We start from the raw sequence: 70,369 nt of genomic DNA, 5'->3' as shown, positions 1-70,369 counted from the left end.
TGTATGGTAGTGTGAACACAGAGTCAGGCAGGAGAATAAGATCTTTGTGCTCAGTCCATGACAAATGATCCAAATTTAAAAAGTGTTATTAAGATTAGGCAATCAATTTGAGGGAAGAGGGAAATCAGGCAAATAGCATAAAAGTTTAAAAAGAGAGAGAGAGAGAGAGAGAGAGAGAGAGAGAGAGAGAGAGAGAGAAGTTTCTATTAGCACATTTATACATGCCTACTTGGAAGTAAGTCTGATTGTTTTCAATGGAGCTTACTCCCAGGTAAGAGTGTTTTGGGATTGTAGCCTAAGCCCCCTTCACATGTTAATTAGGGTCCATATGTAGAAAGGCACAGTGAGACTGGGCAGCAGCCCCCAGTCCTGAGGTCACACGGCTTCCTTGCCTCACCTCTGATATTCATGTGTTGAGTGTGGACCTCCAAGAAGGGTAAGCCCATCTTGCCTCATGGGTAGGCTTCCATGAGACCTAGAATCTTGATTGTGCAATTTGCAGCTCTTGTTCAAGGGGGTGTAGTGAGGAAGCTGGGCAACCTTGGGAGTGGGCCACTGGCACAGCATGCTGTTGCTCCTTTCTACACTTCTAACACATGAAAGGGGCTCTGGACTAGAGAGCATTTGTAGGGTCACTGGTGACTCAGATTGGGAAGACAACCATTTTTCAGAGTCAAACACTGGATTTATTAATCTTGTGGGGTTTGGGAATGTGATTCACCGATTGGGGCAAGAGGCTGGGAAAGGACTTCTAGCCCTCATCCAACACAAAGGAATTTGCCCACAGTTTGACATGTAATGCTTCTGTGCAATGAACTTACAATTTTCTGCCACCACCCCAAATTCACCCTAGAACTGAGGCAATGGAGAAACCCAGAATCTGCATATTTTTTTTATCTGGCAAGGGGGCAACTATGAGCAAAGTCTCCATCACCACTGGGCAGAGTCCAACCTGTCTTATCTTCTTTTGGATCAAAGCACATAGCATGGATGAATGGTCTGACATGAGATCGGTCCTTGGGATGTCAGAGTACACAGTCAAGTGCCAGGTTCCAAATGTGAAGGGATTTTTTTGTTTTATTTTGACTAAGATTAAGGATAAGAGAAAAGGAAGAAATTAGATGGGTAGCATGCAAAATTATCCAAATAACCTACACTATACAGTCCTCAAGAGAGGTTCCAAAACTTACGTGCAAGTCACACAAATCACCCATAAGTTCTGAGATGGCAGAGAAATATCCAAAGCGGTGACAGTTTTCATAGGGGAACAGCCCCATCTTTATCCCTGCAACTTCAAAGAGAACCCTTCAATCTGGAGTGATTGGCTCTTTTTGATGGGGAGTGTTATGTTACCCTTGAGATATGGGTTGTCAGCATGTAGGCAGAGATGACTTCTGGAAGTAAGCTATTAACACCTTCCAACAATGCAGGTAGACAGGAGGTGTGAACTGGAGAGAGTTCCTATCTACTGTAGGTAGATGGAATGCATCCTGTGAGTCTGAGAAGTGCAGGATGCATGGAATATGTGACAAGACAGCCTCCTTGCAATGGAGATTCTAGTCACTGGGTCAGAAAGAGGGGTGGGGGCACTGGTTTTAAAGGGGCAGGCATTTTTCTCCCCAGAGGGTTTTTGACTCCTCCACTGGAAGTAAGAGATAAGGCTATAGGGGCGAAATGGATGATGACTCAGCTGTCTCTGGGCTAGACATAACAATTATAAGGTGTTTCCTGGTTGGGATTGCCTTGGCTTCTCTGTACATCATGAGATGATAACGAGTGTGAAATGGTGCAACCCAGCTGTCCTGACAGGTTAAAATGGAGTCTTAAATAGAAAGGCTCTTAGACTTAGGCATCTTCCACCACAGGAGTCACATCTAAACAACTAATGCAATGTACGTAATCTCAGCTTCTGTTTTCATCGGGATTCCCCTTAACACTTTTTGCTGCTTCTCAGATAACAGGGGAGCTGAAGGAGTCTGTTGTTGTTCAGTCGTTCAGTCGTGTCCGACTCTTCGTGACCCCATGGACCATAGCACGCCAGGCCTTCCTGTCCTGCGCTCTCTCCCGGAGCGTGCTCAAGTTCATATTCATTGCATCCGTGATGCTATCTAGCCATCTCATCCTCTGCCGTCCCCTTCTCCTTTGGCCTTCAGTCTTTCCCAGCATCAGGGTCTTTTCCAGGGAGTTTTCTCTTCGCATTAGGTGGCCAAAATATTGGAGCTTCAGCTTCATTATCTGTCCTTCCAAGGAGCACTCAGGGTTGATTTCCTTTAGGATGGACTGATTTGACCTCCTTGCAGTCCAGGGGACTCGTAAGAGTCTTCTCCAGCACCACAGTTCGAAAGCACCAATTCTTCGGCGCTCAGCCTTCCTTATAGTCCAGCTCTCACAGCCATACATTACTACTGGGAAAACCATAGCTTTGATTAGACGGACCTTTGTCGGCAAGGTGATGTCTCTGCTCCTTACTATGCTGTCTAGGTTGGCCATAGCTTTCCTCCCAAGGAGCAAGCGTCTTTTAATTTCATGGCTACAGTCACCATCTGCCGTGATCTTGGAGCCCAAGAAAGTAAAATCTGTCACTGCTTCCATTTCTTCCCCTTCTATATGCCAGGAAGTGATGGGGCCAGATGCCATGATCTTCGTTTTTTTAATGTTGAGTTTCAAACCAGCTTTTGCACTCTCCTCTTTCACCCTCAACAAGAGGCTCTTGAGATCCTCTTCGTTTTCTGCCATTAGGGTGGTATCGTCTGCATATCGGAGGTTGTTGATAATTCTCCCAGCAATCTTAATTCCGACCTCTGATTCATCCAACCCGGCATTTCTCATGATGTACTCTGCATATAAGTTAAATAAGCAGGGTGACAATATGCAGCCTTGTCGTACTCCTTTCCCAATTTTGAACCAATCGGTTGTTCCATGTCTGGTTCTTACTGTTGCTTCTTGACCCTCGTACAGGTTTCTCAGGAGACAGGTAAGGTGGTCTGGTACTCCCATCACTTTAAGAATTTGCCACAGTTTGTTGTGATCCACACAATCCAAGGCTTTAGCATAGTCAATGAAGCAGAAATAGACGTTTTTCTGGAATTCTCTTGCTTTCTCCATGATCCAGCGAATGTTGGCGATTTGATCTCTAGTTCCTCTGCCTCTTCTAAACCCAGCTTGTACTTCCGGTAGTTCTCGGTTCGCATACTGCTGAAGCCTAGCTTGTAGGATTTTGAGCATCACCTTGCTGGCATGTGAAATGAGCGCAATTGTGCGGTAGTTTGAACACTCTTTGGCGTTGCCCTTCTTTGGAATTGGAATGTAAACTGACCTTTTCCAGTCTTGTGGTCACTGTTGAGTGTTCCAGATTTGTTGGCATATTGAATGCAGCACTTTAACAGCATCATCTTTTAGGATTTTAAATAGCTCGGCTGGAATACTGTCATCTCCGCTAGCTTTGTTGTTACTAATGCTTCCTAAGGCCCACTTGACTTCACTCTCTAGGATGTCCGGCTCAAGTTCAGTGACCGCACTATCATGGCTATCAGGGACATTCAGATCTTTCCTGTATAGTTCTTCTGTGTATTCTTGCCACCTCTTCTTAATCTCATCTGCTTCTGTTAGGTCCCTGCCTTCTTTGTCCTTTATCATGCCCGTCTTTGCACAAAACGTTCCCTTGAGATCTCCGATTTTCTTGAAGAGATCTCTAGTCTTTCCCATTCTGTTGTTTTCCTCGATTTCTTTGCATTGTTCATTTAAGAAGGCCTTCTTGTCTCTCCTTGCTATTCTCTGGAACTCTGCATTCAGTTGAGTATATCTTCCCCTTTCTCCCTTGCTTTTCGCTTCCCTTCTTTCCTCAGCTACTTGTAAAGCCTCATCAGACAGCCACTTTGCTTTCTTGCATTTCTTTTTCTTTGGGACGGATTTCGTTGCTGCCTCCTGAACAATGTTGCGGACCTCCGTCCATAGTTCCTCAGGCACTCTGTCTATCAGGTCTAATCCCTGAAATCTATTCCTCACCTCCACTGTATATTCATCAGGGATATGATTTAGGTCACACCTGAACGGTTTAGTGGTTTTCCCGACGTTCTTCAATTTAAGCCGAAATTTTGCAAGAAGCAGCTCATGATCTGAGCCACAGTCAGCTCCAGGTCTTGTTTTTACTGACTGTATGGAGCTTCTCCATCTTTGGCTGCAAAGGATATAATCAATTTGATTTCGATATTAACCATCTGGTGATGTCCATGTGTAGAGTCGCCTCTTGTGCTGTTGGAAAAGAGTGTTTGCTATGATCAGCATGTTCTCTTGGCAAAACTCTATTAGCTTTTGTCCTGCTTCATTTTGTACACCAAGGCCATGCCTTCCTGTTATCCCGGTGATTTCTTGACTTCCTACTTTAGCATTCCAATCCCCTATGATGAAGAGGACATCTTTTTTGGGTGTTAGTTCTAGAAGGTGTTGTAGGTCTTCATAGAACCGATCAACCTCAGCTTCTTCGGCCTCAGTGGCTGGGGCATAGACTTGAATTACTGTGATGTTGAATGGTTTGCCTTGGATTCGTACTGAGATCATTCTATCATTTTTAAGATTGTACCCCAGTACTGCTTTTCCCACCCTTTTGTTGACTATGAGTGCTACTCCATTTCTTCTAAGGGATTCTTGCCCACAATAGTAGATATGATGGTCACCTGAATTAAATTCGCCCATGCCTGTCCATTTTAGTTCGCTGATTCCCAAGATGTCGATGTTCAATCTTGCCATCTCATGTTTGACCACCTCCAGCTTACCTTGATTCATTGATCTGACATTCCAGGTTCCTAAACAATATTGTTCTTTACAGCATCGGATTTTCTTTTCACCACCAGACACATCCACAGCTGAGTGTCCTTTCGGGTTTGGCCCAGCCGCTTCACTCTTTCTGGCGCTACTTGGAAATACCCTCTGCTCTTCCCCAGTAGCATATTGGACACCTTCCGACCTGAGGGGCTCATCTTCCGGCGTCATCTCTTTTAGCCTTATGATACGTTCCATGGGGTTTTCTTGGCAAGAATACTGGAGTGGGTTGCCATTTCCTTCTCCAGTGGACCACATTTTGTCAGAACTCTCTGCCATGACCTGTCCGTCTTGGGTGGCCCTGCACGGCATAGCTTATGGCTTCACTGAGTTACGCAAGCCCCTTCGCCACAACAAGGCAGTGATCCATGAAGGAGTCTACTCAGCCATATTCTAGAAGAGTTCTCTGATCTGATTGAAGCAGCAAGATGCATGTTTATCTTTTCTGCACCCTCGCTCAATATCCTGCCCTTGCAAGTTTCAAACCAGGTAGGGAAGACTGCTTGAGAATTGTGTGATTTATATTAACAATACAGTCCAATACATGTCTACTCAGAAGTAAGTCTTCACTGAGAAGTCACAGTGCTGTGAGGCAGCATTGATGGGCACGCGCTGGCTCAAGAACCAGAGACAGCCATCTAGTTGCTCAACCGAAGGCTACTTCAGTGGCGCCTGAAACTGATAATGTTTTACTGTGGGTACCAGCAGATCTCCCCTTCATGGATCACTGCCTTGTTGTGGTGAAGGGGCTTGCATAACTCAGTGAAGCCATAAGCTATCCCATGCAGGGCCACCCAAGACGGACAGGTCATGGCAGAGAGTTCTGACAAAATGTGATCCACTGGAGAAGGAAATGGCAACCCACTCCAGTATTCTTGCCAAGAAAACCCCATGGAACGTATTACAAGGCTAAAAGATATGACGCCGGAAGATGAGCCCCTCAGGTCAGAAGGTGTCCAATATACTACTGGGGAAGAGCAGAGGGGATTTCCAAGTAGCGCCAGAAAGAGTGAAGCGGCTGGGCCAAAGCCGAAAGGACACTCAGCTGTGGATGTGTCTGGTGGTGAAAAGAAAGTCCGATGCTGTAAAGAACAATATTGTTTAGGAACCTGGAATGTCAGATCAATGAATCAAGGTAAGCTGGAGGTGGTCAAACATGAGATGGCAAGATGGAACATCGACATCTTGGGAATCAGCAAACTAAAATGGACAGGCATGGGCGAATTTAATTCAGGTGACCATCATATCTGCTACTGTGGGCAAGAATCCCTTAGAAGAAATGGAGTAGCACTCATAGTCAAGAAAAGGGCGGGAAAAGCAGTACTGGGGTACAATCTCAAAAACGATAGAATGATCTCAGTACGAATCCAAGGCAAACCATTCAACATCACAGTAATTCAAGTCTATGCCCCAACCACTGAGGCCGAAGAAGCTGAGGTTGATCGATTCTATGAAGACCTACAACACCTTCTAGAACTAACACCAACAAAAGATGTCCTCTTCATCATAGGGGATTGGAATGCTAAAGTAGGAAGTCAAGAAATCACTGGGATAACAGGCAAGCATGGCCTTGGTGTACAAAATGAAGCAGGACAAAGGCTAATAGAGTTTTGCCAAGAGAACACGCTGATCATAGCAAACACTCTTTTCCAACAGCACAAGAGGTGACTCTACACATGGACATCACCAGATGGTCAATATTGAAATCAGATTGATTATGTCCTTTGCAGCCAAAGATGGAGAAGCTCTATACAGTCAGTAAAAACAGATTTCAGGGATTAGACCTGATAGACAGAGTGCCTGAGGAACTATGGACAGAGGTCCGTAACATTGTTCAGGAGGCAGCAACTCAATCCATTCCAAAGAAAAAGAAATGCAAGAAAGCAAAGTGGCTGTCTGATGAGGCTTTACAAGTAGCTGAGGAAAGAAGGGAAGCGAAAAGCAAGGGAGAAAGAGGAAGATATATGCAACTGAATGCAGAGTTCCAGAGAATAGCAAGGAGACACAAGAAGGCCTTCTTAAATGAACAATGCAAAGAAATCGAGGAAAACAACAGAATGGGAAAGACTAGAGATCTCTTCAAGAAAATCAGAGATTTCAAGGAAATGTTTTGTGCAAAGATGGGCATGATAAAGGACAAAGAAGGCAGGGACCTAACAGAAGCAGATGAGATTAAGAAGAGGTGGCAAGAATACACAGAAGAACTATACAGGAAAGATCTGAATGTCCCCGATAGCCATGATAGTACGGTTGAACTTGAGCCGGACATCCTAGAGAGTGAAGTCAAGTGGGCCTTAGGAAGCATTACTAACAACAAAGCTAGCGGAGATGACAGTATTCCAGCTGAGTTATTTAAAATCCTAAAAGATGATGCTGTTAAAGTGCTGCACTCAATATGCCAACAAATTTGGAACACTCAACAGTGACCACAAGATTGGACAAGGTCACTTTACATTCCAGTTCCACAGAAGGGCAACGCCAAAGAGTGTTCAAACTACCGTACAATTGCGCTCATTTCACATGCCAGCAAGGTGATGCTCAAAATCCTACAAGCTAGGCTTCAGCAGTATGTGAACCCAGAACTACTGGAAGTACAAGCTGGGTTTCGAAGAGGCAGAGGAACTAGAGATCAAATCGCCAACTTTCGCTGGATCATGGAGAAAGCAAGAGAATTCCAGAAAAATGTCTATTTCTGCTTCATTGACTATGCTAAAGCCTTGGATTGTGTGGATCACAACAAACTGTGGCAAATTCTGAAAGAGATGGGAGTACCAGACCACCTTACTTGTCTCCTGAGAAACCTGTACGAGGGCCAAGAAGCAACAGTAAGAACCAGACATGGAACAACCGATTGGTTCAAAATTGGGAAAGGAGTACAACAAGGCTGCATATTGTCGCCCTGCTTATTTAACTTATATGCAGAGTACATCATGAGAAACACCAGGTTGGATGAATCACAGCTCGGAATTAAGATTGCCGGGAGGAATATCAACAACCTCCGATACGCAGACAATACCACCCTAATGGCAGAAAGTGAAGAGGATCTCAAGAGCCTCTTGTTGAGGGTGAAAGTGGAGAGTGCAAAAGCTGGTTTGAAACTCAACATTAAAAAAACGAAGATCATGGCATCTGGCCCCATCACTTCCTGGCATATGGAAGGGGAAGAAATGGAAGCAGTGACAGATTTTATTTCCTTGGGCTCCAAGATCACCGCAGACGGTGACTGTAGCCATGAAATTAAAAGACGCTTGCTCCTTGGGAGGAAAGCTATGGCAAACCTAGACAGCATAGTAAGAAGCAGAGACATCACCTTGCCAACAAAGGTCCATCTAATCAAAGCTATGGTTTTCCCAGTAGTAATGTATGGCTGTGAGAGCTGGACTATAAGGAAGGCTGAGCGCCGAAGAATTGATGCTTTCGAGCTGTGGTGCTGGAGAAGACTCTTACGAGTCCCCCGTAAGGAGTTCAAATCAGTCAATCCTAAAGGAAATCAACCCTGAGTGCTCATTGGAAGGACAGATACTGAAGCTGAAGCTCAAATATTTTGGCCACCTAATGTGAAGAGAAAAGTCACTGGAAAAGACCCTGACGCTGGGGAAGAGTGAAGGCAAAAGGAGAAGGGGGCGGCAGAGGATGAGATGGCTAGACAGCATCACCGATGCAATGAATATGAACTTGAGCACACTCCACGAGAGAGCAGAGGACAGAAAGGCCTGGCGTGCTATGGTCCATGGGGTCACAAAGAGTCAGACACGACTGAACGACAGAACAACAACTAAGTAACTATGGGCAATACCTAGACAGGGAATAAGTATTTCAGGGCAGCCCTTGGCTAATGGCCATTAGCAAGGTCATAGGAGCAACCCAGTCAGTCCCAGCATAGAAGACAACATCGCCATGCCAATCATGGGAGCTCCTACAGCCCTAGCAATCCTTAGACAGAACTAGGATGTTATTTAGGCGATACTGTCCTTTTTCACTGCAAGAACTTAGATTGATCTAATGGATGGTGGTGTATTTAGAACAGAGGAGGGCAACCACTTTTGGCCCAGGGGCTGGATTACCCGCCATCCCCCAGTACCAGCAGACTGGATGATGCCAAGGATCAGGGCCTCACACCCAAAGCCTCTCCCTTCCCATGACATCATCCACGACCGGCTCCATCATTTTACATTTTTAAAATATTTTTTCTCTGTGCCAAGAGCGGCGTGGAGCTCTGTGTCTATCTCTGCATAGAGAAGGGGACTTGGCTGGGCTTGCAAGTGTCAGCTCCAGTAAGCCCCTGCTGAGTTGGGCTGCTCCTTCCCACACCACTCACGCCCCGATATGGATGCGAGTGGCGTGGGAAGTGGCACAGGGGAATCCCCAGCTTATCTCTGATCACAGGGATTCTCCTTTGTGCTGCTTGACCTCGGAGTGGGGCTTGGGGAAAGCTAAGAGCGGTGCCCACAGAGGGCGCTCAACCCTTCGCAGGGCACATTGGGGCCCAGCATGGGCCGGGGTTTGCCCTATCCTGATTTAGAACTATGCAACATCTCCAGCTCAGGGACTCAGTAAGTAACTTCTTTTTAAAAGTCTGGTTTCCTTGAATTTTCTGTTGACATATTTTGGCATTAGATTTATACAGTGCTAATGGGAAATTCCCTATTTGTTGAGTACATTCTCTTTTACAATTTAAGTTCTGCACCGGATAGAGTACCATCTAGTGTCAGCTTAAGGAAAACAAGTACTGAATAATGCTGATCAAGTATCAGAGCTAGAAGGATGCTTAGTGCTTTGCCTCTAACAGTAATAAAACAGGAACATCTAAGGCTTGGGGAGTGGAAATTTTCTATCCATATCTTCTCCCTTTTTCATAAATCACCACTGCCTTTAAAAAGAAGATATGATTATTATGTCACTTACTGTCAGCTGCCATGGAGGCCTGTAAGGCGAATGCAGGATATAAATATTTAAATAAATAAAACAATCTTCATACTTCACAAGAAACCAGTTTTCCTTGAGTACTTCTTCCATAAACTATTTTGAGAGTCCACCTTGCCACAACGGCCAGAGGAGGAGTAGCCGTGTTAGTCTATGGCAGTCAAACACAACAAAGAGTCTTGTGGCACCTTAAAGACTAACACATTAGATGACTGGAGTGCTATTGAGAGTTTCAGGTATATACAAGGTGTTTCAAAAAGATGGGCCTGATTTGAAATCGCGGTATCTCTGCAACCACGAACCGCCCATGAATGAAATTCTTACCACTTGAAAGGGTGGGGCATAGAGTTTCAAATGATTACCGCTAGATGCCCCTCTCAGCGCACAAACAGCACCGCCACATTGGCACCTGCAGGTTCAGCATTTTCTAAATGACACAGTGCCTCAACGTTGGATAGGCCGCACGGGACCCCAAGACTTGGTGCTACACTCTTGGCCCCCAAGATCTCCAGACATTACACCCCGCGACTTTTTCTTGTAGGGATACGTCAAAGAATGTGTTTTTGTGCCACCTTTAGCAACTAATCTGGATGACCTCAAAAACAGAATCACAGCAGCAGTGACTTCAGTGGAAGAAGACACTTTGAGAGGCATTTGGGGCGAATTCAACTATCATCTCGATATTGCCCGTACAGCAGGTGGAGGGGCACATAGAGCACTTATAAAATGGTTAGTAAAACATGGTAACTCATTAAACTGTTTGCAACTTTTGGTGTAATTGTAACATGTTGCCATCGTGAAATATACTGCTTTGAAATTGGGTCCTAAGGTAGAGATGGAAGAATTGTAAACTGTGACCCAGAAGAAATTCAGTGCAGAAATTACTCACAGTGGCAGTCACATTACTAACACTGGTCATTCACAAAACAGTTATTGTTAACACAAACATCATGGCACCAGGTAAGTTCATTAACACATGTAGTGTGATATAAATCCTTTATCCTGATTCAAGCCTAAATGAACTCAGTGGCCTCTCGCTCTCATTTCCCTTTGAAGTTTTGTTTATCCACAATGTCCACTTTGTGGTCAGTGACAGTAGGCTGGTTTGCACAATCAAAGTAAGTCATGGTGACTTGTTGTGAGCCATGATGCATGCTGGCATGTGCCAGGCATGATTTGCATAATCACTGTCCAGCTTCAGCTTAACATATCGTCTAAACTTAGGCAGCATGGCTTGCTAGAGGGCTAAACAACCATCAAATAACCCTACAACAGGCCATCAGTTGTCTGAGGGTTGTTTAGCTCGCTAACAAGCCGTCTGAACTGCCCCGGTTCAGATGACATGCTAAGCCACGGTGGCTTGTTTTGACTGTGTGAACCAGGTCAGAGTGTTGTGGGAGGCTGAAGTGTTCTCCCACTGGTTTCTGAATATTGCCATCCACCCAATGAAGTGAAAGAACAGGTTGATAATGCCAGACTTATACTCAGGAACAATTTATTACAGCAAAGACCCAGAAGAGAAAACAATAGGACACCACTTATTGTCACCAACAGTTCCCAGCTAAACCACTCAAAGATCTAAACCACTCAAGGCTCACAAACCTTGGGTGGTACGCCTGTGAGTGCTTACAGACAGTCCCCAACCTAAAACAGCTACTCACTAGCAACAGCAGGCTATATAATAAGGACGCAAACACAGGGACCGGACCCAGATGCCAGCTCTGTTCCCATATCTATTCTGGAAACACCATTACAGGACCTAATAATGTCACCCACAACGTTAGGGTTCATTCACTTGCACCAGTATGACATAAGGCATCTTTTATCAGCAATGCCCTTGTGCATTTTATATAGGGTGATCAGGCCAGTATCTATGGAAAACAATAAATGGATACAAATCTGACATCAGAAATGGCAGCATCCAAAAACCATCCTTGTCTCTATATACCTATTGTCCATCCGGTGGTCCATTCATCTCAATTCTCTTTTGCTGTTCCTCATGCAAATCATCTTTTGTGACATGCAAACAGCATAGCACAGGCTTCCCCAATGTGCTGCCCTCTAGATGTGTTGGGCTACAGCTCCCAGCATCCTGGGAGTTGTTGTCCAACACATCTGGAAGTCTAGCATGGCACTTATAACAGTTAGAACAAGAGCATATAGTTACATAATTTTGTGATTTCTTGCAGCCCCAGTGCATAAAATAGGTTAATGCCATCAGTAAAAGCTGACAACCTCACATGCTCAGTTACTAGAGATCTTTGAACGTTTCCTGAGTAACTAGTTAGACAAGAAGCACCTGCTCCAAATTCTATTTTGGATATATAGATATGCACAGTTGAGGGTAGTCATAGAACAGTATTTTTGAAATAAGTTGCATATGAGGAAAATGAAGGTGAATACTTCTCATGCTCTTAATTGTGCCTATTGGTACCGAGAAGCTTTGGGAAAATAAGCGGCTTGTTTAATTGTTCATCCATTTTTAGTTCATCTGTTTCATATACTGATATATAAAAGTTACCGCTATAACATCATTTGAGTGATGTTTGACTGCACAAAGTTCCATTTTCCATTCGGTGTATCTCACATTCCTTGATAAAGATAAAATTTTGCTGCATTCTGCAATTATTAAGGTAGAGGCAGCTGCAGCAGAGGAACTCAAGAGGGCAAAGCAGATTTTAAGGTGTGTTTTTAAAAGTTTTCCCCGAATTTGTAGAGTATTGCATTGTTACCCCCCAAAAGTTGTCCTGATACAATAAAGGCTTCTCTACATGCAGATCATGCATGTTGAGCTACATCCAAGGCTCTTCACTTCTTACCTAGGACTGTAAGAAAAAGCTTTCGTCTAGTTGTTTGCATTTCTATCACGGAGGGCAAGGCTGATGGCTGGATATCCCCCTCCGGTATTGGTGACAGTACTGCTGGGCAACACAAGTGAAAGGATGCAATTGTATTCATGTCCTGCTTGTGGGTTTCTCATAGGGACCTGACTGGCCAGTGTGAACAGAATGCTGGTCTAGACAGGCTTTTGGCCTGATCCAGGATGGCTCTTATTTCCATGTCTGTGTAAGAAATCTTCGCAAGCAGAAAGAACTGAGGGCTGATCTGTTCAGCAAGGGAAACCCTTGACAAATGTGTGAGATTTACTGGCTCTGGGGACACTTTGGCAAGGGGCCCCTTAAAACGGCAGCAGCTATTGCTCCTCTTCTGTGCTCTGGTAGTAGGGAAGTGTGGTCAGCAAAGAGAACCATCAGTTGCTCTCCTCCCCTGAGCCATCACCTCTCCAGCAGCGATTTCTGTAATCTCCTTGGTGCTGCTTCTCCTCATTGCTCAAGTCTGCTCACTTTCTCTCTTCCCTTGGCGATGACAAGCAGTAGCAACAAGCAGGCTTGTGAAATCACTGCTGGGCAAGCAATTGAGGTGGGGTGGGGTTGATGGCTACTGCTTCTCCTTACTGCCAGTGGCCAGTTTGGGGTGTTTCAGTCAGCAGTTAGGCCTTTGGCTAATTCATGGGCCCTAGCAGTTACTTGCCCACGCTGGCCAAAGACACCAGGCCTGCCTTGTAACTTTACTGATCAAGACACAGCAATGTCACATCAAATCACTAAAATAAGGATCTATACCAGCAAGGTACTTGTTAACAGTAGAATATATTGCCTGAATCCCACAAGAAAAATATAGTTGTTTAATCTTCTTTAAACACAAAAATATGCAAGAAATCTTGAATTCACTTAAATTGTATTAACATCTGCAGCACATTTAGAACAGGCAGATTTATTTTGGAATTTCTAACTGACTTTTATAAAACAGTCTTTCATATGCTGTTTCTGTAAAGTTATTTTATTTTAAATTTACCAATGGATATCAATGATTAAATGCTTGACAGTCTTCAAGTATTCACTTCCATTTTAGGGGAAATAAGCTGTACACTTTATATGAACAATAATAGGTAGACATCATCCTAAGTTTCATTTAGAGGCACTTTACCAGTAAAGCAGAAGTATAGCTTGTTCCTTTCAGACATGTATCTAATAAGCAAAAAGAAGTCTGGTTAGTGAGAAAGTAAATAAAATAGCTGATGGTCATTAGCCTAACCCTTCTGAATTTAATGAGAAAATTGTTAAGGGTCTGACCAAATTCTATCAATTTGATGATAGAAATGGAACATCCTAGTCAACAGCGAACAGTTATTTTTTACTCTTGCGGCTCAGCCATAAATATAACCAGCTAATATATATATAAACATTAAACATGGGGTGGAGAACATGTGGCCCTGCAGACGTTTTGGCCTACAACTCCCAACATCACCCCCCACTGGTGATGGGAGTTGTAGGCCAAAACATTTGGAGGGCCACAAGTTGCTCACTTCTGCATTACAAGGTAGAAGACAGCCTCAGAACTGATCAGAAAATACATCCCAACTCTCTCTCTACGATGGATTTTTCCCTTGTTGAATGTTTACGTACTTAGAACAGAACTGGCCAAAAAAATACATACTTATCCCAACCCATCAGATTTCTATTTTACAGAAATTCTAACATTAAACAGCCAGTTCAGATGGCTACACAATTATATAAATGATTTCCCAAGGAAAGCGCATGCTGCAAGACTGGAAGGGATCATCCATCAGTGCTAATCTCATGAACTGAGTTCCATAAAGAAAATCCCATTTGCTAAATTTAAGTAAGTTGTCTGAATGGTCCTTATCAACACAGCACATGAGGCAGCGCTGTCGCAGTGCTAGTTCCATGTCATTAGTGCTCACTAGGAAGAGAGAAAAAGTGGCAATTTGCACACTGCCGAAATTCAGTGGCAAATCACTGCTTTCCCCCTTTGTCTAGAAAGCGGCAATGACATTGCACTAGCACTGGCTTATGCTAGCTCAACATCATTAGGGCTAGCACTGTGACAGTACTGGATACTGCCTATACGTGCTATTTTACAAGTCTTTTCAACAGCCACCTAAGGATACAAACCATTACATCATAGATAGTTCCCCAAATGCATATGAACTCAGAAGATGTTTGTCCTACCTTATCCATCTTGGGTATTTGTTAAATAAAAAGGCCTCTAATCCTCAGATACTGACAATGAAATAGCCAACAAACTGTTTAGGGTCAGTGCCATAATCTACCAGCTTACCGCCCCACCAGCACCCTGCCCAAACTCAATCATTTTAACGCCCTGTGGAAACTTTTCAAGTGTGTAATTTTAACCATTTTTATTTCTCATGAGGGGCATTGCTTCCAAGTGAGTAAGGGCACAACCCTATGGCTGCTAGACAGCGGCTAGAAGGCCACAGGATTGGGCAGTTTCCAGGAACTGATCTCAGAACCCACACTCAGAGATCCATTCCCAGAGAACCGCCTCTCCACCCCTCAAAGGCGGTGCAAATTGTTCCCAGGCTCTGCGCCCAGAAGAGCAGTGTGGGGTGGGGCAAAAGGGGGTGCTCCCGGGGGCAGGGAGTGCTGGTACAACGCTTCCTATGCTTCGTCCAGCCTCCCCGCTCCGACATCCTATGGCTAGACAGCAGAAACCAGCTGTCTAGCCCTGAAGGTAGGGTGGCTGGAGCATCCCCTCCATGCTCCTCCCACTGTGCATTGGCTAGGCAGTCGCCTCTGAGTCCGGAGGTGGCCGCCTATCCTGACAGGACTGCTCCCTAACAGCCTGATCTACTTGTAAGCAAAGCTGGGAGTGTCAATTCACACTGATTTTTATCCCATTGTTATCAACTGTCCCAAGCCTTTTTGAATTTAAGTATTACTGGTTTGCAAAGGCAAAACAGCTACTTAAAACATAATCCTTGAAACGAAACGTGCAAGTATTTGATTATGCGAACAGGCTTAGTGTTTTGTTTTAAATTAAGCCTGTTAAAAACCTCAAAATATGCATAATTGTTTCTTTAGAACTTCTGTATACACAATTTTCTCCTAGCTATAAAATGTGTCCCCAAAGTCAGTTGCATTACTAGCATAAAAGTGCAGAGAAGAACTACTTATTCAAATTGAAGGGCTGTTAGACTCCATTTCACACAGAATAATGTCATAAGTAAACTCATCTCCCCAAAATACACATGAAACATTCAGACAGACAAACCCTGAGCAAAGTAGCATTCTTAAGATAAGAATCACATTAAGAGATCTCAGAGACAGGAGTCCAGGTGCTCATTAATTTGAGCTTCCAAAACCTCAGAGTGGCAGACAGGGCAGCAAACTTTTCTGCCTTGATCACTGTCAGAAGCAGTCACACTATCTGAGACTGCTGGGTTGGCTTTGCTCTTCATAGGAGGGCCAGTCGACCCTGGATCCTTTTTCTTGGTAAAGTAGTTTTCAAAGGCAGCTGTGTCTTCCATTCTTGCCCGTTTTGGTGGTTTACTGTTGGATGTGGTGCTGTTTCCTTGAGATGCAGTCTGGGAACTTGGAGTTGATGTAGCTGGTTCAGAAATGCTTTTTTCTGGTGTCCCCTTTGCTAGTAAGCCCCACATAACATTTGCAGGGCTTGAAATTGATCTCCCTCCATTATAAGAAACATTTTTAATTGGCGAGCCATTAACATTAGTGTACGCTTTTTTGTTAGCAACTGAAACCTTAGGAAGCACAATACTGGAAGCAAAGCTATTTTTATCACCATCACAATAAAATCGAGGAGAAGCGTTTACACAGGAAACATTTTGTTCAAATTCCCGTTCACCTTTAGGATTTGTTCTAGTCAAACCAGCTGGTGAATACTGCTGTGATCGAAGCAGCTCTATGCTCTTACGGTTGCTTGGACTTGTGGTTCGCTCCAATGATGACACAGTGCTTTTTCCTCCAAGGACATACCCTTTTCCACTAAAAGGAATTATGTTTTGTATATTGCCTCCATGATCTATTCCTGCAAATACAACAGAAGTATTTCCTTTAAATTCAAATACTATTTTCAGCCATTACAAACAAGTGCTTGTCAGTAAAGCAACATAGATCAACTGTTTTGCCAACTAAGTTCACACGATCAGGTGTAAGAAGACATGCTCCTTCACTGCAACGCAGTGTTTATACATAAGCAACCGATACAACTAGATAAAAACAAACTGTTTTTGGAACAGGTATTAACTAGGTTAAGATGTGATTTGGCAAAGCTAGAGGAGGCAGCAATCTGGAAATGTTCATACTGTGGCTGGGTTTGCACAATTGTGGGGCCGAAAGAACCCCTGTGCTTTATATAATTACCCGCAATGCAGCGTGGGTTGTTGTAACGTCTGAACCAGCACACGGTGTGGCGGCTTCACACCCACCCTACAACCCCTACTGCAAGTCGTGGATTGTACGGTAGGCCCGAAGCCACCCTTGCTGCACCGTGTACCAAGTTCAGGTGACACAGCAACTCCCACTAAATCGCAGGTAATTATGTAAACCGCAATTCGCAACCAGCACATGCGGAGTTGGGGAAAGAACCAATGATGGGTTCTTTCACTCCCACAATCCTGGGAACCCAGCCCACATTTCAGGGAACAACGAAAGACAATTTCTCACCAAGCTGTTGGGTGTGGGCAACGGGAAAAAGGCAGGGCTTGTGGCTTTCAAATAAGTTCATAAGTTACAATATGAATACTTCTGTTGGTGCAGATGACATGCAGTGGAAATTCCACAACACCAAGATGCTCTTTGAACATCACAAACTTATTTATTCTTATTGTAAGCCACTTTAAAGACATTGTGGCAGAAATGTTTTAAATAAATAAAAGAGCCAAATGCTCAAGCGGTCTACCAAAAACAAAAACAAGTACATTTTCTCAAGGGTTGCACTGGTAGAGCATTTGAGTTCATATTGATAAATTCTGTTCAGCAGCATGGTAGTATTCCAATTCAGACATCTTGGCTTGGATCCGAAGTAGCATAAGTTAAAGAACCTCAGATAAGGATGGAACTTTCCCATCCCCTTCTCCCCCATGCTGAACGGCCTTTTTGGAGGGTTGGGAGACCGTCCTGAACAATGAAGGATTGGGTGCTGAACTGCTGGAAATGGGGGAAATCACCCCAAACTGGGCAGGTACTTTGTGATTTTCAGCAATTACAGCCCCCCCCTACAACACCTGCACCCGATCCCTCACTGTTCAGAAGGGTTCCTTGACCCTTTGAAGACACCTTTGGAGGGCGCAGGGTGAAGGACACCTGGGGGGGGGGGGGGAGTCCACTTGTGCAAACTTCCTTCTGCTCACGCTACATAGGATCCAAACCATTGTTAGTTCCTCTTAAATAGAGGTCAGTCACATCTAGAAAACTGATACCCAGGGTCTTTCCTTTTATACAAGAGCAAAATTATATTTATTCGCAAAACATTAAACACTACTATACTGCATCTGTAGGCACAATAGTCCCTGCTGAGAAAAATCTCAACTACTTTCCTAGTTAATTCTGACCTGCTTTGCACATAAGGTTAACCCATGGTTTGTTGCACTAACCAGGTTTTGTCTGGCAGATCAAGCAAAACCACAGTTTATATTCTCAATCTCTCAATGTTTTTTCCCTCCTCCTTCGCCTCCCTCCCTGTATACCAAAGGCCTTTGCAGTACTGCAGCACTGGCATGTAGAGCAGATTTTTTTTTTTAAATCACACTTGCTTGCTGCCTTTGCGGCCTGGTGAAACAATCCATTAAGAACCCACACATAACAACCCATGGTTTAAACAACCAAAGTTCACAAACAAACAAAAAAACATAGGTTCTCTGTTAGTGATGCTGGGTTCACACATGAGAACCCAAAATTCAGCAAATGTGCCATGGGTTAGCTTTATGTGTGGACCCAGCCAGCCACTGTTAAGTTTATCTACTGTTATGGGATATGGTTAAATATATCATACTCTGATACTCAGCTGGTAAAGGATCAAACTAGATTCAAGTACCTTTGTCACCAGCTAGGGATTTTGCTTGCTGTTTCTTCTCTTTGCTTTTCTTTGAGTAGTTCTCTGGCTCTTTGATCTTGGTGAATGTACCCCCACAGGTCTGTTGGTGCTCAGACCACCAAATGTCATTTGCAGAAGGTGCCCTATTCATTGCGCGCTTCAAATAGCCAAAATATGGCTTTCTATTTTGACATGGGCCATTACAACGCCACCAATGCTGACGATAGGAATCCACTTCATTGTGAAATTCATGATAGATCTAAGATTAAGTGAAAAAAATTTCTGATGTAGAATATATATCCATTTTGTGTTAACCATGAGACTTCAGACTGATCCACATGAGCACAAAGCTCTCATGCCCACAAGGGCTCTCTGAGTCACTACAGGTGAAGATTCCACACGGATGTTCTCAACTCAGAGAGTTCCCAACCCAACAGTAAATGGAACAGCATCTGCTAGTTGCAGAACTCTGCAACCTGGTGTATATACCATTTTATTTGTTTACATTTACTAGTCTCTGATCAACCTAGTCCTCTAGGCAACGTATAAACAACGGAAACAGTGCAACTTAAAAAAAAATACAGCAATACAATAAAATGCCATAATAAAATGCAACAACAGCCAATCTACGGTGTGGCCATTAGAAGTATGCTAAACGGCTTGTGTGCTCACTTCCCCAGAAGCTGACTCTGATTCCCTCCTCCATGGTGAATGGTATTCGATGTTTGACTGTTTTGGTCGTTACAGCAATCTATTGTTATTGTTACCTAGGATTTACCTACAAACCAGAATCAATAAACCCACTTCAAACTTTGGTTTTTGATTCTGGTTTAGAAGCAAATTATGTTTAGTGATAACCAAAGTTTTCCTGATTCAGACATCACACTATGCTTACCATAAACCAGGAAGTGGAGGAAGGACTCTGCATGCTTTACAGGAAGGGTGTGTGAGCCTACAGCATGTTCCTGACAACTAAATCACAATTCAGCTGTGAAGTCTGAACCAGGCCAGGCTACACATCAGAGTTCCTTCCTGACAATCCAAGAAATCTGGATTAGGGTCATTAGATGCCCTGTTCCAGAAAATGCCCATTAAAATCAGTAGAAATTTGGCAATTAACTTAATAGATTTGTATTGAAGCCACTGCTTTTACATAGCAAAAGTTACGAAGATCAAAACAACCACCTGCTCAAGTGTACTCGTTTGCCACTATCTTTTAAATCTAGTAATGCATACGATATGTCCTCGCACTCCTTTTACAGCCTGAAATCAGTTTCCATGCCATTAGCAAGCAAAAGAAATAATTCAATGTTAAATCCAACTTCTGCTTGAGCAACAGGACTTCCTCTTGCTCTCCTCCGCTGTGCCCCCCCCCCCCGCAATCTGCTCTGTAGGGCTGATGGATTCTCCAGAGCTTTGGTGGGGGACACAGAGGGTTGCAGCAGGGAGAAGACATCCATTCCGCCAATAGTTTCTGTTCTGCTGGTAGACAGGCAGCTTTGGATACAGCCCAAAGGTGCAATCTTAAGCATAGTTCTCCCACAGAAGTTCCAGACAAGTTTCTTCACTATTAGTGAGGTAAGTGTATTTAGAGGAACTCTAGAATTGTATTTTAAATAACCCTCATTTCTGCCAGCCCTGCCTTTATATAATAGCTAGTGTCAGGACTGCAATGACTCTGATATTACAAGTGGGCAAAACAATGCAAAATTCATGGCTGCTTGACAGGAGAAGCGGTCAAAAATGCCTGTCCCTGGTGCAAGCAGCTGGAATAGTTTGGCCAGAGTGATGAAGACAGCAATCCTGAACTCAGTTTCATGCAATTCAGTAACAATTTAAGAAATTTGCACTTGTTTTGTTTAAGCTTAATTTGCACTTCTGGTTTATCAGTGATCATAAACACCACAATTTCTAGCCCTGCGGTGACCAAAAATAGATTTAACAATTTCACCGTATAGTGCAATCCTATACCTGTCTACTCAGAAGTAAGTTCCACTGAATTTCACAGGGCTTACTCCCAGGTAAGTGGGCACAGAACTGTGGCCTTAATTTAACATTTGCTTTTATTTAAATCTTAGTATTTCAAGGACCTCAATAAGATTAAGCTACTCATTACTTAGGAAAACTGCCTTAAAAACACTCTATTTTAAATTCCATACCCAGACAGCATCATGAAGAAAAAAAGTATTTTAAAAATGGAAGAATAACATTCAGTCACTTATCCAGGTACATTTTTTTGAAAAGTTGTACATTCAACTACACCTTCCTTACACAACTCTGCTAAACTTTGCTAATCACTACTAGCCTGCAACTTGCCATCATGACACATAGCCTCTTAAGTTGTACTTGAAATACTCAGAAGCTTACAAATTACTGCGTACTACAGAGAATGTAATAATTTACCGTAATATTGGCCCCAGTTAAGCGATTTATCCGATGCATGTGTTTGCAGAACTCTGGGCCATGGGAATCATGATCTCTGTCATTATTCGTGACAAATAACAGGGCATGGATCATTTCATGTAAGAGGGTCTGAAATTAAAATAATTACTGGATTATTAGAAGTTTTTATTATCCTAACACATAACAATTCTTCACCTATGATTACGTTCACAACAACCAGAAATAGGCGCAGTCAATTAAAAATAAGCCTTAAAACCTTCTTGCTTTCATCGTCCCATTCTTTGAGACAGTTCAGACATGATGATACTGGCCTTTACTTTAATCAGGACCAAAGTGCTGGAGCTGACACACAAGGGGAGGTTGTGAGGGAGGAATGCATGGGCTCAACACCCATTCCTGGCTTCATAAATCATGGTTTAAGACTCCCACACACCAACCTGGTGCCCTCCAAATGTGTTGAACAACAACTCCCAGCCAGATCTCACTGCTTCTGAATGCCTCCAAAGCTCAGCACAAAGTCCTTGACCAGATCCATCATTACGTGCAAATCCAGTGAGGGTGGGTTGTCAGGGTGTGCTTGATAAGCCTTCCAGAACCCACGGGCTCTTTCAGGGGTGCGGGTGGCTTGACAAGTACCACAACAACCTACCCCCCCCCCAATCGCATGTAATGACAAGCTAAGGCATGCCCCTGTCGTGGCTCAAATATCCAAAACTACCTGTGTCCTGGTGTGGGTGGATTCTAAGGTTGGCATATCTCACCCTATATGCTGGCTTTGAAGTTCACAGCCAAGGATATAAAGAGGAGAACCTTACTGCTCTCTGCAAATCAGGAAGTGGTGGCAGCTGGTTATTTTGTAGAGTATTGAGGAAAGTCTGGACCTAGTGACTTCTAGGAGCCAGGGCCTTGTAAGGGACCCCTAGATTGGTCACATTCAGCCTTACAAATGACCACTCACCTACAGAAAGTAGAAATTACTCTGAAGTGATGAGGTGCTGCCAGTGATATGCAGCACATTCCCAGCATAAGCTTAATCCTTTAAAGTAAGAAACCCTACTCCAGGTTTTTTTAAAAATATGATACCTCTACAAGATCCTTCCTTGGTCGCAACTTTAAGAGTGGCTCACTAAGTCGGATGGAGCACATGCCACCGCGGCCTTCATAGCAGCAAACTCCTGCACATCTAAAAGAAAAAACACAAACAATGTAAGTTTATTTACTACTGCAGCCTGTTAGGCGGAAGTGTAAACATTAGACACTCCCCGTCTGATATAGGTGGCTAGATTCTCAGGAGATAAGCAACTTTCTCTCCTGCTACATAGGTACACAGAAAGCTGCCTTATACATTGCCAGGCACTAACATTCACGACCTAATCAGAAGGAACAGGAAGGCAGTGGGATTGGGTGGGGGGTTTCTCTTTTGCAAAGTATAGTATAGTACCCCTCTAGCAAACTACAGCTGCAGCAATTGTGACTTGGTAACATGTAAGTTTCCCATGGCCAGAAAATTTACAGAATATTTCTAAGATATTCCACACTTGCAAATTCATTTCACAGGCCTCATCTATATGTGCAAAAGAATGGGCCATATCACATCAGACTGGAGGAACACCAAAATGTTGAATGTCCTCCCGGTTTTTTTAAAACCAGCAAGCAGAAGCCTAATAAAGAAGAGGATAGGGTGGAACAACCTTTCACTGTGATCTGCTAGTCTTCTACCTGCAGAAATTTTTCTTTAATGTTAGGGAGCATTCAAAAATTACACCTTCTGTGGTTTGAATAGATACAGTTCATTCTTCTACCTCATTCCACCAATGTGAGGCAGATGCAAAACCCAGATTCAACCACAACCTCAGTAACACTGGCTCTTTATACAGAAACGTCTAGAGATCAGCTGTACTTGGCTCTCAGTTTCAATTGGTCTACCTTGCTTAGGTGTCAGCAGTGATAAGCTTAACATCCATGGTCAGAAAATGCCTTTATTAGGAGCTTACTATTTTATGACATTCTGGTCTGTCCTAATTAGAGATATGAAGACCGGGGAAAAAACAGAAAAAGTCGTGTGTTCCGCCCCCCCCCGGGGGGGGGACTTCTTGAAAATGGGTGTGTGTGAATGAAGAGAGAGCCGGGTTTCCCCGAATATTTCCAGGTCCGTCCGTCCCCCAGCCTTCACATCACTAGCCCTAATAAAGGTCCTGTCCGAATGCGGGTTTGGATTTTTTTCCTCACGGGACAACCCGGCTTCTTTTGCGGGCAATCCCAGCAGCTCCACCCAACTCCCCGCGTTTCTGCCTGGAGAGCCAGCGTGGTGCTCCCGTACAGGCGGCCTGGGGCCCCCCGCCCGCCTCCTTTACCGTACAGCGTCATGCGCGGGCTCCACTTGACCTCCACGGCCGCCAGGCGCCCCCAGAAGAGGGTCTCGTTGAACTGCAGGAAGAGGCCCCGCACGTCGGGGCTGGGATCCAGCAGCTCCCAGGCTTCGTCCACCACCGAGAGCGGCCGCGACGACGGCGAGGGGGAGGAGGCCGCCTCTACCGCCTGAACCTCGTCGTCCTCCGCCTCCCACTCCGCCTGCAGCCGGAGCGCCAGCAAGAAGTCGCCATCCATCGTGGCCGACCGAGACCCTCAGCCGGCCGATCACGACAAACTGTCCAAACCACCGCGCGTGCGCCGAACAACAGACCGCTCGAGGGTCACGTGCGTTCCCCCCCGCCCACAACCCGCTCCGATTCGGCAAAGCGCTCGCGCAGTTTCCCGCAAAACCGGAAGTGAGGCCCTGTGTGTCTGTCTAGCCTCTCCGTCTATGGTTCGTCTTCAAGGATGCGTACGCATTGCGTACGTCGCGCTAACGACCTGCCGCTCCGCAACACTTCGCGGCCGTTCTTCCGGCGCGCTCCCCGGGTCGCTCTGTTTCCGGCGCAGGCGCGGGGGTGATTGCTTGTTCCGCTGGCCTTCCTCTCTGGCCCTGGGTCTCTCGTTGCTCCGGTCCGGACATGGCGCTGTCTCTGGGCGAGGTGGCCGCGGGCGGCGGCAGCAGCCGTTTGAGGCGACAGCTGGAGTCCGGGACCTACGCGGCCGAAGAGTACGTGAAGCAGCTGTCGCAGCAGTCGGACGGGGACCGGGACTTGCAGGAGCACCGGCAGCGCATCCAGGCCCTGAGTGAGGAGACGGCTCAGAGCCTGAAGCGCAACGTCTACCAGAACTACCGGCAGTTCATTGAGACGGCCCGCGAGATCAGCTACCTGGAGAGCGAGATGTACCAGCTCAGCCACATCCTCACCGAGCAGAAGGGCATCATGGAAGCCGTCACCCAGGCTCTGCTCCAGCAGGCCAACGCCGCCGACCGTGATGACCCAGCCCTGGGGGGTGCCCGACGAGCTGCCGCCGACCCCCACACCAACCCCTTCCTGCCCCTCTCGGCCAAAGACTCCTCAGCCAACGAGGAGGGCCGCCAGCGGACCCTCACGACCCTCCTGGAGAAAGTGGAGGGCTGCCGAGACCTACTTCCGGAGAGCCCTGGCAAATACTTGGTCTACAACGGGGACCTGGTAGAGTATGATGCTGACCACATGGGGCAGATCCAGAAAGTGCATGCATTCCTTATGAACGACTGCCTGCTCGTGGCTGCGTGGCTGCCCAACCGGCGTGGGACGTACCGTTATGATGCCCTCTACCCACTTGACGGGCTGGCTGTAGTTAACGTCAAGGACAACCCACCCATGAAGGACATGTTCAAGTTGCTCATGTTCCCTGAGAGTCGTATCTTCCAGGCTGAGAATGCCAAGATCAAGAAAGAGTGGCTGGAGGTGCTGGAAGAGACCAAGAAGAGCCGTGTCCTCAGTGAGAAGCGGAGGCTGGAGCAGGAGGTCCCAACACGGGCTCCTCCCCCAACCCCCCCAGAGGCGACTAATCCTTTTGAGGAGGATGAGGAAGAGGAGACAATGCCAGAAGAAGAAACCGTGGATCTCTCCATAGAATGGATCCAGGAGCTGCCTGAAGATCTGGATGTCTGCATTGCTCAGAGAGACTTTGAAGGGGCAGTTGACTTGTTAGATAAGCTGAATGAGTATCTGGGAGATAAGCCTGTGACCCAGCTAGTCAGGGAGCTACGAGCAAAAGTGGATGAAAGAGTCAGGCAGCTCACTGAGGTGCTTGTGTTTGAGCTGTCTCCAGATAGGTCTTTACGGGGTGGGCCCAGAGCTACCCGCCGAGCAGTTTCTCAGCTCATCCGCTTGGGTCAGTCAACCAAGGCATGTGAACTTTTCCTTAAGAACAGGGAAGCTGCTGTTCACACAGCCATCCGCCAATTGCGCATTGAAGGTGCCACTCTGCTGTACATTCACAAGCTCTGCCATGTCTTCTTCACCAGCCTCTTAGAGACTGCGAGGGAGTTTGAGATAGACTTTGCTGGCAACAGTGGGTGCTACTCTGCTTTTGTTGTCTGGGCCCGATCTGCTATGAGGATGTTTGTGGATGCATTTAGCAAGCAGGTGTTTGACAGTAAAGAGAGTTTATCTACTGCCGCTGAGTGTGTAAAGGTAAGAGGAAAGTGGCCCAAAGGGGTTGGGGGAGCGAAAACTGCGTATTGCACTCCACATACTCCAGGCAGCCCCATTGTTATAACTTCTCTAGTTTTCCAGATAATGTCACAGAACATAGAGTTGTAAGGAAACCAGTGAGTCATCTAGTCCAACTTCCAGCTCTGAGACAGGATAATTTATTTGTATATAATTATTTGTGGGGGCTGTGTTGGCCTTCCATCCCATGCTGCACTTGCTCCTTCACTTGAGCACCTCTCCCTTGTCAGCAATCTTATAATGTTAAAGGGATTGTTGCTTAATTCTAAGAGAGAAACACCTGTATTCCTTGCTCTTCTGGAGTTAAAAAGCCCCACCCTCTTAAGATTAGGAAGAAGAGAGCAGGTCAGTCATATGTACTGTCTGGGTGGCTTAATTTTATCTCATCACAGATCTTGTTTAATGTGCCACATGCACTTGATGCTAAACAGGCGTGGGAATGAGGGATTCATGCTGCTTGACAGGAAAAGGCAGGAATGATTGCTAGCACCAACAGGCAGCAATGAGCATAGCGACCAACATCTAATGCCTGTCCTAACGGTGTGGCAATCCAAAATCTACTAGTGCTACCAGGAGTTGCCAGGAATTGCACTCAGAACAGGCTGTAGTGGTGATACATTCTGAGCAATTAATTTTACCCACATCTGGAGCAGGTTGCCTGGGCAGAATCACATCTTAACCCACACACCCCTAGTCAGTTGTGAAAGAAGGTGGTCTCCCCCATTTTTTTAACTGTCTCTGGGAGGAGGAGACTGCTGTGACAGATCCTACGTTGCCTGGGAAGAGCAGCCTGAATACCCTTGCCTTCCATACACTGTGATACAGACTGCCTTTTTATGATGGCCAGAATGATGGCAGTGGTGGAGATAAAGGCTGGGTCACCCCTCCCTCTGCTTTCCTAAGAGGTTTTACTTCTGTACTTGCATTAAAGATTGTGGCCAGGCCCCCACTCATGGGGGTTTCCCAGCTGGTCTACCCATTTCTCTCCTTGGCCCCACCCCCTCCCCATCCTCACCCAACGATTATCTCTGGAGAAAGGCTGCCTTTCTGTAGCATTGACCAGGGAAGACATTCCCTCTCTCCTTGCATAGAGTGATCACCTCCATGCCTCTCTCTGTACATGGAGAAAGGGACTCCAGGAGTGGAAGAGCTTTCGGGGAAGGGCTTTGGAAAGGAGGGGCTCATCCCCTGACATGATCTGTTCCTGAGGGTGTGTCAAGAGGCAATCCAGCCCTGAGGGCTGGATCAGTTCCCCACCCCTGCCTTAAGTAAAGTCAGTTGCAGCTAACTTGTTCTGTTCTTTTCAATCTATCTTGGTCACAACTAATGTTAGTTGGATTGGGACTTGCATATTTGTTTGTAGTGTTAGGAGGAGACAGAGCCCAGAGCAAGGCTGAAGTTGGTTCCTAGTTCCTTATTCAACATAGCTGCATGAGCAGATTGGATCAGAAAATGAAGTTCATCTGCTGACCGGAAATAATGCTGGTGTATGACATGGGGTAGCCCATATAAACCTCAGTTCCTTTAAATCTGCTCATGCACATGCTTCTATGTTGAATAAGAAGCTGGGAGCAGCCTTTTGAGCAAGGAATGTATGCAGCATTGATGACTTGGATTTGTGCTTAACACAGAGCCATGATTTGGAGGCTACATATTTTTATTTTTTTTCTACAACTCCTTTTAGCTGAAGTCCCATGACAAAGAAAGGTTTTATAAAGAAGCACAAATTGGGTAGATTTTTTAAAAAGTCTTGTTCAATTTATGTCTTGTTTTTTCCTGCTGTTTGTAACTGGATGATATCTGTCTTTTAGGGTGTTGTACTGTTGTGCAACTACAAGAGATATAGTAAAATTAATAATGTCCCTTGTTGTTGAAGGTGGCAAAGGAACACTGCAACCAGCTCAGCGAGATTGGTCTGGATCTGACATTCATCATTCATGCCCTACTAGTGAAGGATATCAAAGGTGCTTTGCAGAGCTACAAAGATATCATAATTGAGGCCACAAAACATCGTAACTCTGAAGAGATGTGGAGGAGAATGAACCTGATGACCCCGGAAGCTCTAGGGAAGCTTAGAGAGGAGATGAGAAGCTGTGGCGTGACCAGTTTCGATCAGTACACTGGCGATGACTGCTGGGTGAATCTTAGCTACACTGTTGTGGCTTTCACCAAACAGACCATGTTCTTCTTGGAGGAAGCTCTCAAATTGTATTTCCCAGAGCTGCATATGGTTCTGCTGGAAAGTCTGGTGGAGATCATCCTTGTGGCCGTCCAGCATGTTGATTACAGTTTACGGTGTGAACAGGACCCTGAGAAGAAAGCATTCATCAGGCAGAATGCATCTTTCCTTTATGAAACTGTCCTTCCTGTTGTGGAGAAGAGGTTTGAGGAAGGAGTTGGGAAGCCAGCTAAGCAATTGCAAGATCTGAGGAATGCTTCAAGACTGATGCGTGTTAATCCTGAAAGTACTACCTCTGTGGTGTGAAATGCAATGCCTTCATCCTTCCCATATAAAATGTTGTATAAATACCTAATATATGTGTATATACATAGGAGCACATAAACCTTTTTCAAACCTGTGACAGCAACCAAATCCAAGAACACTATTTTTTAGCTAATTAGGCCCTGCAAACAAATTGGAAGGCAAAGAAAGAGAAGAATTAAAGCAGTACTGTAATTAGAAAGCCACAGATAATACATTCCTCTCGAAGACCTGGTTGTGGCATTTTAGATTAAGGAGGTCAGCTGGTGACATAATGTGTCTTGGTCCAAAAGCTAATATTTAAATGAATGTTCTAAATATAATTAGTATGATCAAGAAAATCTCTAACAAGTATTAGCTGGTTTTTTAGGACTATAAATGATGGGATACAATGATTCCAGTCTATTGGGTTTCAGTAGAAGAAACTGGGAAACAAAGTGCATAATTTCTTCTTAGGTAACTGGAGAAAAGATGTAAAAGCTACAGCAAGTACTTGATTTCAAAAAGACCCAGCTTAAAATGCCTTTTGAAAATTAAAACTCAACAAGAACATGGAGTTCATAGTCTTACAAGGAAAATTTTCAGTGCACTTTCTGAATCTTAGCAACAATAAATGCTACTATAATTGTAAAGGACTGCAATCAAACATGTTTCCTGTCTGATTTGTGGCAGATGAAAATTGAATGAGTGCAAGTAACACGCAGGGCCAGTTTGCATGTCATGGTAGCAAATTGTGAGTTAATTAACCTACAGTTTAGTTTGCCGGGATGTGCATTGTGCGTTAGCCACTGTCACATACCGTAAACAACCTCTGATGGACCTTATCAGAGGTTGTCAGTGTGACACGTGAACATGGACTGATGGGTTGTTTAGGGTCTAAACAGCCCAATGGTTTACCCAACAACAAACGAAAGGTTAACCACTGTTTTTTTTAGCCCTTAAACAATCCATTGATCTGAGTTCACACAACATGCTGACAACCTCCTATCATGCCGATTGGAGGTTGTTTACAATATTTGGGTTATCCCAAGTGGAAATTGGTGTGAAGGCATGCATGGGATTGGAGTGAAAACCTATAAGGACTAGCCAAGGCCTAACCGTAAAAGCCTGTTCTGTAGGTCTGCACATAACGGCTTGGATCCAGGTGCTTTTCTGCCTGCAGGAGCATTGCCTGAGCAGAGTTCTGCTCATATGCTCCCACCAGCAGAAAGCAAAGGGTGGGAGGGAGGCTACCTTTGCTGGTTACCCCCTCCCTTTGCAGCCTCTAGCAGCATTTCCCCTAGTGTTCTGCAGGGTGGGTATCTCCCAACCCTCTGGAGCAGATTTTTTTTGTGGGGGGGGTGGGGGGGACTGCAGGGGGAGAAGGGAACCAGTGAAGATCACCTTCTCCCCCATTCTGTCAGTGAAAGTGCTCCAATGGATTGGAAGCCCTCAGCAGATGGAAAGAAGCCTTCCATTCATGGAAGGATGACTGTGGATCCAACCCAATGTGTTTGTTTATAACGTGGATAGAGGTTTTTGGTTTTTTCCTTTTCAAGAGTTGATGGGGTTATGTCTACAAGTCTAGGACTGCCTACTGTATGGTAAAATCCCGACTTCATTGAATACTGGGATTACCTCATTGACATTGAACCAGAATTAATTGGCTCCAAGGGACATGTTCCATTTGGCTATACAAACATCCTTATAGTCAATTTTCTTCAGTAAGCTGTAAAATGAATTGTGTGAATTATATGTTGAAATTATTAAAGGCCTTAATTCACTGTTGTGGCCTTTAGATATCCATAGTGGAGATCAGTTGCCTCTGGTCGTGAGAACTAGCTTCACCTTCAAAACAACAGTAAAGTAAACATTACGGTGTGAGAGTACTGATAACGTGCCCCAGAAAAAAAAAAGAGATGGGTACAATATCTCTTCCTTGCCCCACATTCCAGAAATGTTTGGTCCAAACAGTCGCTTGGTATAATACATAGTGTTGTGGGGCAAGTCACATCTTGTAAATGGATAAGACAGTCTTGTCCCTCACTGACAGTGGATGGATGGCAGCCATGCTCACATTAGCATGGCTCATTTCTTCATCCTTTTTTTTGCTCCAAAGGAGTGTTGGTGTAAAAAAAAAAAGTTTTTAAAGGTGCAATCGTATGTATGTTTAGACATTAAAAAAAAGTCCTATAACTCCTAGCATTCCCCAGCCAGCATGGCTGACTGGGGAATGCTGGGAGTTGTAGGACTTTTTTCTGTCCAAACATACTTAGGATTGCACCGTAATCCACTCTAATATGCAATGGTGGCATATGGCATTTATGCCAGAGCAGATTAGGTAAAATTGTTTAGCTATTTGCTTGGGCAGTTGCATATTTCTTTTACATACAGAAGAAAGTTTCCTTCAGGACTGTTCATCCAGCAGCCTCTCGAGACCTAAGAAGCTGCCATTCAATGAACAATTGACTATTTATAGAGCAATTCTGGCTATTTGAGCAACACTAACTAATCCTGGTGTTTAGTAATTTATGATTCTGCTTATGTCATGCCCAAGACTGTATGGAGGCCAAATTCTTCATGAATAAGAACAATATCTACTTAAACTTGCACACCAACGAGCAGTTGTATATTAATACAAATAACTGAATTAAAGTGTGCCCTACAAATCCTTTGAAATTATTTTGGCTTTTTTTGGCCTGTGTATGTGGAAGAATAAAGACCTCAATGGTTTTTTTTGTTTTTGTTTTTGGTTAGGTGAAATAAGAACATAAGAAGAGCCCTGCTGGATCAGACCAAGGGTCCATCTAGTCCAGTGTTCTGCTCACACAGTGGCCAACCAGCTGTCGACTGGGAACTCACAAGCAGGGCACCAGCACAACAGCACCCTCCCACCCATGTTCCCCAGCAACTGGTGTACATAGGCTCACTGCCTCTGGTACTGGAGGTAGCACATAGCCATCAAGACTAGTAAGCCATTGATAGCCTTCTCCTCCATGAATTTGTCCAACCCCCTTTTAAAGCCATCCAAATTGTTGGCCATCACTACATCCTGTGGTAGCGAATTCCATAGTTTAACTGTGTGAAGACATACTTTTATCTGTCCTGAATCTCCCACCAATCAGCTTCATGGGATGACCCCGGGTTCTAGTATTTTGAGAGAGGGAGAAAAATGTATCCCTATCCACATTCTCCACACTGTGCATAATTTTGTACATGTCTATCATGTCCCCCTTACCCTCCTTGTTTCCAAGCATGTGTCCAAGTTTTTTCAAGAAATGATCTAACAGTGTTTTTAGTGGGTGACCGTTTGAGCCCTCAGTTCTGCTGTTTAGGCTACACACAGTAAGGTATACAGCCTTACTTTATGGCAAGGGGGTACAGCTCAGGTGACTGAGCAGTACTTTGCATGCACAAGGTCTCGGGTTCAATCACTGGCATCTCAGCTAAAAGACTGTGGAAAGACCCCTGTGTGGGACCTTGGCGAGCTACTCCAGTCACTGTAGGCATGACAGGGCTAAGTGAAGCAATAGCGTGGCATAGAATAAGGCAGCTTCATATGTAGCAAGTAGACCTCAACGTAAAGTATGAAAAAAGTGTGGATGTTTCCACGTGAGTGTTCACTGCAGGTGGTGCAATATGTTTGGTATTTGGTAAAAAAGCACCATCATCTCAGTCTGCCTTAATTACCAGACAAAACCCCTATAGAAAAAACAGATGCATGTTAATACCAATTATTCTACCTCCTGATCTGCTTCAACAACCAAAAGGATGTCCCATTAACACAACTTCATCTCCCATGCTATAATCAACAAAAGTGGTGGGGTTCTGCATGCTGATGTTTGCTCCTTCTCCCAAGTAGATTACACAGCCCACTTGCCCACACACATCTACTGTGTGGAGATGTACAAGGCCTGTACAAGGTGGATAGATACACAAAATTCTTATTCACAGGAGGTGGTGGTTCCCCTTGCTTAGGTAGCATCACCAAAGGACTAGATACATTCATTGGAAACTACAGTGTAATCCTATGTATGCCCACTTGGAAGTAAGTCCCATTGAGTTCAGCCAAAGTCTACCAATTTTTCTGGTTAAATGGAACCTCCTGGTTCAGAAATAGTATAACCCTGAATAGCGGGCGCTGGGGATAAACTATGGGCGACACACACCATCATTCCCTTGTGTGAGCTTCCAAAGGCTGGATTGGCAAAGGAACGTTCAACTAGATGGATGCTGGTGTGATCCAGCATAGTGATTCTCTTATGCTCTTAGAAATTAATTCTGTGAGAGTTGGAGGGGACCAAGTGTGCTGAACAAACACACCCAAGTTGGAGGGACAGTCTCTGCAGGAAGATGATTCAACAAGCTGGAGGCAAAAGCCCTTCATTACGGCGACTTTCAACTGATAAGCATGACAACCACATTGTACGCGCACAAGTGGTCGTTGGACTCTATTAATCATATTGATGTTTCTCACTGAAGCTTGAAATGACACATTAAATGCTTATAGAAGTACAGCTATAACCTCCAGATGAAGGAAATTAGCTGTGCCTATCATGTGCCCATCACTTATTCATTTATTTGATCAGCATAATTGCTTAGAAGAACAGTTAACTGGAAAGTGATACATATTTGCCTTCTTTTCCTAGGAGAAGATGCTTACTGAGTGTGTTACCTCAGGTCAGGGCATTCATTCTAATATTTCTGACAGCTCTGAAAAAAGCAACATTTTTTTTTTCATCTGAGTTATAAATGGGGAGAAACACTGCAGATTTTAAAAACCAGTTTCTTTTCTTGCCTTCCCAAAAAATAATAATGAATTGATCTCATATTCAGCATGCAAACTGCAAAAAAGAAAAAGAAAAAGAAGCATTTTTACCCAATTGTCAAAAATCTCTGATAATGGTAATCCATTATTTTGGCTTCATAATCTGTCCCTAATTTGCTTCAAATTGTGATGGGCTAAATGTGTGGATAGTTTTGAAAGGCTGTTCTTTAATTTTGGCTAAACATTCTCTCATGTCCAAGTGAGAAGCACCGGTGATGTGGAGAAGGATGTGTGGCCATCTGGGGAACCCCAGAGGGCTGGATTCAACACCCCTGGTTAGTTGCATTAGGCCCAGTCATTTTTTGAATGTTCAGAATCTTGCCTCCATGGAAGCTCTTAATATGTGTACAGGCAGGGTTTGTGGTTCGTTACCCTTTACTCCTGCCTATGTAGTGGTTGCACAGTAGTTGCAGGACTGGATAAACTGCTATGCCAGGAAGGTTATGAAGCAGAGGCCCAGTGAAATTGGGGCTTCCCATCATACTGTAATTTTAAAAAATCTTTGACACATCCAAATTTTAAGAAGCATTCAGTTTGTGTTCTGTTCTGTGGTATATTCCTGTGATTCAGAGCCAGCCCTACCATTAGACAGAGTGAGGCAGCCACCTTAGATGGCAGATGCAAGGGGCGGGGGAAACAGCAGCAGCGAGACGTTGGAGGGAAAGTGTCGTGTGTGTCACATGGCCTGCCTGTATCTACTAAGCTACCTTTCAGGTGCAGTGGAGGACACTGTCCCCTCTCCAGTCATGGAATGGGGATGTGGGCGCCATCTTGTCCTTTGCCTCAGGCAGCAAAATGTCATGGCTGGTCCTGCTGTGATATGTCCACCCGTTAGAGCAAATGTTCAGAAAGAACACAGGAAAGGAACCCTATGAACACAGGAAAGACATAGTATGTATGGAACATTTCTGACCAAGGGAATATATGACCAAGAAGGAAAGTAAGAGACCAACCAGACAAGCAAGGAGACACCTTAATTGCAGTATAATTTATGCTCCCTCACCTTCCCTAAAAGCTTCCAGGTCAGCCTTTCTCACACTGTGGGGATTCCTCTGGATACTGACACCCCTGTGGGGATTCCTCTGGATACTGACACCCCTGTCACTCCTGCAGCATATAGCTGCTTTTTCTATAGGTGCATAGGCATGATGCTTTAAATTTTGCAAGATTTGTGCACAACTGCCATATTTATGCTTGTTTTATATGTGGCTAAATATGAAGGGTGGTTACAAAATAAAAATAAAGAAGTGTTAGCCTATCATGTATATATGGGTATATATTTTAAACTGAAAATTTAAACCTGGGCTTCAGAAAAAATATGGGAAAGGTGTAGTATGCTGAATTTGTGTGCGTGAATGGTATATTCAAGCCAGGAGTATAGGGTTATGCTAGACATGAAAGGTCTTATTATATAGGAGGCTTATTTTGAAGGGTTGACCCTTTCCCTCAGAACAACAGCTTCACAGAATGTCAAGAGATAACCCTTTAGATAGCATCACCGCAGACTGTCCCCTGTTTTTAAGTACTGATCGGGTTCACACGAGCTTTTAGACATGAGCACGGGCTGAAATGGATGCAATAGTTCCATCTGTGCAGCAGGTGGCAGTGTTGCCCATCTGAAATGAAGCTACCCGGCTGGCAAGCACACTATGCCAAAGATTCACCCTCACCAAAACCAAGAGGGCACTTCTCTCATATGTATGTATGTATGTATGTATATGTATCTCGGAAGAAAAGACAGGAAACAAGTAGTACCACTTTAGCAGCAGCAACTATGATGCTGTGATGTGTCATTTTGCAATATGTTTCCATAAGGTATTACAGCATTTCCTTTGTAATAAAATTATTTCAAACAAACAAGGACCTCTGAAAAGTATCAGAGAGTAGGGTTTGGGGGTACGTGTGTTACCTTGTCTCTTCTACAGTCCTTGTCACTGAATCCTGGCTGGAACCCAGCCTCCATCTTCTCACCTCTCCCTTTCCCACCTGACACTTCTAAGGGACAGCATTCGACCTCACATTCCTAACCCCTCACTCCACCCTGGAGATGTTCAGTTTGCTTCAAGTGGGCATGATTAGAAGTCACACATACTGACTGGGTTCACACCTAGCGCTAATTCATGGGCTGTTTAACCCATGAGGAGGCGGGGCTGTGCCATAACAAGCAAGCATGCTGCCTCCCACCCACTCACTGTTCTCCTTTGTATTTGCTTTCATTAACAACCCAGGAACGCCCAGTTTCTGCATTGTTTGATATGACGTCCAAACCCTGAACTCTGTTGAGGGACAAACAACCCAGTGTTTTAACCCAACAGCAAACAATGGGTTCAAACTCTGGATGAAATAATGTAAAACCGCTGCCATGCCAGCTATGTACTATAGGGCTGAGTCTTCGGATGTTTGTGGATTAGAGGGGCGGGTTTTGCCTTAGCTTTTATTTGTCTGTGACCATTGTTTAGCCTTGAGAAGAGAAGACTGAGGGGAGATATGATAGCACTCTTCAAGTACTTGAAAGGCTGTCACAGAGAGGAAGGCCAGGACCTCTTCTCAATCATCCCAGAGTGCAGGACATGGAATAATGGGCTCAAGTTACAGGAAGCCAGATTCTGGCTGAACATCAGGAAAAACTTCCTGACTGTTAGAGCAATACAGCAATGGAACCAATTACCTAGGGTGGTGGTGGACTCTCCCACACTGGAGGCATTCAAGATGAGGTTGGACAGCCATCTGTTGGGGATGTTGTGACTTGGATTCCTGCATTGAGCAGGGGGTTGGACTCGATGGTCTTATAGGCCCCTTCCAACCTTACTATTCTATGATTCTATGTGTCGGACTACAACTCCCAGCATCCTCAGCCAGGCTGGCAGGGGTGCTGGGAGTTGTAGTCCAACACATCTGGAGGGGCCCCAGGTTGGGGAAGCTGATCTTTCATGTGCCTAATCAGGCAGCAGGTGTCCTGCTTGCCACATGGCTTCATTTAATGGTCCCATCCAGGCTCCTGAAGGTGTGACTTCATCCTGTCGCCTCCTGTCAGTCAGCCAGATAGCATCTGGAATGTGCTTGCCGAAGCCGGTGCGCCCTTCCGAACTCAGATCAGATCCAAAATGCTGTGATTCTCTTCCGTAATACGTCCCCAGGGAAGTGCTGCTGTGGCTCAAGCCTGCCATGAATCCATGCTGCCTGACCCATAAGCTTTACCCAGCTCCTTCATGCGTAAAGACTGGAATGTCCCTGAGAGGAAGCTGCGAGTCAGACCATTGGCACATCCAGCTCAGTAATGTCTACCTCTGACCTGCAGCAGCTCTTCTGGGGCTTCTGACAGAAGTCAGTGACCTGGTTCACACGATCAGCACAGCCCATCATGGCTTATTAGCCATGGTGGGTTGCAACACGCTTGGGTGCCAGGTTGCCAATCCGAGCCCCTGCCACTGTGGCATCCTGTTACATGTGCACCTGGTGAGGGTGGGTTGTTGGCATAGTTGACAAGCCACCCAGAACCATGACCTGATTTAGGGTTGCGGGTGGCTTGTTAGCCACCCCAACAACCCACACTTGCTGAGTTCACACATAACAAGAAGCTATGGCACACCCCCGCCACGCCCCGAATATTCAAAATGGCGTCTGCCACTGCAACAAAAAACTCTGCAGGGAAATTCACCCACAGTGGCTTCGCGTTATGTGCGAACTCGGCCTTTCTTAGTCCTACCTGGAGGTGCCACGTATTGAACTTGGGTCCTTTCGCATGCAGAACAGATGCTTTACCATCAAGCCATGGCCCTCCTTCTGTATGTGATGAAGCAGAGTCATAATGACCTGGTTTCCATGATCACAGGGTAGGTAATAAGCCATAGTGGCTTGTTAATCACCCCGTGCATGCTAGTCGTATACCAGGGGAGGGGGGATTAGCATAATTGCCCTTGGCAGCGTGGCTTGTTGTGTCATGTGAACCCGATCGAGGTGGCTTGTTGTTGTAGGTAAGAAGACACCCAGAACCATTGTAGGGTTCTGGGTGGCTTGTTAACCATGGCAACATGCCACCCTGGCTGGGTCCACATCACATGACAAGCCGTACTGCCAAGGGTAATTATGCTAATCTCCCCAGCATATGACAGGCACATGCACCAGGGGAAATTAGCCACAATGGCTTATTTCCCCAGCCGCAATTGTGCGAACTGGGCCAATATGTGCTTAGGGAGTGTTTTTTACTTCTTTTTGGCAATTTTTCAGGTACATGTGGGCGTTACTAAAGACTTCTAAGGGAATGGGTGAAACATTGACAAAGGATGCCTGCTTTCATTCATTTCATTTGGGACTGGAATGTGACATGCTTTGAAACATATTTACTCAGAATAGTGTGCCCTGTTACGAATCACCAAAACTGGGAGTGCTGATCTGCATAAAATTTGCATGTTCTAATTCATATGTATAGATGTGAATTAGAAATAATTGTGTTAATTATAATAGAAATGCAGTACATCTCAGCATAGTGTAGAAGAGACCTGGTGACCTGTGTGCTACCTTAGACTTAGAATCATAGGGTTGGAAGGGGCCTACAAGACCATCGAGTCTAACCCCCTGCTCCGTGCAGGAAGCCTGTGGTCTCCCATCCAAGTACTAACCAGGGCTGACCCTGCTTAGCTTTGAGATCAGATGAGATCAGGCTCATCCAGCCCACTTCTCTACCTGCTGATGGGCAACAGTTCTTATGTTGTTTTTTTTATCAAACCACCTTTGCCCTGTTAATGTCTATGACATAAACAACTGTGGATCCTGGTCAGCAACATCCACAGATGGCCAGTCTTTCAGCAGGACTAGCGATGATTTCAGTTGGAATGCAGGATGCAGTTACAGCCAGTTCATCAACTTGGAGCAGTATGTTCACAGGAGATAAGCAGGAAATATCTCCGTTGGAGCTCTGACTCTTAAATGGCTACATTCAGTAAGTTAGTGGGGTCGAAACTGAAACTGTTTGGGCAAACAGACAACATTAAATATCCATCCACTAAAAAACCATCATTCATTGCACTCTGTTCCCGGTTAATGTGTGAGCCGTGATACGCAAGAATGAAGGAAAGGGTGATTAAAACTTAAATATAGTGATTAATTGGAGAAGTACCGTAAGCCAGGTCAACAGGGTTATATTCTTGTAGGTGCTCTCTTATTGTATCACTGTTGACATTTAACTACTCAAAGCGATGGCCGTTTGCAACAAACGTCACAAAAGAACCCTTATCAATGGTTGGACTTTGGTGCAGAGAATATGTTTTATTTACCTAGGTGTTGATTTTAAGCTGCTTTCCAATTACTACAGTTTATCTTAGTGTAGGGCAAAGATAAATTGCAATTAAGTGCCTGGGATTGGGTGCACAGTCTTTCCTGCCAGCCAGCAGAGTGCCACCCGATTGGGAGCTGATCCTGTACCATCATCTGGAAGAGCAGCAGCCTATGGCAGTATTTGTACAGCGACACCGGGGAGAGAGCAAGGGTCAGGCCTAGGAGGGAGGGGGCAGCAATGGCCTGCAGTGCTGCATCCAGCTCACGGATAGGGTGGCCACCAATACATCCCTGCCAAACTTCGCTTTCATAGTTGTTCTCCAAATGCTGAGTCAATTACACTAGCAGTAGACATAAATTCCTGATTTTTGCCCTGTTCACTAGGCATGACAAGGGTATTTGGTAATGCTGAATTACTGCAGTGCTTCATACATGGGGCTGCCTTTGAACATGGTCCAGAAACTTCAGCTGGTCCAAAATAGGGCAGCGGGATTGTTGACACAGACCAGCTGATAGGATCATACTGTGCCAGTGCTTTTTGAGCTGCAGTGGCTGCTAGTCCATTTCCAGGCCCAATTCAAAGTGCTGGTATTAACTCTTAAAGCCCTAAATGGCTTGGGGCCAGCTTACCTGAAGGATCATCTCCTTCCACATACACCTGCCTGGACCTTAAGATCATCTTCAGAGGCCCTCGTCTGGGTCCTCCTGCCAAGTGAGGCAAGGCAGGGACCCACTAAGTAGACAGCCTTTTCAGTGGTGGCACCACATCTATGGAATTCCCTCCCCAGAGGGGCTCACTTAGCACCTATGTTGTGGTCTTTTTGACACCAGGTGAAGACCTTTTTATTTCCCCAGACTTTTAAGGCTTTTCTAAAATCTTCAAGTTCCCCCCCGCCCCATGTTAGCATGTTTAAGATCCTTGCACTGCTGCTGGATTTTACTTTCTTTTTTCACTGTAGTTTTATTCTGTCTTAAACTTTTTGCTGTTTTTATATTATGTGTTATTGTGCTATTATGTTTTATGGTTTTAAGTCTTGTTCTGTGAACTGCCCAGAGAGCTTCGACACGAGGTGGTATCGAAATGCAATACATAAACAAATACGCATAGCAAACTACAGTTTCTGTTTGGCCACTAAAGTGACATCGTAGCATGGCCTGCAAAATACAGTTCAGTTATGAGCGTAGGTACAACCATCTGGGGAGACTAAAGGAGGCAGCTTCCCTTCCATTGTTTCTGCATCCTACTTTAAAAATTTCACTCTCCATTTGGCATCTGTCCTTCACTTCAGTCCAAGATCTGATCTAGGCCCACTGCTTCTGGGGCTGCTATCTGGGTTTACCATCCCCACTAGCCTGTGGGAAAGGAAGTAGATGAAGGGATCAGGGCAGGGCAGAAAGTGCAGTTGCTGCTGCATCATCTCCCATTGCCTCCCAATGTTTAAAGATATAGGCCGGATTTCCTTGTTGCTTTCAGGTTGGCAGAATCTTCTTCTGTCAGTAGAAAACATAAGCTTGACCTGGGCTGCCATTTTAGACTTCTGTGGAGGTGCGATATTGTTCAGAGAGAGGGCAGTGGTGCAGCTGGGTAATTTTAAACCCTGGGGGGCGTCTTCATGAGTGATTTATTCTGAGCTGGCTATGTTTGGAGGTCGTTAGGGATATATGACACCATGGCCATCCAGCAGCCACCCCAGAGCTTATCGGGGAAAAACCGGATTTCCTGAGACTGCTTAAAGTCCGATTCTTTTCCTCAAGTCGGGTTCTCCCCGGTATAGTTCCTGTGTGCCCCAAGCCCTGCGTTGCTGTCGGGTTTGCTAGCCCTGCCCAGGGGTGTGCCTTTCGCTGTGACCCCAGTCAAGGGGTGTTGTGTTTCTCGTCCCTGCACAAACCAATTAGTGTCTACTCAGAAGTAACTCCCATTGTGGTCAATGAAGCTTCTCCCCTGAATGCTCACATCAGAACTTACAGAGATCCCCCTCAACTGAAATGGCACAGCTTAAAGCCCCAGTTCCCTAAGTGCTGTAAAGCACAATCTAGAGGCTCTGATTCTCCGTTGTTTGGTTTATTGCCTTAGGAAGTAACTACTTCAACCTTTCATTATAGAGATCCTGTGTAGCATCAGGTTACAATGCGGGCTGGTTTCCCATCTTTGTGTTTACTGCCCTCTTTTCCACAACAAACCCATTAGTGTCTCCTCAGAAGAAACTCCCACTGTGCTCAACGAGGCTTGCCTTCTGAATGGCCACATCAGAATTTACAGAGATCCCCCTGAACTGAATACGAAGTTTACAGCACTGATTCCCTGAAGCCTGTAGAGCACTTTACCGAACCTGCGATTCTCGGTGGCTTGGTTTATTGCCTTCGGAAGTAACTACTTCACACCTTCCTTATGGAGATCCTGCAATCCTTATAGAGCTCCTGCGATTAGAAAGGGGTCTGGTTTCCCATCCGTGTACCCCCCCTTTCCAAGCACAAGCATATGTGTGTCTACTCGGAAGTAACTCCCATTGTGCTCAGTGAGGCTTGCTCCTGAAATGCAGGTGCATCTGGACTTTCAGGGGAAAGGAGAAAGGGGGGGGGGAGCCTCTCTTATTGGTTGAGCAGCCCCTGCCAGTCAGATGACGTTCACTCCAACCCCCACCCTCACCAGGAAGTATGTTTTGTGAAACGATTTTTACTGGTGTGGAGCACTCACTCGTGGAGCCCTGCATGGACCAAAGCACAGCAAAGCTGATTTAAAAAAATAAATAAATCTGGCACTCCTCCATTCGCTTCTCCTTCCATTGTTGTGGAGACACGGTCCTGGTCATAATAGTCTTATGGGGTGGGGTGTGGGGGGAGAGGGCTTTAGATGGCCATGTGTATTACTTCAGTTCTGAAGTTCACAACTGTCATTTCTCCTCTCCCTGCCCCTGCCATTCACAGCTTTCCAACTGCTTCTACATTCCTACGACATTAGAGCAAGAAATCTTGCCAACCTGTCTGTCAACATCGATTTTAAAAGGAATTCTCTGAGCATGTGCAGTTTTGCATTTTCAACTCACTAAAATCATAGTGCTATCATGACTACAGGAATAAAATGGGGTTTTCAGAACTTTTTGTAGAAAAAGGAAAATACATATTTAAAAGTGCAAATAGTAAACTTAGCATCTGTAACAATACACGTGCCTGGCCAGCCACCCGCTGACTCTAAAGTGTGGTATTTTTAAAAAATAAGGGGAGAGTCGGGCTGCCCCTGCTGCCCCAGGGGCTGATGCTGGAGCTGGTTTGCTGCTGCCCTCATCATCCTCCACTCTCCGGGGGGTCATCTGGGGGCCCTGGACTTCAGCCCCGAGGTCTAGCCCTAGCTGTTCCACTAGAAGATGGGCATCCCATTTGCAGTGAGCTTTGAATCTCTGCTTTGGGATATATCCAAGACAGTGGAGGGTGGGGGCTCCGATGTCACTGGGGTGGTGAATCTGCTCTGGGATTCAGCTGCAACCAGTCAGAACTCTAAAGGAGTTAGGAGAGCTCCTTGAGAGTACTGACTGGTTCCGATTGAAACCCGGAGAGGATTCACTGCCCCACTGACATCGGAGCCACCAGCCTCCACTGATTCAAGATTACAATGAAAAAAGAGCAGCATAGTTTAAGAGCATTTGTTGTGGCTACATTTTTACCCCACATAGAAACTAGAGAAATAGGTGCTCCTGAGGCGTAATCACACATCGTTTGAAACACAGGAGAAGAAATTGCTGTCCCCTGTCCCCCCTGACACACTGGGTCTAACTTGTGACTCTGGGTCCTTGTGAGATGGATGTTTGTATAAGAATAGCCTTCCACAATCTGGTGCCCTCCAAATATGTTGGACTACAACTCCCATCTATTCTAGCAGGGCCAAGCTGTCTGGAGAGCACCAGGTTGGGGAATGCTGTCTTAAAAGATCCACACAGATCTGTCTGTCTGTCTGTCCGTCCGTCCGTCCGTCCATCCATCCATCCATCCATCATCTCCCACTTTTCCACAGTATTGGTGCCTACTATTACAGTGCTTACATCATTTATCCGAAAGACTTGGATACCCTCAGCTCTGGATGAGGCAGATTATCTAGGTGCATTTCAATTTGGCTTCAGACCTGATTATTATGGGACAAAGACGGTTTTGGTGGCCTTAGTGGATGATGCCAGGAACTGGGCAAGGGAGTGTGTCCCTACTGGACATTCCCCCTGGACCTCTCAGCAGCTTTTGAAACATCAATCACAGTGTCCTTCTGAAGTGTCTCTCTGGGTCAGGACTGGGAGGCACTGTTCTGCAGTGGCTCCAATGCTCTGTAGAGGGGTGATTTCAAAAGGTGGTGCTGGGGGACTCCTGTTCAATGCCCTGGCCATTGGCCTGTGGTGTCCCTCAGGTTTCCATCTTGTCCCCCACACTATTTAACAGATATATGAAACCACTGGGGGAGATTGGCCAGAGTTTAGGGATTTGGTGACACTAGCGTGCTGATGATGCCCAACTCTATCTCTCCTTTCCACCCAAATCCAAGGAAGCTGATGAACTTCAGTGTCTGATGTTGGTAATGGACTGGATGAGAGTGAACATATTGAAACGTAATCCAGGCAGGACTTCTGGCCAGTCAAAAGGTAGATCAGGTAATAGGGACTCAACTTCTGCTGGATGGGCTTACACCCTGCCCCCCGATTCAGCTCTCGGTTTGGGTGCACTCCTGGATTCAGTCCTGAACTTGGATGCCCAGGTTTCCACAGTGGCCAGGAGAGCGTTTGCACATCTGAGATTAGTGTGCCAATTGTGCCCATTCCTGGAGATGTCTGATGTGGCCATGGTGACAAAGCCTTGTTACGCTCTCTTGTTACAACAGCTTCACTGGCTACCGATCTACTCCTGGGCACAATTCATAGTGCTGATCATGACCTATAAAGCTTTATATGGCTTGGGACCAGTCTACCTGAAAGACTACCTCCTCCAACATCAGCCTGCCTGGGTTTTAAGATCTTCCAGAGAGGTCCTTCTCTCAGTCCCACTGCAGCTGGAGGCACATTTGCTGGGGATGTGAAAGAAGGTCTTCTCGGTGGCTGCCCCCAGGCCCTGGGTCTCCCTGCTAAGGGAGGCTAGGTTGGCTCCCTCTTTGTTATCATTCTGCCAGAAGGCAAGGACATTTTTATTCAGGCAGGTAATTTGGCATGTAAGCTAGTCTGCAGCTGAAGGGTTTTTTTTTAATGAGTTGGGTGCTGTTTATTTCTTCCATCGTTTGGTTTTCGTGTTTTTAATGTATTTATTTTGTTTTAAATTACATTTTTTGTTTTAATCTCAATTTTATTATTGTTAGCTGCCTTGAATTCCACTTTTTGTGGAAAGGCAGATTATTAAATAAATAAATAAATAAATAAATAAATGTGGTTGGGGAATGTGAAGTTTCTACAAATAAATGTGTTATTGATATATGATTACACAAATGAAGGTGTCCTGAGAGAACAGATGATGAGTCCAAATAACCAAGAATGTAGGATACCCAAGATTCACATAATCAAATTTTATTAATATGGTGCTGTTGTATGTATGTGTGTTGTATATGTCTATGGGTTGTCTCTATATAAAGGCTTTCTCCCATCAATTGCAAAGGACCATGGGCAATCATTGTTGAGGGATATTGAAGCCACCCCATGATCTGTACTGTCCAGGAGCTGTCATTCATAGAACAGAACTGGATCAATCTCACTTCATCCTGTTAATTACCATGATTTTAGGCAGTGCATACATATAAACAAAATAGGTGATGATCATGGACATAACTGGGACAAGGTGCTTTTTCATGCCAGGGTTAGGGAGAGACACTGAAATCACAAAAGCTTCCTACTGTCCTTAAATGCTGAGTTCCTTGTTTCCCTTGAGTTCATTTTCCTGGGAAATCAAGCTAGATGGCAGGGTAATTATCACAGCTGCATTCTGAACCATTTTAATTGTCCATATTTTTTGTGCTGGTAGTGGAACTCAGTAACCCAATAATGCAAGCATCAGGGAGTAAAATAAATAACCATTCTGACTTTTGGAAGTCCTTTTATGGTGCACTTTAAGCAGTCAGCTTATGTGGAAATATTGATGCTGTGAAAACACACACTTGAGATTTTGTTCTTGGTTCTCTGCTGAATATTCATGCCTTCTCCAATTAAATTGCTATTAACAGAAGCATGTGATATGAGTTTTCTTCCCAGCTACTTGACTGCGTTTTCCATGTGGCTGCTGTAGTGATCAGAAGTGCATCCCTTCAGATGTCTCAATCCTGGATGAATATTTCCTTGTCATATCAAGGACACACAGGCAGCTGCTTAATAATTGTCTTGCTTGGGTGGCTTTAAAAAAAGGCAGTTGCATTCTGATGACTCTCTTCATATTAAATGGATTCTGGAGTAAGAAGAATTTCCATGAGCATTTCTTTGGTTAACTATAGTTTGGGTGGTGAGATGATCAAATTATTAGTATTTACTACTACTACTATCCTTACTACTATTACTGTTACTGCTACTATTACTATTTTTTAACATAAGAACATAAGAAAAACTGTGTTGGATGAGACCAAAGGCCTATTTAGTCCAGTATTCAGGTCCCACAGTGGCCAACCGGAAGCCTCTGGGAAGCCCACGAGCAGGACATTATAGTCAGTGTACAAAATATACTACAGCAAATGTCTGGAATCTGATGCATGTCAACTTATGTGAAATGTTGGCCATCTCAGATGACTGATATGAATGTTCAAACACCAGAGATGCACCACATGCAGGGCAGAATGCAGATGCAAATCAAACCAAACAACAAAAACAACAAAGTCTCAACAATCAAGTTGGAATGTGTATAATAATAATAATAATAATAATAATGACTTTAACAAACACTTTTCAAATCTATATAACTTTATATAACAGGGAGTGAATCCTGTAACTGGTATTTTTTAGAGTTGGTATGGGGGAGACAAAAAAGAGGACCACTTTGCATAACATTAGCATATGCAAATGTATACGTATAGATGCAAATGTAGAAATAATAACTCTAATTTCAATAGAAATACATCTCACCATAGTGGAGAAGACTGACTAGGTGATCCATGTACCTGCTCAGCCTACTGTGCAGAAGCTAAGTGTTGATGGGCAACTTCAAGGGCCCTGCTCTGAAACTTGAGTTAATTTCCCCACTTCAGCATTGCACTATGTATAATCGACCATGTGCTCACCACACCGCTGCAAAGATCCTATTAGCTTGGTGTCCTTCACATAAACATGTATGGATGCAAGTTTGTGTGCATGGGTAAACAAAGTCATGGGGAGAGGTCCTGGTAACAGGCCATAGCTCAGTGGTAGAAGGTCCCAGCCAAGTTCAGTTCCTGACATCTCCAGGTAGGGCTGAGAAGTCCCCTATCTAAAACCCTGGAGAGCTGCTGCCAGTCAGTGTAGACAATACTGAGCTAGAAGGGCCAATGGTCTCAGCATAAGGCAACTTCCTGTTCCTAAACATACTAAATGTTTCACAGATAGGCAACACGGAAGCTTCTTTGGTGCACCCACTCCATATACGCACTTGGCTCTCACACTCTGCTACCCAGCTCCTACATACCCTCTGTGCTCTCTCTCTCTCTCTCTCTTGCTCGCCCCCCCCCCCATGTCCCCTACATTATCCTCTTCCATACCAATTCATCTCCAGCTTGAGGAACCTATGCCCACCACTGTCAGGGCTCTGCACCACCACTCCTTCCACAATCCACACTGTATCACAGTCTAAATCTTACACCTGTTGCCAATAAGATGTGACAAATTCCCCCTTCCTTCCTGTTTTTGTAAAATGGTGTAAATCTCTTCTGAAGGATAGTGCGAGGATTGCTGTGTTGGCCTCAAAAAATGCAAGATATAAAGCAGGTGAAATGGTAATGTCTGTTGAGCCAAATCTTTTAAAAAGAAGATAATAAAGCTTTTGTGTGGCCCTTGTTAGCATACTGGGTGGGCCTTTCCTGGAATTCAGATTGTAGGATTTAATAAACAACTTTTATTAAGCACCACAATTAAGAACTACCACTTAGGTAATGGGTTATGGATTCTGGGATTTAATTCACAATAGTTCTACAGAATGTGCAGCTAAAAAATGTGCACAACGAACATGCCTGCTGTCTGTACATGAGTGCTAAATTTGTTTCCTGAAGCACAATGGATATGACATGTTGTGAAGGTTTGAGGCCTACAGAAGCAAAGGGAAAAATGGTCAGGCTTAGAGGTCTGGAGTTTTCTGTTGGGAGGGGGTAATCCTGAGAACAGTAGTTTCATTTCTCCACTTAAGTTTAGTTTCTTCAGGTTTGAAGCAGTACTTTCACTTTTGAGGGAGGAGGGTATATAAAGAGAGTGAGAGCGCCAGGAGGAGCAGAGACAGCCAGAGTCTGAAGAGAGAGCAGAGTCTGAAGAGAGAGCAGGAAGCAGCTTAGAAAAGTCAGGGGACAGCTAGGGTAAAGGAACTTGCCTTTTGCAACTTTTATTTTCTTTTAATGCCTTTTGTATCACTCAGCTCTGTTGTGTAAATACCTTCAGTTGTAATTTGCTTGCTTTAAATCTGCTAGTAAACTGTTGTGGTTAAACCTTATGTCTACAGTGTCAGTCGCCCCATATCTACAACCTAAACCCCATGTTACTGGGAAGGGGACGTCTAAAAGAAGAAAGGTGGAACTCTTAAGGAGGCAAGAGATCCTTAAGGGGTTGCTCAGGTGGTCCAGGTCATAAGTGGAACCTTGACACAGGTGTTTACAACTGTTTAAAGAAGTGCATACATCACTACGTGTCACTGACATTCCTGCAGGAAACACCAACATACTTGCAGCAATTGTGTTTGCCATGTAAGTTGTGTAGATGCCATAAGAGCATGTAAGTTATCTTGTTCATATTGCAAGATAAAGTCTACAGATTTAGGGATCTGAACCCAACTGCCTTTCAATCAGCCAAGAACAACCGAGGCCAACAGCAGTTGAACATGGGTCAGTTGGTCCTGAGAGATAGACAAGCGCCATTCCAAAGGGATGGGCAATGGCCTTAGTTGCCCTTGGCCAACTGAAAGGGAGCCGGGTTCAGATCCCTGAATCTGGAGTGTGGAGAAGGGTTCCATGTGAATAGCAGCTGAACATGGGTTACTGGCTTCCAACTAAGCAATAAAAAGGTAAAGGTGTCCCCAACCAGTCGTGTCCGACTCTAGGGTGCGGTGCTCATCCCCGTTTCTAAGCCGAAGAGCCAGCGCTGTCCGAAGACGCTTCCGTGGTCATGTGGCCGGCATGACTGAACACCAAGGTGCACGGAACGCTGCTACCTTTCCCGCCGAGGCGGTACCTATTTATCTACTTGCAATTTCTTGCTTTCGAACTGCTAGGTTGGCAGAAGCTGGGACTGAAGACGGGAGCTCACTCCGTCATGCAGCACTCAGGTCTCGAACTGCTGACCTGCCGACCTTCCAGTCTGCAGTTCAGCTTCTTAACCACTAAGCCACCGCAGCCCCACTAAGCAATACATCATATCTAAAATTATGAGATGCCAATGGATGGCGTTTGCAGTACAAGTACGATCAAGAAGCACTGTCTGGTTCAACACATTGAACTCCTTTTTGCAAGCAAATTGCTAGTCCATAAAAGATACTGCTAATAGCAGGGGGATGCCCATGTTACCTCTGTGGATACTTGCCATTTATAAAGTGTTTCAAACCTTTCGTGTTTTTCTTTTTCCAACAGTCCTGTATTGCCCTTTTACAGATGGGATCAGTCAGTGAGTTATGGGCAGAGAGAGATTTGAACACAGGCCTCCAAAATGCTAATCCAGCGTTTTATTCGCTGCACTACATTGTCTCAGAGTGATGCTGTTTATAACTCTGATACACACTGAAAGTGATGTTAGGATTTGCTTGCTGCTGCATGCGCTACAATGGGGGGGGGGACCCTTTGCATAGCAATTTATGCATTACAAAACCCACGTACTCTTACATGAGCAAAGTTTGCATACAGAAATGCAGCATCAAACCTGGCATTCGTTATGTGCCTGGTGGGTTCAAATAAATCACACATCAAAGATCACGCCATGTGACAATCTGCATATTGGTTTCAGGCAAGTTCCTACGTGGAAGTGACTGCTATGTAGGATTTCTGCCATGTGTGGAGTGACTATTAATCTAATGGGAGAAGGAAAGGTGGGGAAGGAAAGGTTTTCAGACCTTCATTCTCCTTTGGCCATTATGCCAGTCATAAAGGAAGAGACGTTTCTACATTAGAGAGTTAGCAAGAACTGGGAATGTGGCCATATTTCTTATAGGAGATGACTCTTACAGAACAAAATAGCAGAATTACAACAGTTTAACAGGAACCCGAGTTGGAATTCATATATGAGAAGTTCATCAGGCTGCTATGCATTACATCATAAGTAAGAGATACGGCCTATCTGTTTTTCTCATTATTTGCTATTGACCTTTGTTCCCTAGAGCTCTGCATCCACCAATCTGCACTGAGTGTTCAAACAGGTCTGCCATTTTCATCAGCAACACATTACATAGAACCCAAATCAATTTTGGCTAGTAAAGTTTACCTTTTTAACAGCATTTCATTGCTTTATCTCAGAGTTCATCCACCTCATTTTAGTTTCTCTATACATAGATTGTATATACCAGATGCAGAAATCTACAAAAAATGGGATCCGTTACAGATGTGGCAAAAATCAGATGAAGGCTGCAATCCTGTACTCTCTTACCTGGGAGTAAGCCCCATTAAACTCAGTGGGGCTTGCTTCTGAATAGACGTGTCTAGGATTGCACTATAAAACAGGGAATCTTGTTCAGCAGCAGCCCTGGCTCATATTTGCCCTGGCACCAACATTGTTTTGTTTTCAGTGCCTGCTGAACACATTTTTATTTAATCAAGCCTTCCCTGACTAACCAGCCATGGTTTTATTGGCATAATTTGATTTTAAAGATTTTAATCCTGTGTTTTGGTTCTTTATTTTCTTCCTTTTTATTGTTCACCACTTGGGAATTTTATTGGATGTAGAGCGGTATGTCAGTTGTATAAATAAATACATTTTACCCCCAAAGATTGATTAGGAGACAGGGAGATAATAGAATCATAGGGTTGGAAGGGGCCCAAGACCATCGAGTCCAACCCCCTGCTCAGTGCAGGAAGCCTGATTCCCAGGCAGTCTCCCATCCAAGTACTGACCAGGGCTGACCCTGCTTAGCTTCCGAGATCAGATTAAATCATCATCATCATCATCATCATCACACTTGTATCCTGCTTGTAGGATTTTACACAGCTGGGCAGGTGAAGGGTAACACCACTGCCACCATTGCTAGATGAGGTAAGCAGGGCTATTTTCACTTCCTGCCTCGACTGCCAGAGGCATCCGAGAGTGATTTTGGATGTGATGAAAAGTGGGGATGGGAGGAATGAGATGTGTGACTGATTTATGCTTCCGGTTCCTCACACGTTCTGTCCTGTCTGAAATGGATCTTTGGCATTGTACCCCACAAGAAAGTGCACAAGCACCCACTGCAGGAACAACCAGCACATCTCCCTGCCAGTTACACAACACTGATTTCAGGCGAGAACACATGACACTTGCATATCCAGATCTCCCTCTTCTTTTGCATTTGAAATGGCTCATGGTCTACCCTTGGGTTCAATAAACTGACACTGTGTCTATGCTAGCCTTTCACAACCCAGTGCCCTTGAGATGCATTATACTACAGCTTCCAACTCCGACCATGCTGGATGGAGTTGTAGTCCAACATATCTGGAGGGTGCTAGGTTGGGGAATGCTGGTCTGTACCATACTTGTTCATTTTCTTCTGTTGATGACAGCGCACATTGGCCATGTGACATGAGGCAACGACAAGCACCAACAGAAAACAAATCTGAATTCTGGGTAAAAATTCTGGGTACTACAAGCATAATTTTAGGAGCTCGCTTATTTTGCATTATCAGATCAATCAGAAGGGACGTGAATGGGTCATTATTGGAGTCTTGGTGAAAATGAAGCCAAGATGTCAACTAATACAAATATCTTGCTTTACAGACCCAAAGTCCATTTTCACATCATCGTCACAGTATCAAGTGCATATTTTTTTCATATGAATAAATATGATAAATGTGGAAGTTACAATGGGCCATTTCATGTCTAGATAAAATAATTTCCTTTCTCTGTCATTTGCCCTAGGAATAATGTTTGACTAACATATGGGAATAAGATACGGTGAATGCCTTTCCACATAACATCTGGTAACAGGCCAGATCGAGGTATCATGTATTCTAGCTGTAATATAACATGCACTTTGAATGTGAATATACTCAATGAAGAGTTTGTCTAAGTTTTTAGTAAAGAATACTGAGTAATGCCAGGAACGAAGGCTGGCTAATGTAAATGAATATGAAGGAATGAAAGCTACCTCACTAGAAGCTATAGCTGAAACCTCTTAACCCATTTAAATCTGTCCAGCAAGATCAACTCCATTTAGGAATATTAAAAGAACTGGCACAGGACAATAGCAAGTCTAACAATAACGATTTTCATAAATCAAATATGTATTTGGAGTAGTACCTGATGATAGACAACAGATAAGAATGTACCAATATACAGGAAATATATAATTGGCTGAGGTAACAGACTTGTTAGTTTGATTTCACAAAATATTTAAACAACAAATGAATATTGAAAGAACATATAAGCAGAAAGTAAGGGGATGTCACAAAAGATTGGCCCTGTTTGCACGTAATGGTAGCAAACTGTGGGTTAATTAAGGGTCTGCTGGAAAGACAGAGAAGGATCATAAAGTTTTGAAGGATTAATCATATTTAAAAGGGCGAAACATACAGTCTAGATTCTTATTGTTGTGGGATCAAAAATGATCTGGTATTGTCATTCTTCAAACAGCCATACTGGACCAAACCCACAAAGGCCCGGCAAGCGGATCCAGTGAATTTTGTTAGGAATCCCACTTTGGCCCAGCTATCAAACCAAACAATATCATTCATGAGTTCCATTAGAGCACAACATTGTGAAAATTCAAAAGACAAACAGGAGAAGCACAGTACTATGTGAAAGTACCCACATTTGTATCTGACTTGTGGTCCATCAGTTCTAGACGCTGCAACAAATCTTGGCTTCACTGCTGATGTAAACACGCCATCAGAAACATGCCAGTTTTGCCAAGCAATGTTGATTTTTGTCTTAGGGCTTTACCACATGAGGTTAAAATCCTGCATCTATACCAGGGCTTCTGCTTCTGTATTCTTTGCAGGATTAAGATTGGCTCCTTTACACAGGCTGACACAGGCTGTTTTTGAGCTTCTCTACATCAGCAATTTATTGAACACTCGTGATTGGCCATCCATGGAAATTTGCAGGTCCATTACACAATGTCACTGACAACCAGGGCACCTCCCAGGCTTTTCCAGGTTTATCCCACTGTAAAAAACACTGAACTAATTCAGGTATTTTTTTTAAATGTGCAGAATCGGTAGTGTGTAATGCTGCTGTAGCGCTATATTTCAGTCACTGAAATATAAGGAAAACATAGGAAAAGTCCTGAAACAGAAAGTTTCCATTCAAACAACATGGTCGCCCGTGTCTGCCCATGTAACGGAGCCAATCATAATCCCGCAAAGAATCCTGAAGCAGAAAGCCCCCTGTAAGGCAGCGGGATTTTCCATTAATGTGGAAAAGCCCTTTATTTCTCGGCAGGTTCTATATGTTTCATTTTACAGTCACTAGATGGCACTGCTGTTATACCACTTCCTAGAGAAAAATCGGATTTCCCCCACGTTTTACAATGGTCATAAAATGTGGGAGGGGCCCTAGAGGTTGATGAGGTTGTGTAAAGGACTTGCAAACTTCTGTGAGTAACCAATCTTGATCGCACAATATAAGCCCTGTGTGGAGAAGCCCTTTTTCTTCAGTGACTGCAAATATTATAAATTAATGGAATTGGAGGATTTTGGAATAAGTGAGAAATGTCATTCTAGTTTTGGTGCCTCTCATATATATGCATGTATCTTACATCAGTCTGGGGATCTGAAAAATCCCTAACATAGCTTCTGTATTCTGTCATTTCTGTGCTGCAATGTCTTCACACAATCTAAGTCCTGGACAGCGACTGATATGTCCATGGATTCCAACAGGCAAAAACCACCCGATGTAATCTTGGAGACAGGAATTTGGAAGGGATCCTTGCAAATAGCTGACCAGGAGTTCTAGCACAGCATGTCTAAACAATACAGGGAAAGTGGTTAACATCACATTCTGCTCCTACTACCAACTTACACGAGGAGAAAGAAAGTTCTGTTGGGTTTGGACTTGACTTTGGTTGTAATTCTAATTTCATAGTTGTAAATCCCACTGAAATGAATGGAATGATTTATGGGCAGTGGTGGTCCACAACAGACACCATAACTGAAATCAAATACAAATCCTAATCTGTAGCCAGGATCTAAAGAGCTACTTTAGGCGTTCCCTGGGGACCTTGATATGCCTGGTAGAATTTTCATATTTATTTGATCAGCATATTCTCCATCACTTTGAAAAACTGCTCCGTTTCAGAACAGTTCACCATGCAACATCAGAATCAGCTATTCAAGAAGACACAAAATGAATTGAGAGGTTTATTGGACCCTGCCCTGTGTCTTGGAATCAAATTTCTCTCTTCATATCTTTCATTCAGATAGTTTAACCAGAAGTTCAAATATTCAAGATTCGTCACAACTGTATGCTACAGATCTTATACATAAATAGGACTTCAGCAGTACTGGAATGTTTTGTCACCAATGAACTCTCTCTGCTTTGCAGTACAAGGGTGAAATCCTATGCATGTTTAGACAGGAAAAAAGCCCTACAACTCCCAGCGTACCCACTGGGGCATGCTGGGAGTTGTAGGCCTTTTTTCTGTCTAAACATGCATAGGATTGCACCCTAAATTATTTAACTAGGACTTCTTTTTTTTGCAGCAAACAACTAGCTTGATCATCGTGCTCAACAAAAAGCTAGTGTATTCCATCAGATTCATTACAATGCAGCATAGCCATAGAGGGATGAATTCTCATAACCCAGCCCCTGAAAAGGCACAAACAAATCAAGCATTTATACTTCTTCAAATAAAGCCAGAGTACTGCGTCTGCTTTAAAATAAAAGGCACATAAGACATTTTGTCTAGGGCCTGAAGTAGTTATTTTACTTCTGCAATTATTTTTTATTCCACACAAAAAGGGCTGTTGTCATCACCTATTTGCCCCCAGGATCATATATCTTTTCCTGTATCAATGACGTTTCTCCATTTTGATTTGCTTGTTTTCCCCTGATGATAATATACCATAATGATATTAATAAGAGACACAATTAGGGATGCTGGGGAAATTTGAAATGGACTAAAATGAGCTCCCCCTTCTTGGATCACTGCCTTGTTGTGGCGAAGGGGCTTGCGTAACTCAGTGAAGCCATAAGCTACGCCGTGCAGGGCCACCCAAGACGGACAGGTCATGGCAGAGAGTTCTGACAAAATGTGGTCCACTGGAGAAGGAAATGGCAACCCACTCCAGTATTCTTGCCAAGAAAACCCCATGGAATGTATCACAAGGCTAAAAGAGATGACGCCGGAAGATGAGCCCCTCAGGTCGGAAAGTGTCCAATATACTACTGGGGAAGAGCAGAGGGTATTTCCACGTAGCGCCAGAAAGAGTGAAGCGGCTGGGCCAAAGCCGAAAGGACACTTAGCTGTGGATGTGTCTGGTGGTGAAAAGAAAATCCGATGCTGTAAAGAACAATATTGTTTAGGAACCTGGAATGTCAGATCAATGAATCAAGGTAAGCTGGAGGTGGTCAGACATGAGACGGCAAGAATGAACATCGACATCTTGGGAATCAGCGAACTAAAATGGACAGGCATGGGCGAATTTAATTCAGGTGACCATCATATCTACTACTGTGGGCAAGAATCCCTTAGAAGAAATGGAGTAGCACTCATAGTCAACAAAAGGGTGGGAAAAGCAGTATTGGGGTACAATCTTAAAAACGATAGAATGATTTCAGTACGAATCCAAGGCAAACCATTCAACAGCACAGTAATTCAAGTCTATGCCCCAACCACTGATGCCGAAGAAGCTGAGGTTGATCGGTTCTATGAAGACCTACAACACCTTCTAGAACTAACACCAACAAAAGATGTCCTCTTCATCATAGGGGATTGGAATGCTAAAGTAGGAAGTCAAGAAATCACCGGGATAACAGGCAGGCATGGCCTTGGTGTACAAAATGAAGCAGGACAAAAGCTAATAGAGTTTTGCTAAGAGAACACGCTGATCATAGCAAACAGTCTTTTCCAACAGCACAAGAGGCGACTCTACACATGGACATCACCAGATGGTCAATATCGAAATCAGATTGATTATGTCCTTTGCAGCCAAAGATGGAGAAGCTCTATACAGTCAGTAAAACAAGACCTGGAGCTGACTGTGGCTCAGATCATGAGCTTCTTGTTGCAAAATTTCGGCTGAAATTGAAGAACGTAGGGAAAACCACTAAACCATTCAGGTATGACCTCAATCATATCCCTTATGAATATACAGTGGAGGTGAGGAATAGATTTAAGGGATTAGACCTGATAGACAGAGTGCCTGAGGAACTATGGATGGAGGTCCGTAACATTGTTCAGGAGGCAGCAACTCAATCCATCCCAAAGAAAAAGAAATGCAAGAAAGCCAAGTGGCTGTCTGATGAGGCTTTACAAGTAGCTGAGGAAAGAAGGGAAGTGAAAAGCAAGGGAGAAAGGGGAAGATATATCCAACTGAATGCAGAGTTTCAGAGAGTAGCAAGGAGAGACAAGAAGGCCTTCTTAAATGAACAATGCAAAGAAATCGAGGAAAACAACAGAATGGGAAAGACTAGAGATCTCTTCAAGAAAATCGGAGATCTCAAGGGAACGTTTGGTGCAAAGACGGGCATGATAAAGGACAAAGAAGGCAGGGACCTAACAGAAGCAGATGAGATTAAGAAGAGGTGGAAAGAATACACAGAAGAACTATACAGGAGAGATCTGAATGTCCCTGATAGCCATGATAGTGCGGTCACTGAACTTGAGCCGGACATCCTCGAGAGTGAAGTCAAGTGGGCCTTAGGAAGCATTAGTAACAACAAAGCTAGCGGAGATGACAGTCTTCCAGCTGAGCTATTTAAAATCCTAAAAGATGATGCTGTTAAAGTGCTGCATTCAATATGCCAACAAATTTGGAACACTCAACAATGGCCGCAAGACTGGAAAAGGTCAGTATACATTCCAATTCCAAAGAAGGGCAACGCCAAAGAGTGTTCAAACTACCGCACCATTGCGCTCATTTCACATGCCAGCAAGGTGATGCTCAAAATCCTACAAGCTAGGCTTCAGCAGTATGCGAACCGAGAACTACCGGAAGTACAAGCTGGGTTTAGAAGAGGCAGAGGAACTAGAGATCAAATCGCCAACTTTCGCTGGATCATGGAGAAAGCAAGAGAATTCCAGAAAAATGTCTATTTCTGCTTCATTGACTACACTAAAGCCTTTGATTGTGTGGATCACAACAAACTGTGGCAAATTCTTAAAGTGATGGGAATACCAGACCGCCTTACCTGTCTCCTGAGAAACCTGTACGAGGGTCAAGAAGCAACAGTAAGAACCAGACATGGAACAACCGAGTGGTTCAAAATTGGGAAAGGAGTACGACAAAGCTGCATATTGTCACCCTGCTTATTTAACTTATATGCAGAGTACATCATGAGAAACGCCGGGTTGGATGAATCACAGGTCGGAATTAAGACTGCTGGGAGAATTATCAACAACCTCCGATATGCAGACGATACCACCCTAATGGCAGAAAGCGAAGAGGATCTAAAGAGCCTCTTGTTGAGGGTGAAAGAGGAGAGTGCAAAAGCTGGTTTGAAACTCAACATTAAAAAAACGAAGATCATGGCATCTGGCCCCATCACTTCCTGGCATATAGAAGGGGAAGAAATGGAAGCAGTGACAGATTTTACTTTCTTGGGCTCCAAGATCACAGCAGATGGTGACTGTAGCCATGAAATTAAAAGACGCTTGCTCCTTGGGAGGAAAGCTATGGCAAACCTAGACAGCATAGTAAGAAGCAGAGACATCACCTTGCCAACAAAGGTCCGTCTAATCAAAGCTATAGTTTTCCCAGTAGTAATGTATGGCTGTGAGAGCTGGACTCTAAGGAAGGCTGAGTGCCAAAGAATTGATGCTTTCGAACTGTGGTGCTGGAGAAGACTCTTACGAGTGCCCTGGACTGCAAGGAGGTCAAATCAGTCCATCCTAAAGGAAATCAACCCTGAGTGCTCATTGGAAGGACAGATACTGAAGCTGAAGCTCAAATATTTTGGCCACCTAATGCGAAGAGAAAACTCTCTGGAAAAGACCCTGATGCTGGGAAAGACTGAAGGCAAAAGGAGAAGGGGACGGCAGAGGATGAGATGGCTAGATAGCATCACCGATGCAATGAATATGAACTTGAGCACGCTCCGGGAAAGAGCGCAGGACAGGAAGGCCTGGTGTGCTATGGTCCGTGGCGTCACGAAGAGTCGGACTCGACTGAACGACTGAACAACAACAAAATGAGCTCGGATTTCTAAGAATCCGACCTGTGGAATCCACTGCAGAGCAAACCCCTCAGGCCGCGCGGAGTCTGTGTTTTTCAGATTATTTTTTTTTACTTTTGCGAAACTTACGCACACTTATTCATAGTGAAATGTGCAAGTTTCAGTTGAGGAAAAGCAGAATAGAATGGGGGACAATACACTATATGTTACGTACTAAGGTAAATTATGTAAATTGTTACAAAACGTCTTACGTAATTATTTGCGTATATTTTTCCACATAATGAAAATGTTCTTTCGCATCCGTCTCTGAGCGGACGATGGAACAAAAGGCGCCTGACAATCTGCGAAACACAGATGGAGTGGATTTTACAGAGTCCGTACATCCCTAGACACAATACTGTTGCTTGCCACTGAACACAACACTGTGTATACAGCATGTGCCATCAGTATAATTTCCCAGCATTGGCATCCAAGCTCCTAGCATCTGTGTTCGTGGCGAACAGAAGTTCAGCTGTTGTCACAAAGATAAGGTTCTGCAGCAGCCTGCTGGAGGGCTCAGCGCCAGTACAGCAGGGAGGAGGGATGCTGTTTTGTCAGTGGTTCAGCAGCATCAGCCCTCCAGGCACTGAAAGGCTCCCCAAGCAGCAAGAGGACTAAGGCGGCCATTTTCCCCAAAGGAAATGCCTTACCAATAGAATGGACAAAAGAAAACAGTGGTTTGCATAACATTGTTAATTGCTAATGTGTAGGTATGGATACAACTTTAAATAACATTATAATCTAAGTATTAATACAGTACATCTCACCATCCTGTGAAAGACCATGACCAGGTGACCTGGGTGCCTGCTCAGTCTGCTGTCCAGGTGCCGACTGTTGATGGGCAACTTCAAGGCCCCCCTGCAAATAGAGGACGCCTTCAAAACAGAGGACTGCCCACTGTAAAAGAGGACACATGGCCACCCTAAGAGTGCCCAGTGAGGCGGCAGCATCGCCTGGGCTGAGGGACACTATTACTGAGTCAGACCATGGCATGGGGACCTGCTCCAGCAGCGCTTTCCAAGGCTCGTGAAGCTCCCTTGCGCATGAACTTTGGTGGCAACTGTATGGCTGAGCTAGTTCATGCTTGACATTTATGATTCGAATTTGGTTCTCTATCTAGATTCACCCACTGGAGAAGACTTTACTCATTTTGTTCTATCTCCAAATGCACTCATGTACTCAGTTGCACTTTTCTTCACTGTGTGATTTGTTCCGTTACTCCCTTCCCTTGTGCTTCTCTGCGTGTATTCCAATACGTCATCTTCCTTTTTCCTTGCTTTCCCCGTTTCATTCTTTTCCTAGTAATACTTTGGGCCAGTGATGGTTCTCTTAATCCTGATCATTGCTGGTGTTCTTCCGCATTCCCATTTCATGCTCTGCTTCGTTCTTTGCTTGTTCAGTTCTAAATGGTTGATCTTTGGTTATCAAAACTACCATTCTGCATGAACTTGCTGTTTCTCATTGTCACGGGGGCCACCTGCACGGCACTGCTTTCAGCCTTCGCTCCATCGTAACTGCGCAGCATTGCAGCTGCCAATTAGCTTCTACTGTGGTATAGACGCAATTTACTGTGGATTTCTCCAACAGGAAAATCCGCTGTGCCCCGACACTTAGCCATTGAAACAAAGTAAACTGCAGCAGTTGTGCTGCTCCCCCCCCCATTATATTTAAATACGCAGCTATGCAGACACGTGAGGATGGGGGTGCGATACTTCGGGTTTTAGTGGCTGTTTTATATTTTAGGGGTTCTTTTGTGTCTGTCTGTTCCTTGTTAGGTAAAATCTGGGTGGTCTGCTCCTTTGTTACCATGCCAACTGTTTGGCAGATCTCCAGCCCGAGACTCTCGCGATGTTTCGCACACACCAAGGCATGTGCCCATGAGAGGTACGTGCCTACCCATCATTCCAAAATGGTGGCTGTAGTGAAGTTGGCCCTGGACCTTCTGCTCTCCCGAAACCCCCCGGCCCTTGGCCACTGACTCCAAGGCAGCCAATGCGAAGATATGAAGCTGCGAAGGTGTGCGAAGGTGTGGTTGAAGAAATGAGCATGCTTCTCCATGCCTCTGTAACTGCGCAGCTGTGAAGGAACAGGGAGGAGTGAAGGAGCTTCACAGAGTGACACAAGCACTAGGCATGCCTACCACACACCCACCACAAAATGTGAAGTTGGTTCAGGGAAGGGACAGACAACTCGCCACTGTGGGAAACTTGCAGCAAACCAAGAACATTGCAGCAAAACGCCTCTTTGGAAATCTGCATTTTCTGGGTGAAAACCATGGTCTGGCTGTGAAGTGGCGACTCCATCATATGCCCTGAAGGACCTCGAACTGCAGTAGCCCTGGAATAAATGGCTCATGTAGAAGGGGCCCAAGTTACGCTTCTTTACTTTCTTCTAAAATTACTAGTTGCTGTCTTAATTTCATTTGGTCTCTTTTTGTTAAAACGTTGTGTCCTTCAGTCCTCCTTGCTCTTCTTCACATTTTCAACTTTTCCCTTTCTTCTACCTCTTTTCCTGCTCCTTTCAGGGTTGTGATGGTTTGTCCTATTCTAAAAAAAATAAATCTTTAGATCTTCAGTTTTTGCCTTCTTTCCCATCTTTTCATTTCTCAAATTCTCAAAAACCTTGTCTTTTTCTTTCTGTTAATTCATCTTCTACCACAGATTTACCACCTTTGGGCAAGAGGCCAAGACATTTTTGTTTAGGTGTGTAATTGATGGAAATGCTTGCTAACTTGCTTGGACTGCCCCGCTTTGTTAATCTGTCTGCTGCTTTGGCTTTTTGTTATGCTTTTGGTAATTAATTGTTTATTTGTTGTTGTTGTTCAGTCGTTCAGTCGTGTCCGACTCTTCGTGACCCCATGGACCATAGCACGCCAGGCCCTCCTGTCCTGCGCTCTCTCCCGGAGCGTGCTCAAGTTCATAATTGTTTATTACATTGTTTTAATTGTTTAGATGGTTTTATTGTTTTATACTTTAATTGTAATCCAGCCTGAGGGTCCCATAAGGATAGAAAGTGTAGGTGTAAAAGCATTTTAAATGTGTGTGTGTGTGTGTGTGTGTGTGTATATATATATATATATATATATATATATATATATATATGGAATCAAGAGGGAAGGGAAGGACTTCACAGATGTATAAGATATTATTACATTTTAAATCTTTGATTATTTTTGTTTATTCATTCAGTCGCTTCCAACTCTTCGTGACTTCATGGACCAGCCCATGCCAGACCTTCCTGTCGGCTGTTGCCACCCCCAGCTCCCCCGAGGCCAAGTCTGTCACCTCCAGAATATCATCCATCCATCTTGCCCTTGGTCGGCCCCTCTTCCTTTTGCCTTCCACTTTCCCTAGCATCAGCACTTCTCCAGGGTATCCTGTCTTCTCATTATGTGGCCAAAGTGCTTCAGTTTTGCCTTTAATATCCTTCCCTCAAGTGAGCAGTCTGGCTTTATTTCCTGGAGTATGGACTGGTTTGATCTTCTTGCAGTTCAAGGCACTCTCAGAATTTTCCTCCAACACTACAGTTCAATCTTTGATTATATTAGATTCTTAATATATGGATTAATACTTAAGTATTTCTGGGGGGAGAGTCAGTTTATGTTATTTATCAGTTTGGAGGTTAAGTTATATGTTATTTTGATCATTCACCTGGATGCAATCCATCATTATGTCACAGGAATATGTAACATATTGGCCAAAAAACAGCAACTTCACGTCTACACTGATGGGTCCTAAGCTAGTGGTGACTGACCAGGAAAGAGATCTTGGGTTGTTGTGGGGGACAGTTCAATGAAATATTATTGCCCTTATCCAAATCTACGGTGTGACCACACTTGGAATACTTGGAATACACACTGTTTTGCTTACCACACTTAAGAAAGGATATTGTAGAGTTGGAAAAGGTGCAGAAAAGAGCAACTAAAATGAGCAAGGGGCTGGAGTAACTCCCTTATGAGGAAAGGTTACAACATCTGGGACTGTTTAGCTTAGAGTATGCGGAGACATGATAGAGGTGTACAAAATTATGCATGGTGTGGAAAATGTGGATAGGGAGACATTTTTCTCCCTCTCTCATAATACTAGAACCAGCTCCATGAAGCTGATTGGTGGGAGATCCAGGACAGATAAAAGGATGTAAACTTTGTTTACTTCCTGTTATCTGTCCTGGATCTCCCACCAGGGCAGTTAAACTATGGAATTAACTTACACAAGGTGTAGTGATGGCCACCACTTTTGGATGGCTTTAAAAGGGGATTGGACAAATTCAGGGAAGATAAGGCTATAAATGGTTACTAGTCCTGGTGGCTACTTGCGACCTCAGTTATCAGAGGTGGCATGCCTATGTACACCAGTTCCTGGGGAACATGCAAGGATGCTATGCACTCAAGTCCTACTTGTATGTTTCCCACAGGAAGCTGAATGGCCAGTAGATGAACAGAATTCCGGACTAGATGGACCCTTGGTCTGATCTAGCATGGCTCTTCTTATGTTTGTAACATATTGATGATTTTAAAATATAACAGTTAAAATATGTGTATTTGATCTCTTTCAATGTTTCTTTGAACATTGAAAGAGATTGTTCAATCTCTTTGTTCAATGTTGCTTCTTCTCTAACAATTCAACATAAGTTACTCTCACTTATATTACTAATCACCTTCTTTGAGGTAAATCTAGGGGCTATTGTTTAGTTCTTCTTGATTGCCTTATGGAATGCCCTCCTGCCCATAGTATTAGGAAGGCACTAACTGTGGCTGTTCTAGGCACCTGTTAAAAGACCTCTCTCTTTACCCAGGCCTTCCCTGGTTGATTGTGCTGCTTAGAGCAAAATCCTATGCATGTTTGGACAGAGAAAAGTCCTACAACTCCTAGCATTCCTCACATGCATAGGGCTGTGCCCGTAGTTTGTTAATTGTTGTGTTTTGAGTTTTTGGTTTCAAATGTTTTAACTGATGAGTATTTATTTATTTATTGCATTAATATCCCGCCTTTTTTTCCTCTTGCAAGGAACCCAAGGTGGCTTACATTATCTTCCTTCTCTCCATTTTATCCTCACAACAACAACCCTGTGAGGTAGGTTGGACTGAGAGTCTGTGACTGGCCCAAAGTCACCCAGTGAGCTTCCATGGCCAAGTGGGGGCTAGAACCCGGATCTCCCAGCTCCTAGTCCAACACTCTAGACACTACACCACACTGGCTCTTTATGTTTATTATGATGTTGTATGTTAATGTGAACTTGAGCACGCTCTGGGAGAGAGCGCAGGACAGGAAGGCCTGACGTGCTATGGTCCATGGGGTCACGAAGAGTCGGACACGACTGAACGACTGAACAACAACATGTTAATGTGATTTGGTAAACTGCCTTGAGATATTTTTTAGATATGGTAAGCAGCATATAAATCATATAAATATATAATACAAAATACTGCTATGTTATTTTTTTCACTTTGAACTCCCCTGGTTTTCATGGGCAAGTTCTGTCTTGGTTTCTCTTTTCATTATGCCTTTCTTTTTTCTGTTAATAGCTCTCTCCCTTTCTTCTCCCCTCTCTCTTTTTGCTGGAGTTCCATGCCTCTTTCTTCTTACAACTATGGTAATTTAATTTAACCATTTTTATGTCAATGATTTTCAGCTTTAGTTTTCCTGATGTGGTCCCATTTTCTTTAGTTAATATCACTACCTGTTTAGCTGATATTTCATCTTGGATGTCTTCTCCCTATCTCAAATTAAATCTCCCAAAGAATGGACCTTTGATCTGCCTTTCTTATTCTTCTCAGTTCCTTTGCGCACCCTTTAAATTTAGCTTCTATTGCTATTGTTCCCTCTCCTTGAGTCCATAATCCTGGTGTTAGGGTTTTTTTTAAATTGCTCTTTGTTTTGTCTTCATTTTATTCATGCCACCGCAAAGTCCTGACACTTTCAATTTGTAATTACCTACAAACTTGTTCAGTTCTTTCTCCTGCTACAACTAAAACTTTAACTGACAGTGCAATTCTATGCATGTTTGCTTGGAATTAAGTCCCACTGTGGGCGCTTCCAGATGGAGGGCTCCTAGCAGTACCAGTGAGAAGGCATTGTACAGCTATTTCATCTTTTCTTTCTTAAAGGATTTCTGCAATAAGTGCAGTGGGAAAACATGGGATGGTTACAAGTACAAGACATCATCGTCTAGATCCCCCATAAAATTCTATGAATGAGGCTGGGTGATGGCACCATAAAAGCCTTATCTGGAAGCACTGTGTGCTTCGGTGGCACTTACCCCCAGGAGTGCTTAGGATTGCAACCTCAGGTTGAAACCCAATGCACATTTATTAGGGAGTGTGCCCACTGAACTCAGGTTGCTTGGAATTGTGCTGTATCTGTATAAATAATTCCAAAATCCAAAATAGATTTAAACAAGTCCACTGAAAGCAATGGATTGGGACCAGCCTTAAGTTCCTTTGATTTCAATGGGCCACTCCAAGTATGACTAAGTCTGGATTCAATCCAATATGCTTAAGTGCACCTATAGCCCTATGTTAGATTGTGGTTAATTTCCTGAATTAAACCAATGCAAGTTGCAGGGGATATCCCCAATGGATCATGTGTGTCCTCCAACCTAAAGTTTGCGCTGAGGTCACAAGAAGGAAATGGCACAGACTGATCTTCATGTGTGTGTTGGTGGACAAATGGCCCCGTCTTACAGCACTACGTTTTTATGAAATCAGGAGCAGCTAACTGCAGTTGAAGGATCTGTGCATGCAAACAATATAGAAATGAAACAGGTAATCCTGAAGTTACCATGAGAGCAGATTAGCACAACAGAGAATAGTAACCAGGGTAAAAAATGAAGTACAAACACTCCTCTTTCAACTGGCATTAGCTCTTAAAATTCTACAGCTAGTTTTTGCTTATGAAAACTTAAAACCAAAACATAGCCTGTAATTCTATACATACTTACCTGGGGGTAAGCCTCATGAAACTCAGAGGAACCCAGTAGAGATGCAAAGGATTGTCCTGTCAATGAGCACATACTTAACCAGCTAGAAGGAGAAAAGATTCAGGAGCATCCTTAGGGCATCTCTACACCAGCCTAAAATCCTGCATTTAAAACGGGGCTTTCTGCTTCCGTTTTAAATGCAGCATCACGACTCCCTTTTTCACACGCTTCCTTTCCCCTTCCCCTACCCCTTCCCCCTCCTTCTCCCTGTATCTGAGTCTTCCATTATCTGTCATGGATCTCGCTCCTCTTCTTGCCGCTTTTCCTCTTTTCACGGAGGGAACTCAAGCAGAACACAACGGGGTAATTTGATAGCTCATCATCTGTGAGCTATTTAAAAATGGAACAAGGGGCATTTAGTGCAGGAGGGTCGTGGCAGGGTCACAGCATCGTGTAAAGAGCCCGCAAACTTCCACGAAGGAGCAATCTCAATCGTAGGATAAAAGCTCTCTGTGAAGAAAGCCTTAGGGCACAATCCTATGCAGATAGGCGGCCACCCCCGAACTCAGAGGCAACCGCCTATCCAATGCAGGGCAGGAGAAGCCCAGGGGGGATCGTTCCCTCTGCGATCCTCCTGCCCCGCATTTTCTGCTAGACAGATGATTTCCGCTGTCTAGCCATGGGAGGGCGGAGCGGGGGAGGAGGCTGCAGGACGACACATAGGATGTGTTGTACCGGCACGTCCGCCCTCCCCGCCCCAGAACACCCCATTTTGGGTGCTCTGCGCTCCCCTTGTGAGCGGGAGCACGGGGTTGCTCCACGCTGCCTCCAAGGCAGCACAGAAGGGGGGGGAAGGTTGGTTCTCCGGGATATCCTATGGCTGCCCAGCCGCTGACTAGCGGCCATAGGATTGTTCCCTCCAAGTCTCTAGGATGTGATTCAATGGCAAAAGACTTCCAGTAGAGCTCTTGGGTTACTTGTGGCCTGTTATTTAACAGGGAAGGAAGATAAAACAGAGGAAGAATAAATAGACCTGTCTGGGGACCTGTCTTTGCATACTCAAAAGCTGCTACAAAATTGCTTGCAGTTAACACAGGAAAACATCACACCCCAGGAAGAAGTGACTGGGTTGGCGCCACATAAACATGCTTCCAGATGGAGGGCACCTACCATCAGGGATGCTTCCAGACAAGGCATTTATTGTGCAATCGCACTGCCTCGTTTATGGAATTTTAGGTGTGTTTGTGTCCGTACATCAATCATCTATGACACCAAATTATTTAGGGTGGTTAAAAAAAGAAGGGATTGTGAAGACCTCCAAAAGGATCTCTCCAAACTGGGAGAATGGGCATCTAAATGGCAAATGAGATTCAATGTAAGCAAGGGTAAAGTGATGCACATTGGGGCAAAAAATCCCAACTTCAAGTATAGCCTGATGGGATCTGAGCTAGCAGTGACTGACCAGGAAAGAGGTCTTGGGGTTGTGGTGGACAGCTCAATGGAGATGTCAACCCAGTGTGTAGCTGTTGTAAAAAAGGCAAACTCCATGTTAGGCATAATTAGAAAAAGGATTGAGAATATAACTGCCAACATCATACTGCCCCTATACAAATACATGGAATACTGTGTCCAGTTCTGGTCACCACACCTAAAAAAAGGTATTGTAGAGCTGGAAAAGGTCCAGAAAAGGGCAACTAAAATGATCAAGGGGCTGGAGCATCTCCCCTATGAGAGATTACAACAGCTGGGATTATTTAGCTTGGAAAAAAGGAGGGTAAGGGGAGACATGATAGACGTGTACAAAATTATGCATGGTGTGGAGAATGTGGATAGGGAGGCTTTTTTCTCCCTCTCTCAAAATACTAGAACCCGGGGTCATCCTATGAAGCTGATTGGTGGGAGATTCAGGACAAATAAAAGGAAGTACTTCTTCACACAGCACATAGTTAAACTATGGAATTCACTACCACAGGATGTAGTGATGGCCACCAGCTTGGGTGGCTTTAAAAGGGGGTTAGCCAAATTTCTAGAGGAAAAGGCTATCAATGGCTTACTAGTCTTGATGGCTATGTGCTACCTCCAGTACCAGAGGCAGTGAGCCTATGTACACCAGTTGCTGGGGAACATGGGTAGGAGGGTGCTGTTATGCTCATGCCCTGCTTGTGGGTTCCTGGTCAACAGCTGGTTGGCCACTGTGTAAACAGAATGGTGGACTAGATGGACCTTTGGTCTGATCCAGAATGGCTCTTCTTATGTTCTTGATTTGTAGCCTCCCCACATTTTCCCACCACTTTTTCTCTTACCAGAAAAACATGTTAAGATGAAAGATGCTTTTATCCTGGAAGCACCCTACGGCTCCTAGAAAAAAATATTCAGTGCTTCTAATTGAGGCTTTTATTATGCATTCACCCTGCCTCATTCATGGACTTTTACATGGGATCATCCTCCATTCACAGCCCTCCCATGTTTTCCCACTGCTTCTTCCATTTTTTTTTCTTAACAGAGAGAATCTGTTAGGTAAGAAAAGACAGAATAGTTGCACAATGCCTTCAGATTGTTAATGCCAGGATCCCTTTGACTGGAAGCACTCATTGTGCAGCTATTCCATCTTTCCCTCTGAAATGGATTATCTGTGGAAAGAAAAAAGATGGGAGCAGTGGGAAAACACAGGAAGGTACCAACTGAAGACATCTTTTGGATCCCCCATAACATTCTGTGAATGAGGCAGAGTGATGGCATAATAAAAGCCTCATCTGGAACCACCCAAAGTCTCGAAAACTGTACTATGAAGCTAAGCATTCAGTTAGAACCACAACCCCCTGAACTAATTCAGGTCCTCCAGATTAAGGATGCATACCTATGCACCTTTACATGGGAGTAAATCCAACAAAATTCAGTGGAATTTATTTCCAAACATACATGCATAGGATTGGGTTATACATCTTACAGAAAGGAGCTAGCTAGTTTAAAGTAGAGGAAGACCACCTCTGATGGCTTGAGGCTCAAAGACCTGTCCTCAAAAATGAGAGTCTCACCACTACGGCCCACGTTACATAGTATGGCAAACAACAAATCCCTGCATTTGCACAACAGGTTAATTGTGTATTTTCTGTAATACTTACTCATGTGACATTTGAGAGGCAGAAACAGAGGTGGCTAGTTTTAAGCGCACCTCTTGAAAACACACTTGTTCACACAGGCTTTCTCTAACCTATGAGAGACTTTGCTACTACCCTGTTTTTATTGTTTATGGTGCTGTAAGTTTTTTTTTTTTTAGCATTTTAATGTTTTTAATTATGCATTTTCTTGTTTTTATCCTGTTATATTGTATTTTGCTGAGAACCACCTAGGGATTTTAATATATTAAGTGATATAAAATATTAAATACATAATGTTTGAAAGGCATTTACACATCTGTAAACAAACACAAACCAGAGAAGCAGTTGCTGCATAGGCTGAAGATGTGGGATCAGGTGAGCGTAGCTGTTGGTTAATAATAATAATAATAATGCACACACATTTGCATTTGATCATAAAATGTCTGTTTTCCTGAGCTTTCAGATAGCACATGCAAAGTAGTCATTGCTTTTCCTCTTCTGCTTAGAATTACCCATAATAAATATCTCTCACATTCTGAAAACTTAACTGACAATTTTAGGTGACCCCATTCACGTTCTGTAGCAAGCCCCAGGGCTCTTAACTGTATCCAGAAATAGAGAGGCAAAAAATACACGAAGGAATAAAACCACAGTTGTCTTTTTTCTTCATTTTGAACAGTGGTGTTTGCGGCACAAAAGCACATTGCTTCATATATTTGTCTCACTAATACTGATAAATTGGCTAAGAAACTCAGTTTCCCTCTGTGAAACAGGCTGAGCTTTGATAAAAGCAGCTTTACAGCTAAGCCTTGAGGAGTGGGGGTGGGGAAAGGCTGATAAGAGACAAGAATGGCCAGAGAGAAGAAGTGTGTTTGCTTAGGCACACTGTGTGTGCGCACGCGTGTGTGTGTGCATATGTGCATGGGGGAGAAAATGGGCATCAGGACAGGGGTAGTTGCCTGTTATTGTAATGACATCCCCCCCCCCCTATTCTAGAATTTCTCAGCCTCCTAAAACATAACAGATGTCCCAGATCAGTAACTGCAATGGGATTTACTTCTTAGAAAGTGTGTTTAGGATGTTTAGTAATTGATCTGCAAAACCAGCCAGGACTTTTGTGTCTCCTTAAAATGGCATAAGCTTTCGTGGACTAGAGTCCAATGCTATAATAAACATGTTAAGTCTCTGAGGTGCTAGGCCTGGGCCCATGGGCTCTGCCCCTGATCTTTTCCTTGTGGCCCTGGATCTATTCCCCAGAGCCCTCAGTATCCTCTGATGCCAATGGGAGTTCTGTTTGTTTTTTCTAGGCAGAGCCATCATGCAGGGGGTGTTTCCTGAGGGAATCATAGTTGGGGAAGGAAAGGTTAGCCCTCCTCTCCTTGTGCCTCCCCCCTCCACAAAAGGCAATTAAGCTCATAAAAATACCTTCCCCTGATGCCAATGGAAAGTTGAGCCCCAAATCTTTTGGGGCCCAATCCTATGCGTGTTTAGACAGGCAAAGTCCTACAACTCAGCCATGCTGGCTGGGGAATGCTGGGAGTTGTAGTACTTTGTCTGTCTAAATACGCATAGGATTGCACCCTTAAGTACCTAGCAACGCCCCTGGCTCAGGCACCACACGACTCCTGCAATTTTCGGCTATCCCTCCAGATGGAAATCGTATCAATCTGGCAGCACTCGGAGAGGAGGGCACGGACGGAAGAAGAGCTGTAGAGAGGCGGAAGAGAAGGGAAGGGGCTTACAAGAAGGGGGCAGCTGGAATGATGGGGTGGGGGCGGGGAAGGAGACATCGAGGTTTTAGGACTGGAGGGGACCTCATCTCATAGAATCATAGGGTTGGAGGGGGCCAACAAGGCCATCGAGTCCAAGCCCCTGCTCAGCGCAGGAAGCCTGATTCCCAGGCAGTCTCCCCTCCAAGTACTAACCAGGGCTGACCCTGCTTAGCTCTTGATCTCGAGAAGGCTCCCCCGGCGGCGCAGGAAACGGAGCCCCGTGAAAATGTCCAGCCAATCGCTATCACCCTAATTGTCGCCAGCGTTCGGAAGGGAAGGCGACTGGCCAATGGGAGGCGCCCCCAAATGTAGCCAGGATTCCACGCCGTCCACAAGTCGCGGCGGCGGCCGTGCGCTGCGAGCGAGACGCGCGTGCTGCGTTGGCTTCGGGCAGATGGGAGCCGGAGAGGAGCGCCGCCTGCCGGCCGCCTCCCCTACACCAGGCTCCTCCCCCCCGCTCCGCCCCCCTCGGCTCGCCCCCTCTGTCTTCTTCTGGATTATGTCATCTGGCGGCAGCAGACCGCCGTGGCGGCCGTAGCAGCTCGCGGGCCGTGCTGCGGGGAGCGGCGCAGAGGCCGGGCGAGGGCGCGCGTCTCTGGCTCGGGGAGCCTCTCGCCTCGGGGCCGGCCGCGAGGCGGAGACGCTGCGAGAAGATCTCCTGCCGGGGATCGGGTGGGGGGCTTGGCGCGCCGGTCTCGAAAGACCCCGCTCCGCCCGCCCCGCGCGCGCGCCTCGCGTGCTTCCCCGCGGCTCTGCCTCCGCGCTCCCGTTGTCCTCGGGGCTCTCCCGCCGCGGAGCCAGGCGGATGCCGCCGCAGCAGCAAGAGGGGGAGACCGGCTACATCAGCAAGCCGCTGCCGGGCGGCTGCGAAGTGCCCCCGGTGCCGCCGCGCCGGGTCCGCAGCAGCCGGGCCGCGGCGCTGGGGGCCGCCTTGGGCAGCCGCTGCCGGGCCGGAGCTGTCGGCGGCGGCGCTGGAGGAGCCGGAGCCGAGCCCCGGCGCAGCATCAAGTGCGTGCTGGTGGGCGACGGCGCGGTGGGCAAGACCAGCCTGGTGGTGAGCTACACCACCAATGGGTACCCCACGGAGTACATCCCCACCGCCTTCGACAATTTTTCAGGTAAGGCATCGCAAGCGAAAGGCGGCTCCTCGGCCTTGGGGCAGACCCCTGGGGAGCCGTCCCCAACCAGGCGCCCTCCAGAGGAGCTAGACTACAACCCCCATCAGCCCCAACCAGTGCGCTGGCGGGGAGTGATGGGAATTGTAGTCTGACTGCTCCGGAGGACGCCGGCTTGGCGACGGGAGCCCCTTGGGTCGCTTGCTTTTGCAGCCGAATGGGGCCCGGGGATCCAGCTTGGGGCCGCGGGCCTCCTTTCAGAGGCGGACGCGCGCCCCCCGCCCGTCTGTGCCCCGGCGTCTCTTCTGGCCGACTTCGAATCTCCCAACTCGAAAAGGGGCGGTTCCCCTCGAGATGAAGTTCAGCACGAAGAACGCCGGGGCCTGGGTCGCCCTTCCATTTGCAAGAAAGCCGGGCGGCCTCGTGGGGTGGGGTGGGGTTGCTGGTGGGAAGGAGCTGCCACGGGCGGGAAAGGTGGCGATGTTGGAGTTAGGGACGGAGCCCCGTCTCCTGCGCGGAGGGGCGTCGAAAGTCGTGGAATCGAAGGCCGGGCGACGCAGCGGATCGAATGCGGCCGCTTTCCACCTCGTACAGAAAGCAACGCCAAGAGGCGTTGTCGCTCAAGCTTTTTGTGAAAAAG

At 44.9% G+C, this 70,369-nt stretch overlaps 3 protein-coding genes across 5 annotated transcripts in view; 2 read left to right on the top strand and 1 right to left on the bottom strand.

Moving 5' to 3' along the window:
- Positions 1-11,223: 11,223 nt before the first annotated feature.
- SPRTN (SprT-like N-terminal domain) lies at positions 11,224-24,254 on the bottom strand. Of its 3 annotated transcripts, XR_014786773.1 has the most exons (6): positions 23,384-23,932; positions 22,108-22,207; positions 21,025-21,153; positions 18,622-18,880; positions 14,097-16,614; positions 11,224-14,036 (listed from the first exon to the last, which is right to left on the bottom strand). XR_014786773.1 is itself a non-coding variant. In XM_084828126.1 (5 exons), exons 1-5 carry the CDS (start codon positions 23,629-23,631, stop codon positions 15,884-15,886), a joined length of 1,467 nt encoding a protein of 488 aa, XP_084684252.1. In that variant the 5' UTR covers positions 23,632-24,254; the 3' UTR covers positions 13,471-15,883. The 3 variants fall into 3 exon arrangements, 2 of the variants coding, with proteins under 2 accessions (XP_084684252.1, XP_084684254.1); XM_084828126.1 differs by having other exon boundaries at positions 13,471-16,614; positions 23,384-24,254; XM_084828128.1 differs by having other exon boundaries at positions 13,471-16,614; positions 23,379-23,887.
- On the top strand, positions 23,821-30,722 carry EXOC8 (exocyst complex component 8). The gene is made up of 2 exons (XM_084828125.1): positions 23,821-25,562; positions 27,478-30,722. The coding sequence occupies exons 1-2, from the start codon at positions 24,018-24,020 to the stop codon at positions 28,084-28,086; spliced, it is 2,154 nt and encodes a 717-aa protein (XP_084684251.1). The 5' UTR covers positions 23,821-24,017; the 3' UTR covers positions 28,087-30,722.
- A 38,376-nt stretch (positions 30,723-69,098) lies between these two features.
- Positions 69,099-70,369, top strand: part of RHOU (ras homolog family member U) — an 11,583-nt gene continuing 10,312 nt past the window's right edge. The window contains exon 1 of the mRNA XM_084828124.1: positions 69,099-69,732. Coding sequence (XP_084684250.1) covers positions 69,420-69,732 — 313 coding nt within the window. The 5' untranslated portion in view covers positions 69,099-69,419. The remainder of the gene's footprint in view (positions 69,733-70,369) is intronic.

This window comes from Heloderma suspectum, chromosome 1 (genome assembly GCF_057233095.1).
Source record: "Heloderma suspectum isolate Gila_16-S chromosome 1, 16-S_ref, whole genome shotgun sequence".
Lineage (NCBI taxonomy): Eukaryota > Metazoa > Chordata > Lepidosauria > Squamata > Helodermatidae > Heloderma > Heloderma suspectum.
Note: the sequence above shows the minus strand (reverse complement) of the source record. Positions and strands in the feature narration are given on the sequence as shown.

What these genes read in the sequence shown, in the direction of transcription:
- SPRTN (XM_084828126.1), bottom strand. Translation starts at nt 23,631, where the DNA reads ATGGATGGCGACTTCTTGCTGGCGCTCCGGCTGCAGGCGGAGTGGGAG. An exon ending in TGGAGCCCGCGCATGACGCT is followed by an intron (nt 22,208 to 23,383) that starts GTACGGTAAAGG and finishes TTTTTCTTTTAG; the next exon opens with ATGTGCAGGAGTTTGCTGCT. An exon ending in ATCCCTAGCTGGTGACAAAG is followed by an intron (nt 16,615 to 18,621) that starts GTACTTGAATCT and finishes TTGTATTTGCAG; the next exon opens with GAATAGATCATGGAGGCAAT.
- EXOC8 (XM_084828125.1), top strand. Translation starts at nt 24,018, where the DNA reads ATGGCGCTGTCTCTGGGCGAGGTGGCCGCGGGCGGCGGCAGCAGCCGT. An exon ending in CTGCCGCTGAGTGTGTAAAG is followed by an intron (nt 25,563 to 27,477) that starts GTAAGAGGAAAG and finishes TTGTTGTTGAAG; the next exon opens with GTGGCAAAGGAACACTGCAA.